The 60948-nt window shown below is 53.2% G+C and overlaps 1 protein-coding gene and 3 pseudogenes across 1 annotated transcript; all 4 read left to right on the top strand.

Annotated features, from left to right (window-relative positions):
* Positions 1–544: 544 nt before the first annotated feature.
* On the top strand, positions 545–3092 carry LOC143695058 (E3 ubiquitin-protein ligase PHF7-like; annotated as a pseudogene).
* A 12300-nt stretch (positions 3093–15392) lies between these two features.
* LOC143695057 (E3 ubiquitin-protein ligase PHF7-like) lies at positions 15393–18769 on the top strand. The gene is made up of 10 exons (XM_077184783.1): positions 15393–15474; positions 15799–15890; positions 15976–16077; positions 16365–16489; positions 16566–16763; positions 16799–16960; positions 17176–17289; positions 17436–17554; positions 17709–17949; positions 18487–18769. The coding sequence occupies exons 1-10, from the start codon at positions 15393–15395 to the stop codon at positions 18767–18769; spliced, it is 1518 nt and encodes a 505-aa protein (XP_077040898.1).
* An 11790-nt stretch (positions 18770–30559) lies between these two features.
* Positions 30560–34690, top strand: LOC143695056 (E3 ubiquitin-protein ligase PHF7-like; annotated as a pseudogene).
* An 11284-nt stretch (positions 34691–45974) lies between these two features.
* On the top strand, positions 45975–50105 carry LOC143695055 (E3 ubiquitin-protein ligase PHF7-like; annotated as a pseudogene).
* Positions 50106–60948: the final 10843 nt, after the last annotated feature.

Raw genomic sequence — 60948 nt, 5'->3', positions numbered from 1 at the left:
ATTTGACCCTGCACTTGCTGCAGGAGTCCTGGCCCTGGTTCCACCCTGAGCAAACGCTCGGACCCATCTCAGAGCCTCGGTGCCCGAGGGGGCCGCCACAAGTGGATGCCAGGGACCTGAGGCCATGGCTGCCCCAATTTTGGGTACACGGTGCTGATGTCAGAGTGGCCATTGTGACCTGTGCGACCAAGGCCACAAAAGGGAACGCTGGGCTCAGGCCGAGTGTCAGTGCGACCTGACGACGGGAGGAGAAGGTAGGGCAGGGACGTGGCTGCTCAGGGACCAGAGGGGCCCCACACCTCGGGGCTCTGGGCCTGTGCTGCAGGCTCACCTGCCTCTCCCTTCCCAGAATCAGCGGAGGAACAGCCAGAGGACACTGTGGTGTTCCTTAACGCAGCGACGGGAGGAGAAGGCGGACAGGAGCAGGGCTCACGCAGGGCTGAGCAGGGAGTAGAACCTCGTGGCTCTGGGCCTGTTCTGCAAACTCCCCCCCCCCCACTCTTCTTCCTCCCATAGAGAGAGAGGACCAACACCTCAAGCGACAATGTCACTGGAGGACAGGGACTCAGAGCAGACACCGGCCATGGCTGACAGCAAGCAGGAGGGCCCTGGTGCCAGGGAGGCAGGTGAGGGCAAAGCAGCCCTCTGACAGCCTGGCCCAGGGGCTCTTGTTGCAGCAGGCAGTGTGGGGATCAGAGCAGAGGCAGGGGGAGCTGCTCCGCCATGCCGGGGCCGGGAGCTTCCCTCCTGCCCAAGTCGGGCCCAGCTGGGCCAGGGGGCAGCTCCTGGGACAGCCGTGCCCGCAATGGCCCCTGCTGTGCAAGGCCTCCATCAGCCAGGCAGGGACAGAGCAGCCTTGGGGCCGATGCTGCTGCAGGCTCAGAGCCCTGCAGAGCTGCTCATGCCCGCTGCCACTGGCTCTGTCCCCTGCAGCCTGCATGCTGTGTCGCCGTGCCGAGGCTGACCCGGACATGTGCGGTGACAAACTGGAGAAGGGTGGGCTCTGTGCCCACGTGTTCTGCATGGTGAGTGACTCCGGGCGCTCCCTCCACCGTTGCAATGAGCAGCTCCTGCCGCCCTCTCCTCATCAGCTCCTCCCCTTGCCTGCAGCTCTTCGCCACTCTTCTATCTCGCCAAGAGAATCACCACGTTGGACTCATGGGCTTTCTCCCTCGGGATCTCCAAATTGCAGTCCGGCGGGCGGCACAGAAGGTGAGAGCGTGACAAGAGCAGGGAGATTTGTGCCTGGCGAGGTTTGCCAGAGCTTAGCGCAGAGAGCAGGAAAGAAAGGCCGGCCCAAGAGCCGCGACAAAGTCTGGCTCCCAGCAGCTGTGGCACAGAGGCCCTGGCACAGGAGCCTCCCTCCTCCACCAGGCGGCTCTGTGGGCTGGGACCCGGCAGCGGCCACATCCTGCGCCCTGCCCGGAGCCGTGGGGCTGCCAGGGGAGCCCTCGAGGCTGCTGCTGCTGCTGCTGCTGATGGGGCTGCTTGGCTCTTTCCAGTACTGCTGCGTCTGCGGCCAGAGCGGGGCAACCATCATGTGCTGCAAGGAGTACTGTGACAGATGGTTCCACCTGCCTTGTGCCAAGGAGGGCGGCTGTGTCAATGTATACGTTACTCCGTTCAGGTACCTCCTCTCCCTTTCTGGCCATCACTGGGGAAGGATCCAGCATTTCTCACTTTCCCCTTTGCTTTGCCCCCAGCTCCTTCTGCCCTGAGCACCGTCCAGAGCAGGAGGTGGAGGTGACTCCAGAGCCGGACACCATTTGCTCCATCTGCTTGGAGCCTGTGGAGGACAGAAAGACCTTCACAACCCTGGTGTGCCCAACGTGCAAAAGGGCCTGGTTCCACAGGGACTGCATCCAGGTTGGAGCCCTCCCCTCAGCCCTGGGGCACAGCAGGTGCTCAGCAGCAGCAGCAGCAGCAGCAGCAGGGCCTCGCTCACCCTGCCTGTGTTTGCCCTGCAGGGACAGGCCATGCGCGCTGGTCTTTTATGCCTCAAGTGCCCCCTGTGCAGAGACAGTGGGGAATTCCCTGTTGAAATGTTCATCTTGGGGATCCGAATCCCCTTCAGGTTGGTGTCCTTCTGCCTGGCCCACCAGCCAGGAGGGTACAAGTGCTGTGCTGTGCCAGGCCCTGCCCCAGGAGCCCTGGCCCTGCCCTGTCCCGTGAGTCTGGGCTTCAGCTTCGTGCCCAACTTGGAAAAGCGCTGGAGAAAGAGCAGGGACACCCTGGATCTCCATGAGGGGAGGGCAGCAGAAATTCATCATCTCTTCCTTTCTCCATCAGACAGCCGACATGGGAGGACAACGATGCCTTTGCGGAGCTAGGAGAGAGGCATGGCCAGTGCAATGCCAGGGATTGCCTTTACCCTGGAGGCAGAGAGGAGGCAGAGGAAGAGGGGTAAGTTGGGATGCTGCACCTGGGGCTCTGCAGGGAACCTGTGTGTCCACAAGGGCTCAAAGCGGGAAGAACCAGAAGCATTTGGCCAGACAACCACCTTCTGGCACACTTTGTTCTCAGTGCTATGAGCCTGTTTGCCTCCCCAGGCCCTGGGAATTGCTCCTGTGCTCCTCCTGTGCTGCCGAGGGCACCCATAGGCGCTGCTCTGGCCTGAGAAACAGCACACACAGATGGGAGTGTGACACCTGTGCTGGGCTCGGAACATGTATGAGTCAAAGCCCCCCTGTGTCCCTGGGCTGGGGGCAGTGCCCAGGCCGGGCTTGGCAGAGTGCGTCCACTGCTGGAGGGCTGGGGGCACTGCTCTGGCCTGGCCTGGCCTGGCCTGGGCCTGGGGGGCCTTTGACATTCCCGCTTGCCCTTACAGCCTCCAGGGTTGAGTCAGAGCTCAATGGCCCCAGGCTGGCCAGACAGTCAGGACTGGAATCTGCTCATGGCTCCTTAGAATCTGAGGCCATCATGCCCAGCTCCCACAGCCCTGTGCCATTGGTGCTGGTTTCCCCATCGCCATCTCCAGAGACGAGCAGCCACAGCAGGCCTCAACACGCAGCGTGGCAGCAGGCGCTGCCATCTTCCTCACTGGACACCAGGAGAATCAGCAGATCAAGGTCAACATGCAGCAGGTCCTCTGACCCTGAGAACAGGGTCCATTCCAGACGTTCTGGGCCCGGCCGCAGGCAAAGCCGCTCTCGCCAGCAAGGTCGGGCCCAGAGTCCATGTGTCCGCTCCAGGAGTCCCTGTGACAGGAACAGTGGGACAGGGCCACGGTTTGAGAGGCCCAGGCAAAGGGAGACATCTGCACGGACGTCCCCCAGACGCAGCCGCTCCCACCAGCAAGGTCGGGCCCAGAGTCCCCCTGTCCGCTCCAGGAGTCCCTGTGACAGGAGCAGGGGGACAGGGCCATGGGCTGAGAGGCCCAGGCAAACGGAGCCACCATCACAGGCATCCCCCAGACACAGCCGCTCCCACCAGCAAGGTCGGGCCCAGAGTGCACCTGTCCGCTCCAGGAGTCGACGTGACAGGAGCAGGGGGACAGGGCCAAGGGCTGAGAGGCCCAGGCAAACGGAGCCACCATCACAGACATCCCCCAGACGCAGCCGCTCCCGCCAGCAAGGCTGGGCCCAGAGTCCACCTGTCCGGTCCAGGAGTCGCCGTGGCAAGAGCAGCAGGAAAAGGCGAAGGACTGAGAGGCCCAGGCGAAGGGACACGTCATCGGGGACGCCCCCCAGACGCAGCCGCTCCCGCCAGCAGCGCCGGGCCTCGACTCAAACTGTGCGGTCCAGGAGTCGCCAGGACAGGAGCAGGAGGACAGCAGCGAGTGCTGAGAGGCCCAGGCGTAGGGGGACATGGTCGGGGACATCCCGCAGGAGCAGCCGCTCGCACCAGCGACGTCGGACCTCAGCTGGGACCTCCAACAGCAGCACGTAGCGTCATCTTTTCTTTCTAGTCCATGTGTTGCTTGCCGGAAGTGAAGGTGAGAACGCTCAGTGCAGGGACCTTGAGATGTGCAGGTCTGTGAGAAAACCATATCAGCTCTTGATGTTTCTATTGGCAGGAAAGAAGTCTGTGCTAAATACCTTGATTTCTGTGTACCCGTGTATTCAGTGAAAAGTCACTTAAGGATGTGGCTAATTACAAAGGACTCTTGTTCCTGCCTTTAGACTCCAACCTCTGATGTTTCCCCACTGCTTACCCTTGATAATGAACCACTCCTTAACGGGCTTGGATATGCTTAGGGAGACATTCAGAGCAAGGTGGCTCTTAGGGAAGCTGTCTCTGAAAAGGACGTGTGCTGTGTTGCTATCTTTGAACAATCTCATTTCAGTAAAGCCAAAAAAAGAAGAAAGAAGAGAGTGAGGCACTGCCTCAAGTGGCTGAAGACAACTTTGACAGTATTGCTGCGGATTTGAAAGACTTGATTGGACCTTCAAAGAACAAACCAGAATAGACGGAGGAAATACCCTGGGGCAAAGAGGATGCACAGGACTCTGCCCCAGGGTATTTCCCTTCCATTTGGGACCTTTGCCTGAGAACGACACAGCTCAGAAGCTGAGTACTTTCACGTTTTCCTTCTTTGGAGGCACAGAGGAGTTGGGCATCAAAGAAGGCAACAGCAGAACCCTTCTAACATGCCATTGCTAAGGAAGAGCTTCTGGCAGGCACTGTAGGGCAATACAGTGTAAAGAAGGTCAGGGTCCAGGGGATTTTCAGCAGCAGAAGTCAGTAATTAGGAAGAAGCATTTTCATCTTCATTTCTGCTTGCCAGGGCTGTGGTAGATTAATGAGAGGTAACTCTTGCTTGCATCTCAGGAATTCTAAAGGCATGCTTTGAGAAGGCATTGGGGTTTCTGCTGAGTGGTGAAAAAGCTGGTTCTCATGCCCTGAATTCCTCAAACGGGGAAAAAGGTGACAAACCAGTCATATCAAGTTTCATAGAACCCAACAAGATTTTAAAGGAAATGTGTGTTAATGTAGAGGGAGGAGCAAAGTCCGGGAGCTGACCCCAAGATCCATGCGCATTCTGTTTGTTACTGAATTCTACTCTTGGACCTTTAGAAAAAAGAAACGGAATGACACATGATCTTTGGGGTGTCCTAACCTTAGATAAAATGAGGCCGTCTGAAATGAAGATGAAACAACATTAAATCGAGTCCCAGTCATGTAGGAGAGAAAAGAAACCGCGAGAAGTTATCCACAATATTAAAAAACCCAACGCAACAGCACAAAGCAACGAGTCCCCCACACTTGTGCTGAACTGAGAAGGTATTCATGGTCTTCTGAATGCAATGACAAATGTTTAAGAATACATAAGGGATCCCTAGAACAAAGTGGAGCAGAGATGTAGCTTAGAAAATCTGGCAGGGGCAGATTCTGTCCTTCCCAAATCTGTCTTCTCCACTCTAAGTATTTCACTTGAAAGGAGGAATTTTTCCTGACCAGTAGGGGAAGAATCTGGTTTTGGCTTTTTTTCTCTATGGGTGCTGTCATTGCAGAGCCTTATGCCCTTGGAACAATAAAGCCGGTAAAAGCCACATGGCAAGAGGATCCACGTTTCCAAGACAGCAGTTCTGAGGGTGATGATGAGCCTGAGATGTCAGAGATTGAACAGGACCAAGAAACGCAAGTTCCATTTCTCTTTGTTGTCTACTTGGCTGTAGTAGTTGGATGCTGTGGGAATATTAACTCAGGAAATGGGAAACGGACATTGCACACCTCTGAGCAACCAAAGTCATCTCGGAAAATCGTTTGTGCTGCACAGAGTCAAAACTCCCAGCAGCACATTTGATGTGAAGATGACTATGGGAAGAGAGAGTTGAGCACAAGAAATTAACTGGGTCATTTTGGTTGGACCAACTCCAAAGTGAGTTTGGCTAAAAGCCAAAGACACAGTCAGTTTTCTCTCTAAAAGTGGGTTTTGTAAAATAAAAAGCTCTATTTGGGGTTCCTAGGGAATAAAGCTTTTCAATGTATACCATTTCTCTGAAGCACTAGAGTTTGAAGTCATGTTCATGGAATTTGATAGTACAATTTAGGATGCTCAAATCCCTTTGTCCTTGTCTAGGTTTCTTTCTTTACCACGCACAGGAAGTGCTAGAGTTTTTTTCTTCTCCAAAGATGATGAACGCCTAAGAGGTATGACAGAATTTCTTCAACCCCTTTTGTATTTTTTTTCCTTTTAAACCCTTCCTGGAATTCAGTGAGGAGGAAAAAATGCTGCCTAGTTATGAAAGTCTTCTAGTCAAAATTTGCCACCCTTATTTGTGGTCCAAGTTGTGGTAGAATCCTGTGAGAAAGTCCTGGTAAAAGAGAGGTCAAGCAGATTTCTGGCTTTCTTGTCTTTCAGACAATTACCGAATAGGAATCTGGACTTTTAGAGTTTACCAGAAACTTAGTCACTTGTCAGGTTACCTAGACATTTTGGATCCTTTCAGGTATTTAAATCATCTTTAACTTTTTCCTCTCTTTCTGGTGTTACCGTTAGAAACGTTTGAGTGTTCTTCTTGTGAGCCACATATGTCCCTGTGGTTCTTTGTGCTAATGCATCTGGGGCTTTCTCTTCTGAATCCAGTCAATTTTGTATTTAGAAAGAAAGACAACAACAACCAAAGGAAACATACACACAGTGCCCAAAACCTGCACAGGCCACCAAAACAATTGCTGGTTCTATTTTGTAGACTAGAGTCTTAAGACAAGCTTAAAGGATGTGCCTTCCATGAGACTGATTAGATAACTGTGATGAAAGGCACTGCTGTGTTCACACAGTTAGCGGCCTGCAATCTTCCAGCCAGCCTGATTTACAGGGTGTGTTGAAATGGAGAGCTCAGGCCTCAGCAGGCCTCAGTTCTGGGGGAAGGTGTGGGGTGCTGGTGCTGAGCTTCAAATGAAAGAGCTGCAATTTCACTGCAATTCAGATTGCAGCATGTTGAGGAAAACTGCTGCTGCCTTTCTTTCCATGTTCTTAGCACAGCAGGCCGCAGTAGGGAACATTTCTGCTGAAGCCAAGGTGTGGTGGGGGGCAGGAGAACAGGAAGGATGGTGAAGAATTGATTTCTGATTTCAGTGCTGTGTTGGTCATGATTGTTAGAAGCAGCAGCACAATCACAAGCGTTTAAGCCTATTAATTGGTTGTTTCTTTTGTGCAGAGGGTCCACAGTTATTTTGTAGATTGGTAGAACTCAGTGAAGAAAAAGAGGGTTAGGAAGACAGACGTAGATTATTGCTTGAGGTGAGTATGTAACATCTGTTCCCTGGTAAGTCTGGGGGAAAGCTGAGCCTGGGGAGGGATTGCAGGTATGAATGTGCATGCAAAATGAATTCAGGACCTCGAGAAGAGCTTTAAATTTGTAATGAAGAGGGAAGAGAAGTTTTTTAGTGTAGCGGTGTGTAGAACATCATGTTGTGTGGTCCAGTCAGGTAAACCGCTACATCTCTGTATGTTACAGGTGCAGCTACTTAACTGTATGTAAGGATAGTGAATGTAGAGACTTCTCCTAATAGTGGATTCAGAAACTTCTTGGAAGAATTTGTTAGATTTTCATTATTTTCTGGAACGCCGAAGGAAGCATAAGGATAGCCTATAGGAAGTGCAAGCAAACCAATAAACCTTTTACTGATTAGAAGCGAGTCACGTTTGTTTCTTGAAGGAGTTGCCAAACAACGTTACTTTCAAAATCCTTTCAAAGGTCTAACAGGGATCAATAGCAGCAAACCCTGTTAGGCCGTGTTTGGGAGCTGGGGCTGAGGCTCTTGTGTCCTGGGGAGCCACGGGAAGGCTCCAGTCCTGACTGTGCGGCCAGGCCGGGGCCATGGAGCTCCTGCCCATCCCTGGTGGATGCAAGGGCAAGCAGGAATGTCAAGGGACCCCAGGGCCGGGCCAGGCCAGGCCAGAGCAGCGCCCCCAGCCCTCCAGGAGCGGATGGGCTCTGCCAAGCCCAGCCTGGGCACTGCCCCCAGCCCAGGGACAGGCGGGTGCTTTGCCCAAGAGCCGTGCCCAGAGCAGCAGAGCTGTCACAGCCCCAGCTGGTTCTGCTCTGCCTCAGGCCCGAGCAGGGCCCGTGGGTGCCCTGGGCAGTGCAGGAGCAGCACAGGAGCAGCTGCCAGGGCCTGGGGAGGCACAGGGGTCAGCCTCGGCTCGGTGACACAGCATGCAGGCTGCAGGGGACAGAGCCAGTGGCAGCGGGCATGAGCAGCTCTGCGGGGCTCTGAGCCTGCAGCAGCATCGGCCCCAAGGCTGCTCTGTCCCTGCCTGGCTGATGGGCAGGGCTGGAGGCTTGCAGAGCAGGGGCCATTGTGGGCATGGCTGTCCCAGGAGCTGCCCCCTGGCCCAGCTGGGCCCCACTTGGGCAGGAGGGAGGCTCCCAGCACCCGCATGGCCGAGCAGTTCCTGCCTCCCCCTGCGTCTGCTCTGATCCCCACACTGCCTGCTGCAACAAGAGCCCCTGGGCCAGGCTGTCACAGGGCTGCTTTGCCCTCACCTGCCTCCCTGGCACCAGGGCCCTCCTGCTCTCTGCCAGCCATGGCTGGTGTCTGCGCTGAGTCCCCTCTCCTCCAGTGACATGGTCATTTCGAGGTTTTTATTTCTATCTAACTATGCGGGAAAGAAGAGTGGAGGGGAGTTTGCAGAGCAGGCCCAGAGCCACGAGGCTCTACTCCCTGCTCAGCCCTGCGTGAGCCCTGCTCCTGTCCACCTTCTGCTCCCGTTGTTGCGTTGAGGAACACTGCAGTGTCCTCTGGCTGTTCCTTCCCTGATTCTGGGGAGAGGCAGGTGAGCCTGCAGCACAGGCCCAGAGCCCCGAGGTTTGTTTCATGTTTTAACCTGCATGAATCATCTTTTAGGATAGGTGGAGAAAAAGGAGCAGGCTGCTGAAGTTGCTTCAGTTTCTACCACAAAAAGCAATGTGTTTGTACCACCTACTAGCAGAAAACACCTGTTTTCCAACAGCCTATTACTAAAAATTTGCCTTTCCATGGATCGAGCACAAACGCATCAGGGATCAGCATCCATTGGCAGAACAATGTCTTTTACTAACGACTTACTACAGAACTACTAAAAAGCGGAACACTACTTTTACTAACTGATGGCTTCCATGGAATCTAAGCACTCAACTCCCTTTATGTGGCATATGTGAAGGACAACTGCAAGAAATCCTGCTATTAAATTCATAGCACTGGACAAAGAAATACCTGACTGCTTTTTCAGAGTTTAATGCACTAACAAAATGACACAGGCAGACCTTTTTCTTTTCGAAACTTTTTGAACGTTTTTTCACACCCTCATGTTCTTCCTGATATAGTTGAGATTATCTAAGTAATTAGATTTGGTATCTTTTCAGGCTTCCCATTCATGCCCTGAATATTTTGCCAGACCTTCCTTTTTTTTTTCAATTCTGTGGTTTCCCTCTGGTGTTTTAAATCAGATGTTTCAGTATTTTTACTATCTGTGGTGCTACTCTCTCGGATCTAGTGAAGAGGGCCAAGCAGTGCCGGTCTGCCGGCAGGTCCCAGGCGTCGCTCCTGCTGGCGGCTCCGGGGCAGGAGCGACGCCGGCGCTGCCATGGCCGGGCTTCCCTCAGGTGTCGGCACTGCCAGCCCGGCTCTGCCCAGCGGCCCCGGCGCTGCCATGGCCGGGCTTCCCTCAGGTGTCGGCACTGCCAGCTCGGCTCTGTCGGGGGCTCTGGCACCGCCACGGCGCACGGCAGCTCTGGCACTGCAGCCTCGGCCAGCAGCCCGATCTGCGGACTGGGACCCCGCAGCGGCCGCACGCTTCTCCCTGAGCCCGAGCAGCGACTGCACCCTCCCAACAGCGCGCCGGGAATGCGCCCACGACCAGCGCGGGCTCGGCTCTGGGCAGGAACCGCCCCGCCCCTCACACCCGCCCGCCCCTTCCCGCCCTCCGGCCCCGCCGCGCGGCGCCCGCGCTGTCATGGCGGCTCTCGCCCACAAGGCAGCGCCCTGAGCCCTGCAATGGCGCCGGCAACGTTCTGGCACTCTGGAAGGCGCGGGCGGGCACCTCTTGCAAACTGGGCCATACGTCCCATTTCCTGAAGAAAACACGTCCTGTCGTGCCTGGCCTCTACACACTTCCGAGCCTGATCAACAAGAACAGACGTTTAACCTGTGACACACATTGCAGCCTACAAGCTCGAAGTGATGGCCAGGTGTTAGAAAAGCAAAGTAATTGTTGCTAGAATTGTCTTTTAAGACTCAGGGCTGGGCACGTTTCACTGATCTCAGACCCAGAAGGAGGTTGACAAAGCTTGGGAAGAAGGATGCCCACTGATAGTGGACACAAAGCATGCAGAATTTAGGGGCCCTAAGAACATCTGCTAGAACTGCCAAGATAAAGAAAACATTCATGAAGCCAACTCAGGAAATATGCTGAGATGAGCACCAGCTGAGTAAAATAGAGTGTGATGTTTGCAGGCAACAGGACTTTGGCACCCAGATTATCCTGGGGCTGGCCATGGGATGGTTCTGATCACCAGAACACATGAAAAGACGGTGCAGTGCAAGCGCTGGGCATTGTGCTTCATAGAAGCCAGATGAAAAAGCTGGGGAGACTGTGCTGGATTCTTGTGTGGTATCTGCCCCTTCTGTGTAAAATGCCAATCACTTGTTTTAAAATTTTAAAAGTAATAAATTAGTTACAAAAATAGTAATAAAAATTAGAGAAATAAGAATTTGGACAATTAAGAGTTAGGACAATAAAGGACAATAAAAAAAGCCAAGAATTACAGATGTCTGGGTGCTCTGCTCTGCCTCAGAACACACTTTGCTAACAAAAGATTACAAGTAATAGCCTGTTGCTTATTCATATATCTCATACACGATGCCAAAATTCTTTTCAAACAATGGGTGTTTTCTTGTGAGTGTCAACCCCTCCCTCATCTTGTAAATCAATTGTCTTGGTCCCTCAAAGTCTGGTTCTTCCCGATAAGGAGGCAATATTTCTTCTCTTAGAGTTTTGGCGTCTTGTTACTGTTATCTCTGCTTGAGCTATTTAGAAAAAGTATCTTTCACAGTTTCTGTAGCCTAAAACTATATTCACCACACTACTTTAAAAGATTAGTATAGGACTACAAAAAAGGATTAATACAACATAACTTTCCAACATAACACATATAGTATTAATTTTAATATTTGCGAAAAGCCAATCATATAATACCCATTTTTCACACCTTCTCTGCTCCTTCTTCTTCTCAAAATATATTGTAAACCTGACTAAAAAACCTACTTAGAGCCATGCTCAGTGCCTTATTCTGAAAACTTACAGCTGACGTACAGGTTTAGCACCTTACAGAGCAGGTTTGAGGCCCTGGAACTGGAGGGACAGACAAGTGATGAAGTGGGCACAAGTCCTTCTGGAATAGAGGGGGCACCTAGGGCAAGTCAGCCAACACCATGCATCGTGACCACCTCTGTTCCAGGGGAAGGCAGGGTCCTTGCAGGCCTTCCCAAAAGCATCTCAAGGGAAGGTTTCCATCTCCCCCTGCCCTGTTTCCTTGACTTTAGCTGAATCTTTCTCTGACAGAAAGACAGGAAGCTCAGGTGTGTTAGGAGATTAGTGTGAGCATTGGCAGAGGTGAACGGTGAGGAATCCAGAGGCTTGTGCAACTCTCTTCCATGAAGAGTCCCTTGTTGTATATTTCCAATAAACCAGAGCTGAAATGGCAAGGCAGCGATTGGGGAAATACAGCACTGAGACAATAAAGCTGTAACATGCCTTGTTTTGAGAGGGACAAGTAAGACAAGAAACATTCAAACAGCAAATACTGAGAAGATGAAGAAAAAGCCAAATTTTTCTAAGGTTTTCTAATGTTTGTTTTCTTCTCTGCACCTTTTGAAGATTGCCTATATCCTATTTCCATTGTTTTCTTTTTTCCTGTCTTGAGAATGAATTTTGCATTCTGGATATTTTAAGTCAGACATAAGACAAGTTCCATATTGCTTGGCAATCATGAAAAGGTAAGTTTAGAGGTAACATCCATTATCTTTGATGATTGGATCAGACTCAATTTTAAATAGCCTTGTATGTCATGCTCATATGCAAAGATGCTAGATTGATCCTTTGAAGGGCATTAAACCAAGAAACAAGTACTTCAAAAGCTCTGGAGGTGGCTGCCATGGTGAGTTTCCCTGAGGTGTCACAGCCCCAGGCCTGCTCCATGGCAGATTTCCTGAGGGCTGGCAGTCCCAGCCCCGTCCCATGGCCGGTTTCCCTGAGGTGTCACATCCCCATCCCGCTCCATGGCCAGTTTCCCTGAGGTGTCACAGCCCCATCCCGCTCCATGGCCGGTTTCCCTGAGGTGTCACAGCCCCAGCCCCGCTCCATGGCCGGTTTCCCTGAGGGCTGGCAGTCCCAGTCCTGCTCCATGGCCAGGTTCCCTGGTCACTTTGAGGTGCTGTTCCTCTCTCTCTATGGGAGAAAGAAGAGGCCGGGGAGCTTGCAGAGCAGGCCTAGAGCCACGAGGGCTCTACTCCCTGCTCAGCCCTGCGTGAGCCCTGCTCCTTCCCTCCTTCTCCTCCCGCTGTCAGCTCGTACTGACACTCGGCCTGAGCCCAGCATTCCCTTTTGGGGCCAAGGGAAATCTCTGCTCCTGCCTCTGGCACAGGGTGCTCTGCCAGCAGGTCAGGGAAGGAGACAGCCCCAGAGAGAGGCGTGAGCAGTGGAGGAAAGCCAACATCACTGCAGTCTTGCAAAAGGGCACCAAGAAGGAGCCAGGAAAGTGCAGGCCCATCAGCCTCAGCTCCATCCCCAGAAAGGTGACAGAACAGCTCCTCTTGGATGCCATCTCTGAGCCTGTGCAGTAACAGGAATGGAAACCATGCTTGACCAATCCCACAGCCCCCTCTGCTGCAGTGACTGGCTGGGTTTGTGAGGGGAGAGCAGTGGTTGTTGTCAGCAGGGACTTCAGCAAGGCTTTGTCCCTGCCTCCCCTAACAGGCTCCTGAGGCAGCTCAGGGCCAGTGGGGCAGAGAAGTGGCCAGGGCAGCTCCAAACTCAGATAGCTGTGAGCTCAGGGGGCCGTGCTGGGGCCAGCCTTGTTTGCCTTATTCCCCAGTGACCTGGCAGAAGGGACAGAGCGCTGCCTCAGCGTTTGCTGATGGGACAGAACCGGGAGCAGGGGCTGAGGCACCACAAGGCTCTGCTGCCCTTCACTGAGACCTGGACAGGCCTAGAGAGTTGAGCAGAGAGGGACCAATTGAAATTGCACTGGGGAAAGCCTCTAGAAGAGCTTCAGGCTTTGTAATTACCAGGCAACAGAAGTGTTTTAGTACACTGGAGTCTATAATGGTGTCTTGTAATGTCGAGTCAGGGAAACCCCTGCTTCTGTGGGTGTTCCAGGACCAGTTCCTTGTATGTATGTCAAGAAAGTCTTGGAGAGAAACATGAATGAATTCAGAAACTTCCCCAGATATTATTTTGGATTTTCACAATTTTCTGGAATGCCAGGTGAAGTGTAAGGATGCCAAAAGGAAAGTGAAAGCAAACCAATAAATCTTTAAAACATCAGAAGCCTCTCCAGTTTGTTCCTTGAAGAAGTTGCCAAACAATATCACTTTTGAAATCCTTTGAAAGATCTAATAGGAAAAAAGCATTGGCCAAAAGTGCTGCCCTGTGTTTCTGAACAGCAACATGCATTTTGTGTTGATGCAAGGTTTGTACCAGGGTTTGGGGTTTTTGTGTGTGTGTGTGCTTTGAATGTGAGTGTTTGCAGGACTATTAATAATTAGACCATGTACTGAAGAGAACATGTTACTGTGTTGTGCTGTCCAGTGCTGAAGAGGGTTGAGACAGAGCAGGTAGCTGTGTGTCTGTGTGTAACTTGCATGAGCAGCACCGGAGCAGTGCCCAGGGCCTGGAGAAGCAAACGGGTTCTTCCCGGTGCTGAGGACAAAGCGTCCAGAGCTCGGGATTGTCCGGCCAAGCTCTTCTGGCTCCTTGTGCTTTGAGCCCTGGCCAGGAGCCCTGCAGAGCCCCGGGTGCAGCTTCCCAACTTCCCCCTCTTCCTCTGCCTCCTCCCTTCCTCCAGGGTAAAGGCACTCCCTGGCATTGCACTGGCTGTGCCTCCATCCTAGACCAGTGAAGGGATCGTTTCCCAGCCAAGGTGGCTCTCCCATGGAGACAGGAAAATGGACAAACTCCTGCTGCCCCAGCATCAGGCAGGTGCAGGGTGTCCCTGCCTGTCAGCCCCTGCCCTGCTTCCCAGAGATCCCACTGCTTGTTCTAGAAGTCATGGATCTGGATTTCCAGGAGCATGTTTACATAGACATCAATGACAAAAATTGACAAGAATTGTTTGTGCGTCTCTTCCTGATTTCTTTCCAAGATATTTTCTAGTAGGAAAGCATGGACCAAACTGGCAAAGTTCCTATAATGCAGGAAACAAATGCTCCTGCCTTTGACTTGAGTTGAGAACTGTTGCAAGCACTCCTGTCAAACGTACACAGAACATTCTCAGTGAATTTTCTGAGTTTCCACAGAGTCAGTAGAAAAGATGACGTTTCTAAGGAGCTTAATACAAATTTTTCCATTTATATGAATTGTCAAAGTTATTAGTTCATAGGATGACAGGATAACACAGGTCTGGAGGCAGCTGTGGTGGTCTCCAGGTTTATCTCCTGTAGCCAGTGGTGATCAGCAGCAGCATCAAATCAGGTTCATCTTAGTTTTCTCCAGACAGGTCTTGAGGAAAACATCAGTTCACCTAGAGCAGGGATTGAATCTCTGCCGTGCAGGAGACTCCGCACGGGCTCTCTGGGCCACCGGCTGCCAGGGGCAGGAGCAGAGATTTCCCTTGGCCGGGGCCGGAGCCCTGGCGTGGCAGTGCCTGAACAGCACCTTCCTGCCTGCAGTACCACCCTCGATGGCTGCCCCAGGGCCTGGCATTTGACCCTGCACTTGCTGCAGGAGTCCTGGCCCTGGTTCCACCCTGAGCAAACGCTCGGACCCATCTCAGAGCCTCGGTGCCCGAGGGGGCCGCCACAAGTGGATGCCAGGGACCTGAGGCCATGGCTGCCCCAATTTTGGGTACACGGTGCTGATGTCAGAGTGGCCATTGTGACCTGTGCGACCAAGGCCACAAAAGGGAACGCTGGGCTCAGGCCGAGTGTCAGTGCGACCTGACGACGGGAGGAGAAGGTAGGGCAGGGACGTGGCTGCTCAGGGACCAGAGGGGCCCCACACCTCGGGGCTCTGGGCCTGTGCTGCAGGCTCACCTGCCTCTCCCTTCCCAGAATCAGCGGAGGAACAGCCAGAGGACACTGTGGTGTTCCTTAACGCAGCGACGGGAGGAGAAGGCGGACAGGAGCAGGGCTCACACAGGGCTGAGCAGGGAGTAGAGCCTCGTGGCTCTGGGCCTGTTCTGCAAACTCCCCCCCCCCACTCTTCTTCCTCCCATAGAGAGAGAGGACCAACACCTCGAGCGACTATGTCACTGGAGGATAGAGACTCCGCGCCGACACCGGCCATGGCTGGCAGCAAGCAGGAGGGCCCTGGTGCCAGGGAGGCAGGTGAGGGCAAAGCAGCCCTCTGACAGCCTGGCCCAGGGGCTCTTGTTGCAGCAGGCAGTGTGGGGATCAGAGCAGAGGCAGGGGGAGGCAGGAGCTGCTCAGCCATGCCGGGGCCGGGAGCCTCCTTCCTGCCCATGTCGGGCCCAGCTGGGCCAGGGGGCAGCTCCTGGGACAGCCGTGCCCGCAATGGCCCCTGCTGTGCAAGGCCTCCAGCCCTGCCCATCAGCCAGGCAGGGACAGAGCAGCCTTGGGGCCGATGCTGCTGCATGCTCAGAGCCCCGCAGAGCTGCTCATGCCCGCTGCCACTGGCTCTGTCCCCTGCAGCCTGCATGCTGTGTCGCCGAGCCGAGGCTGACCCGGACATGTGCGGTGACAAACTGGAGAAGGGTGGGCTCTGTGCCCACGTGTTCTGCATGGTGAGTGACTCCGGGCGCTCCCTCCACCGTTGCAATGAGCAGCTCCTGCCGCCCTCTCCTCATCAGCTCCTCCCCTTGCCTGCAGCTCTTCGCCACTCTTCTATCTCGCCAAGAGAATCACCACGTTGGACTCATGGGCTTTCTCCCTCGGGATCTCCTAATTGCAGTCCGGCGGGCGGCACAGAAGGTGAGAGCGTGACAAGAGCAGGGAGATTTGTGCCTGGCGAGGTTTGCCAGAGCTTAGCGCAGAGAGCAGGAAAGAAAGGCCGGCCCAAGAGCCGCGACAAAGTCTGGCTCCCAGCAGCTGTGGCACAGAGGCCCTGGCACAGGAGCCTCCCTCCTCCACCAGGCGGCTCTGTGGGCTGGGACCCGGCAGCGGCCACATCCTGCGCCCTGCCCGGAGCCGTGGGGCTGCCAGGGGAGCCCTCGAGGCTGCTGCTGCTGCTGCTGATGGGGCTGCTTGGCTCTTTCCAGTACTGCTGCGTCTGCGGCCAGAGCGGGGCAACCATCATGTGCTCTGTGCCGGAGTGTGACAGATGGTTCCACCTGCCTTGTGCCAAGGAGGGCGGCTGTGTCAATGTATACGTTACTCCGTTCAGGTACCTCATCTCTCTTTGTGGCCCCCCCTGGGGAATGACCCAGCATTTCTCACTGTCCCCATCCATTTTCCTCCAGGTCCTTCTGCCCTGAGCACCGTCCAGAGCAGGAGGTGGAGGCGACTCCAGAGCCGGACACCATTTGCCCCATCTGCATGGAGCCTGTGGAGGACAGAAAGACCTTCACAACCCTGGTGTGCCCAACGTGCAAAAGGGCCTGGTTCCACAGGGACTGCATCCAGGTTGGAGCCCTCCCCTCAGCCCTGGGGCACAGCAGGTGCTCAGCAGCAGCAGCAGCAGCAGCAGCAGCAGCAGCAGCAGCAGCAGCAGCAGGGCCTCGCTCACCCTGCCTGTGTTTGCCCTGCAGGGACTGGCCATGAGCGCTGGTGCTTTATATTTCCAGTGCCCCCTGTGCAGAGACAGTGGGGAATTCCCTGTTGAAATGTTCATCATAGGGATCCGAATCCCCTTCAGGTTGGTGTCCTTCTGCCTGGCCCACCAGCCAGGAGGGTACAAGTGCTGTGCTGTGCCAGGCCCTGCCCCAGGAGCCCTGGCCCTGCCCTGTCCCGTGAGTCTGGGCTTCAGCTTCGTGCCCAACTTGGAAAAGCGCTGGAGAAAGAGCAGGGACACCCTGGATCTCCATGAGGGGAGGGCAGCAGAAATTCATCATCTCTTCCTTTCTCCATCAGACAGCCGACATGGGAGGACAACGATGCCTTTGCGGAGCTAGGAGAGAGGCATGGCCAGTGCAATGCCAGGGATTGCCTTTACCCTGGAGGCAGAGAGGAGGCAGAGGAAGAGGGGTAAGTTGGGATGCTGCACCTGGGGCTCTGCAGGGAACCTGTGTGTCCACAAGGGCTCAAAGCGGGAAGAACCAGAAGCATTTGGCCAGACAACCACCTTCTGGCACACTTTGTTCTCAGTGCTATGAGCCTGTTTCCCTCCCCAGGCCCTGGGAATTGCTCCTGTGCTCCTCCTGTGCTGCCGAGGGCACCCATAGGCGCTGCTCTGGCCTGAGAAACAGCACACACAGATGGGAGTGTGACACCTGTGCTGGGCTCGGAACATGTATGAGTCAAAGCCCCCCTGTGTCCCTGGGCTGGGGGCAGTGCCCAGGCCGGGCTTGGCAGAGTGCGTCCACTGCTGGAGGGCTGGGGGCACTGCTCTGGCCTGGCCTGGCCTGGGCCTGGGGGGCCTTTGACATTCCCGCTTGCCCTTACAGCCTCCAGGGTTGAGTCAGAGCTCAATGGCCCCAGGCTGGCCAGACAGTCAGGACTGGAATCTGCTCATGGCTCCTTAGAATCTGAGGCCATCATGCCCAGCTCCCACAGCCCTGTGCCATTGGTGCTGGTTTCCCCATCGCCATCTCCAGAGACGAGCAGCCACAGCAGGCCTCAACACGCAGCGTGGCAGCAGGCGCTGCCATCTTCCTCACTGGACACCAGGAGAATCAGTAGATCAAGGTCAACATGCAGCAGGTCCTCTGACCCTGAGAACAGGGTCCATTCCAGACGTTCTGGGCCCGGCCGCAGGCAAAGCCGCTCTCGCCAGCAAGGTCGGGCCCAGAGTCCATGTGTCCGCTCCAGGAGTCCCCGTGACAGGAACAGTGGGACAGGGCCAAGGGCTGAGAGGCCCAGGCAAAGGGAGACACCTGCACGGACGTCCCCCAGACGCAGCCGCTCCCACCAGCAAGGCCGGGCCCAGAGTCCCCCTGTCCGCTCCAGGAGTCCCTGTGACAGGAGCAGGGGGACAGGGCCATGGGCTGAGAGGCCCAGGCAAACGGAGCCACCATCACAGGCATCCCCCAGACACAGCCGCTCCCACCAGCAAGGTCGGGCCCAGAGTGCACCTGTCCGCTCCAGGAGTCGACGTGACAGGAGCAGGGGGACAGGGCCAAGGGCTGAGAGGCCCAGGCAAACGGAGCCACCATCACAGACATCCCCCAGACGCAGCCGCTCCCGCCAGCAAGGCTGGGCCCAGAGTCCACCTGTCCGGTCCAGGAGTCGCCGTGGCAAGAGCAGCAGGAAAAGGCGAAGGACTGAGAGGCCCAGGCGAAGGGACACGTCATCGGGGACGCCCCCCAGACGCAGCCGCTCCCGCCAGCAGCGCCGGGCCTCGACTCAAACTGTGCGGTCCAGGAGTCGCCAGGACAGGAGCAGGAGGACAGCAGCGAGTGCTGAGAGGCCCAGGCGTAGGGGGACATGGTCGGGGACATCCCGCAGGAGCAGCCGCTCGCACCAGCGACGTCGGACCTCAGCTGGGACCTCCAACAGCAGCACGTAGCGTCATCTTTTCTTTCTAGTCCATGTGTTGCTTGCCGGAAGTGAAGGTGAGAACGCTCAGTGCAGGGACCTTGAGATGTGCAGGTCTGTGAGAAAACCATATCAGCTCTTGATGTTTCTATTGGCAGGAAAGAAGTCTGTGCTAAATACCTTGATTTCTGTGTACCCGTGTATTCAGTGAAAAGTCACTTAAGGATGTGGCTAATTACAAAGGACTCTTGTTCCTGCCTTTAGACTCCAACCTCTGATGTTTCCCCACTGCTTACCCTTGATAATGAACCACTCCTTAATGGGCTTGGATATGCTTAGGGAGACATTCAGAGCAAGGTGGCTCTTAGGGAAGCTGTCTCTGAAAAGGACATGTGCTGTGTTGCTATCTTTGAACAATCTCATTTCAGTAAAGCCAAAAAAAGAAGAAAGAAGAGAGTGAGGCACTGCCTCAAGTGGCTGAAGACAACTTTGACAGTATTGCTGCGGATTTGAAAGACTTGATTGGACCTTCAAAGAACAAACCAGAATAGATGGAGGAAATACCCTGGGGCAAAGAGGATGCACAGGACTCTGCCCCAGATGACCATTTGGGACCTTTGCCTGAGAACGACACAGCTCAGAAGCTGAGTACTTTCACGTTTTCCTACTTTGGAGGCACAGAGGAGTTGGGCATCAAAGAAGGCAACAGCAGAACCCTTCTAACATGCCATTGCTAAGGAAGAGCTTCTGGCAGGCACTGTAGGGCAATACGGTGTAAAGAAGGTCAGGGTCCAGGGGATTTTCAGCAGCAGAAGTCAGTAATTAGGCAGAAGCATTTTCATCTTCATTTCTGCTTGCCAGGGCTGTGGTAGATTAATGAGAGGTAACTCTTGCTTGCATCTCAGGAATTCTGAAAGGCATGCTTTGAGAAGGCATTGGGGTTTCTGCTGAGTGGTGAAAAAGCTGGTTCTCATGCCCTGAATTCCTCAAACGGGTTAAAAGGTGACACACCAGTCATATCAAGTTTCATAGAACCCAACAAGATTTTAAAGGAAATGTGCGTTAATGTAGAGGGAGGAGCAAAGTCCGGGAGCTGACCCCAAGATCCATGCGCATTCTGTTTGTTACTGAATTCTACTCTTGGACCTTTAGAAAAAAGAAACGGAATGACACATGATCTTTGGGGTGTCCTAACCTTAGATAAAATGAGGCCGTCTGAAATGAAGATGAAACAACATTAAATCGAGTCCCAGTCATGTAGGAGAGAAAAGAAACCGCGAGAAGTTATCCACAATATTAAAAAACCCAACGCAACAGCACAAAGCAACGAGTCCCCCACACTTGTGCTGAACTGAGAAGGTATTCATGGTCTTCTGAATGCAATGACAAATGTTTAAGAATACATAAGGGATCCCTAGAACAAAGTGGAGCAGAGATGTAGCTTAGAAAATCTGGCAGGGGCAGATTCTGTCCTTCCCAAATCTGTCTTCTCCACTCTAAGTATTTCACTTGAAAGGAGGAATTTTTCCTGACCAGTAGGGGAAGAATCTGGTTTTGGCTTTTTTTCTCTATGGGTGCTGTCATTGCAGAGCCTTATGCCCTTGGAACAATAAAGCCGGTAAAAGCCACATGGCAAGAGGATCCACGTTTCCAAGACAGCAGTTCTGAGGGTGATGATGAGCCTGAGATGTCAGAGATTGAACAGGACCAAGAAACGCAAGTTCCATTTCTCTTTGTTGTCTACTTGGCTGTAGTAGTTGGATGCTGTGGGAATATTAACTCAGGAAATGGGAAACGGACATTGCACACCTCTGAGCAACCAAAGTCATCTCGGAAAATCGTTTGTGCTGCACAGAGTCAAAACTCCCAGCAGCACATTTGATGTGAAGATGAATATGGGAAGAGAGAGTTGAGCACAAGAAATTAACTGGGTCATTTTGGTTGGACCAACTCCAAAGTGAGTTTGGCTAAAAGCCAAAGACACAGTCAGTTTTCTCTCTAAAAGTGGGTTTTGTAAAATAAAAAGCTCTATTTGGGGTTCCTAGGGAATAAAGCTTTTCACTGTATACCATTTTTCTGAAGCACTAGAGTTTGAAATCATGTTCATGGAATTTGATAGTACAATTTAGGATGCTCAAATCCCTTTGTCCTTGTCTAGGTTTCTTTCTTTACCACGCACAGGAAGTGCTAGAGTTTTTTTCTTCTCCAAAGATGATGAACGCCTAAGAGGTATGACAGAATTTCTTCAACCCCTTTTGTATTTTTTTTCCCTTTTAAACCCTTCCTGGAATTCAGTGAGGAGGAAAAAATGCTGCCAAGTTATGAAAGTTTTCTAGTCAAAATTTGCCACCCTTATTTGTGATCCAAGTTGTGGTAGAATCCTGTGAGAAAGTCCTGGTAAAAGAGAGGTCAAGCAGATTTCTGGCTTTCTTGTCTTTCAGACAATTACCGAATAGCAATCTGGACTTTTAGAGTTTACCAGAAGCTTAGTCACTTGTCAGGTTACCTAGACATTTTGGATCCTTTCAGGTATTTAAATCATCTTTAACTTTTTCCTCTCTTTCTGGTGTTACCGTTAGAAACGTTTGAGTGTTCTTCTTGTGAGCCACGTATGTCCCTGTGGTTCTTTGTGCTAATGCATCTGGGGCTTTCTCTTCTGAATCCAGTCAATTTTGTATTTAGAAAGAAAGACAACAACAACCAAAGGAAACATACACACAGTGCCCAAAACCTGCACAGGCCACCAAAACAATTGCTGGTTCTATTTTGTAGACTAGAGTCTTAAGACAAGCTTAAAGGATGTGCCTTCCATGAGACTGATGAGATAACTGTGATGAAAGGCACTGCTGTGTTCACACAGTTAGCGGCCTGCAATCTTCCAGCCAGCCTGGGTGTGTTGAAATGGAGAGCTCAGGCCTCAGCAGGCCTCAGTTCTGGGGGAAGGTGTGGGGTGCTGGTGCTGAGCTTCAAATGAAAGAGCTGCAATTTCACTGCAATTCAGATTGCAGCATGTTGAGGAAAACTGCTGCTGCCTTTCTTTCCATGTTCTTAGCACAGCAGGCCGCAGTAGGGAACATTTCTGCTGAAGCCAAGGTGTGGTGGGGGGCAGGAGAACAGGAAGGATGGTGAAGAATTGATTTCTGATTTTAGTGCTGTGTTGGTCATGATTGTTAGGAGCAGCAGCACAATCACAAGCGTTTAAGCCTATTAATTGGTTGTTTCTTTTGTGCAGAGGGTCCACAGTTATTTTGTAGATTGGTAGAACTCAGTGAAGAAAAAGAGGGTTAGGAAGACAGACGTAGATTATTGCTTGAGGTGAGTATGTAACATCTGTTCCCTGGTAAGTCTGGGGGAAAGCTGAGCCTGGGGAGGGATTGCAGGTATGAATGTGCATGCAAAATGAATTCAGGACCTCGAGAAGAGCTTTAAATTTGTAATGAAGAGGGAAGAGAAGTTTTTTAGTGTAGCGGTGTGTAGAACATCTCGTTGTGTGGTCCAGTCAGGTAAACCGCTACATCTCTGTACGTTACAGGTGCAGTTACTTAACTGTATGTAAGGATAGTGAATGTAGAGACTTCTCCTAATAGTGGATTCAGAAACTTCTTGGAAGAATTTGTTAGATTTTCATTATTTTCTGGAACGCCGAAGGAAGCATAAGGATAGCCTATAGGAAGTGCAAGCAAACCAATAAACCTTTTACTGATTAGAAGCGAGTCATGTTTGTTTCTTGAAGGAGTTGCCAAACAACGTTACTTTCAAAATCCTTTCAAAGGTCTAACAGGGATCAATAGCAGCAAACCCTGTTAGGCCGTGTTTGGGAGCTGGGGCTGAGGCTCTTGTGTCCTGGGGAGCCACGGGAAGGCTCCAGTCCTGACTGTGCGGCCAGGCCGGGGCCATGGAGCTCCAGCCCATCCCTGGTGGATGCAAGGGCCAGCAGGAATGTCAAGGGACCCCAGGGCCGGGCCAGGCCAGGCCAGAGCAGCGCCCCCAGCCCTCCAGGAGCGGATGGGCTCTGCCAAGCCCAGCCTGGGCACCGCCCCCAGCCCAGGGACAGGCGGGTGCTTTGCCCAAGAGCCGTGCCCAGAGCAGCAGAGCTGTCACAGCCCCAGCTGGTTCTGCTCTGCGTCAGGCCCGAGCAGGGCCCGTGGGTGCCCTGGGCAGTGCAGGAGCAGCACAGGAGCAGCTGCCAGGGCCTGGCGAGGCACAGGGGTCAGCCTCGGCTCGGTGACACAGCATGCAGGCTGCAGGGGACAGAGCCAGTGGCAGCGGACATGAGCAGCTCTGCGGGGCTCTGAGCCTGCAGCAGCATCGGCCCCAAGGCTGCTCTGTCCCTGCCTGGCTGATGGGCAGGGCTGGAGGCTTGCAGAGCAGGGGCCATTGCGGGCACGGCTGTCCCAGGAGCTGCCCCCTGGCCCAGCTGGGCCCCACTTGGGCAGGAGGGAGGCTCCCAGCACCCGCATGGCCGAGCAGCTCCTGCCTCCCCCTGCCTCTGCTCTGATCCCCACACTGCCTGCTGCAACAAGAGCCCCTGGGCCAGGCTGTCACAGGGCTGCTTTGCCCTCACCTGCCTCCCTGGCACCAGGGCCCTCCTGCTCTCTGTCAGACATGGCTGGTGTCTGCGCTGAGTCCCCTCTCCTCCAGTGACATGGTCACTTCGAGGTTTTTATTTCTGTCTCACTATGCGGGAAAGAAGAGTGGAGGGGAGTTTGCAGAGCAGGCCCAGAGCCACGAGGCTCTACTCCCTGCTCAGCCCTGCGTGAGCCCTGCTCCTGTCCACCTTCTGCTCCCGTTGTTGCGTTGAGGAACACTGCAGTGTCCTCTGGCTGTTCCTTCCCTGATTCTGGGGAGAGGCAAGTGAGCCTGCAGCACAGGCCCAGAGCCCCGAGGATTTGTTTCATGTTTTAACCTGCATGGATCTCCTTTTAGGATAGGTGGAGAAAAAGGAGCAGGCTGCTGAAGTTGCTTCAGTTTCTACCACAAAAAGCAATGTGTTTTTACTAGCAGAAAACACCTGTTTTCCAACAGCCTATTATTAAAAATTTGCCTTTCCATGGAACCAGCAGGAACGCATCAGGGATCAGCATCCATTGGCAGAACAATGACTTTTACTAACTACTTACTACAGAACTACTAAAAAGCGGAACACTACTTTTACTAACTGATGGCTTCCATGGAATCTAAGCACTCAACTCCCTTTATGTGGCGTATGTGAAGGACAACTGCAAGAAATCCTGCTATTAAATTCATAGCACTGGACAAAGAAATACCTGACTGCTTTTTCAGAGTTTAATGCACTAACAAAATGACACAGGCAGACCTTTTTCTTGTCGAAACTTTTTGAACGTTTTTTCACACCCTCATGTTCCTCCTGATATAGTTGAGATTATCTAAGTAATTAGATTTGGTATCTTTTCAGGCTTCCCATTCATGCCCTGAATATTTTGCCAGACCTTCCTTTTTTTTTTCAATTCTGTGGTTTCCCTCTGGTGTTTTAAATCAGATGTTTCAGTATTTTACTATCTGTGGTGCTACTCTCTCGGATCTAGTGAAGAGGGCCAAGCAGTGCCGGTCTGCCGGCAGGTCCCAGGCGCCGCTCCTGCTGGCGGCCCCGGGGCAGGAGCGACGCCGGCGCTGCCATGGCCGGGCTTCCCTCAGGTGTCGGCACTGCCAGCCCGGCTCTGCCCAGCGGCCCCGGCGCTGCCATGGCCGGGCTTCCCTCAGGTGTCGGCACTGCCAGCCCGGCTCTGCCCAGCGGCCCCGGCGCTGCCATGACTGGGCTTCCCTCAGGTGTCGGCACTGCCAGCCCGGCTCTGCCCAGCGGCCCCGGCGCTGCCATGGCAGAGCTTCCCCCAGGTGTCGGCACTGCCAGCTCGGCTCTGTCGGGGGCTCTGGCACCGCCACGGCGCACGGCAGCTCTGGCACTGCAGCCTCGGCCAGCAGCCCGATCTGCGGACTGGGACCCCGCAGCGGCCGCACGCTTCTCCCTGAGCCCGAGCAGCGACTGCACCCTCCCAACAGCGCGCCGGGAATGCGCCCACGACCAGCGCGGGCTCGGCTCTGGGCAGGAACCGCCCCGCCCCTCACACCCGCCCGCCCCTTCCCGCCCTCCGGCCCCGCCGCGCGGCGCCCGCGCTGTCATGGCGGCTCTCGCCCACAAGGCAGCGCCCTGAGCCCTGCAATGGCGCCGGCAACGTTCTGGCACTCTGGAAGGCGCGGGCGGGCACCTCTTGCAAACTGGGCCATACGTCCCATTTCCTGAAGAAAACACGTCCTGTCGTGCCTGGCCTCTACACACTTCCGAGCCTGATCAACAAGAACAGACGTTTAACCTGTGACACACATAGCAGCCTACAAGCTCGAAGTGATGGCCAGGTGTTAGAAAAGCAAAGTACTTGTTGCTAGAATTGTCTTTTAAGACTCAGGGCTGGGCAAGTTTCACTGATCTCAGACCCAGAAGGAGGTTGACAAAGCTTGGGAAGAAGGATGCCCACTGATAGTGGACACAAAGCATGCAGAATTTAGGCGCAATAAGGACATCTGCTAGAACTGCCAAGATAAAGAAAACATTCATGAAGCCAACTCAGGAAATATGCTGAGATGAGCACCAGCTGGGTAAAATAGAGTGTGATGTTTGCAGGCAACAGGACTTTGGCACCCAGATTATCCTGGGGCTGGCCATGGGATGGTTCTGATCACCAGAACACATGAAAAGACGGTGCAGTGCAAGTGCTGGGCATTGTGCTTCATAGAACCCAGATGAAAAAGCTGGGGAGACTGTGCTGGATTCTTGTGTGGTATCTGCCCCTTCTGTGTAAAATGCCAATCACTTGTTTTAAAATTTTAAAAGTAATAAATTAGTTACAAAAGTAGTAATAAAAATTAGAGAAATAAGAATTTGGACAATTAAGAGTTAGGACAATAAAGGACAATAAAAAAGGCCAAGAATTACAGATGTCTGGGTGCTCTGCTCTGCCTCAGAACACACTTTGCTAACAAAGGATTAACCCTTACAAGTAATAGCCTGTTGCATATACATATATCTCATACACGATGCCAAAATTCTTTTCAAACAATGGGTGTTTTCTTGTGAGTGTCAACCCCTCCCTCATCTTGTAAATCAATTGTCTTGGTCCCTCAAAGTCTGGTTCTTCCCAATAAGGAGGCAATATTTCTTCTCTTAGAGTTTTGGCGTCTTGTTACTGTTATCTCTGCTTGAGCTATTTAGAAAAAGTATCTTTCACAGTTTCTGTAGCCTAAAACTATATTCACCACACTACTTTAAAAGATTAGTATAGGACTACAAAAAAGGATTAATACAACATAACTTTCCAACATAACACATATAGTATTAATTTTAATATTTGCGAAAAGCCAATCATATAATACGCATTTTTCACACCTTCTCTGCTCCTTCTTCTTCTCAAAATATATTGTACACCTGACTAAAAAAACCTACTTAGAGCCATGCTCAGTGCCTTATTCTGAAAACTTACAGCTGACTTACAGGTTTAGCACCTTACAGAGCAGGTTTGAGACCCTGGAACTGGAGGGACAGACAAGTGATGAAGTGGGCACAAGTCCTTCTGGAATAGAGGGGGCACCTAGGGCAAGTCAGCCAACACCATGCATCGTGACCACCTCTGTTCCAGGGGAAGGCAGGGTCCTTGCAGGCCTTCCCAAAAGCATCTCAAGGGAAGGTTTCCATCTCCCCCTGCCCTGTTTCCTTGACTTTAGCTGAATCTTTCTCTGACAGAAAGACAGGAAGCTCAGGTGTGTTAGGAGATTAGTGTGAGCATTGGCAGAGGTGAATGGTGAGGAATCCAGAGGCTTGTGCAACTCTCTTCCATGAAGAGTCCCTTGTTGTATATTTCCAATAAACCAGAGCTGAAATGGCAAGGCAGCGATTGGGGAAATACAGCACTGAGACAATAAAGCTGTAAGATGCCTTGTTTTGAGAGGGACAAGTAAGACAAGAAACATTCAAACAGCAAATACTGAGAAGATGAAGAAAAAGCCAAATTTTTCTAAGGTTTTCTAATGTTTGTTTTCTTCTCTGCACCTTTTGAAGATTGCCTATATCCTATTTCCATTGTTTTCTTTTTTCCTGTCTTGAGAATGAATTTTGCATTCTGGATATTTTAAGTCGGACATAAGACAAGTTCCATATTGTTTGGCAATCATGAAAAGGTAAGTTTAGAGGTAACATCCATTATCTTTGATGATTGGATCAGACTCAATTTTAAATAGCCTTGTATGTCATGCTCATATGCAAAGATGCTAGATTGATCCTTTGAAGGGCATTAAACCAAGAAACAAGTACTTCAAAAGCTCTGGAGGTGGCTGCCATGGTGAGTTTCCCTGAGGTGTCACAGCCCCAGGCCTGCTCCATGGCAGATTTCCTGAGGACTGGCAGTCCCAGCCCCGTTCCATGGCCGGTTTCCCTGAGGTGTCACAGCCCCAGGCCTGCTCCATGGCAGATTTCCCTGAGGTGTCACAGCCCCAGCCCCGCTCCATGGCCGGTTTCCCTGAGGTGTCACAGCCCCAGCCCCGCTCCATGGCCGGTTTCCCTGAGGGCTGGCAGTCCCAGCCCCGCTCCATGGCCGGTTTCCCTGAGGTGTCACAGCCCCTGCCCCGCTCCATGGCCGGTTTCCCTGAGGTGTCACAGCCCCATCCCGCTCCATGGCCGGTTTCCCTGAGGTGTCACAGCCCCAGCCCCGCTCCATGGCCGGTTTCCCTGAGGGCTGGCAGTCCCAGTCCTGCTCCATGGCCAGGTTCCCTGGTCACTTTGAGGTGCTGTTCCTCTCTCTCTATGGGAGAAAGGAGAGGCCGGGGAGCTTGCAGAGCAGGCCTAGAGCCACGAGGGCTCTACTCCCTGCTCAGCCCTGCGTGAGCCCTGCTCCTTCCCTCCTTCTCCTCCCGCTGTCAGCTCGCACTGACACTCGGCCTGAGCCCAGCGTTCCCTTTTGGGGCCAAGGGAAATCTCTGCTCCTGCCTCTGGCACAGGGCGCTCTGCCAGCAGGTCAGGGAAGGAGACAGCCCCAGAGAGAGGCGTGAGCAGTGGAGGAAAGCCAACATCACTGCAGTCTTGCAAAAGGGCACCAAGAAGGAGCCAGGAAAGTGCAGGCCCATCAGCCTCAGCTCCATCCCCAGAAAGGTGACAGAACAGCTCCTCTTGGATGCCATCTCTGAGCCTGTGCAGTAACAGGAATGGAAACCATGCTTGACCAATCCCACAGCCCCCTCTGCTGCAGTGACTGGCTGGGTTTGTGAGGGGAGAGCAGTGGTTGTTGTCAGCAGGGACTTCAGCAAGGCTTTGTCCCTGCCTCCCCTAACAGGCTCCTGAGGCAGCTCAGGGCCAGTGGGGCAGAGAAGTGGCCAGGGCAGCTCCAAACTCAGATAGCTGTGAGCTCAGGGGGCCGTGCTGGGGCCAGCCTTGTTTGCCTTATTCCCCAGTGACCTGGCAGAAGGGACAGAGCGCTGCCTCAGCGTTTGCTGATGGGACAGAACCGGGAGCAGGGGCTGAGGCACCACAAGGCTCTGCTGCATTCAGTGAGACCTGGACAAGCTTAGAGAGTTGAGCAGAGAGGGACCAATTGAAATTGCACTGGGGAAAGCCTCTAGAAGAGCTTCAGGCTCTGTAATTACCAGGCAACAGAAGTGTTTTAGTACACTGGAGTCTATAACGGTGTCTTGTAATGTCGAGTCAGGGAAACCCCTGCTTCTGTGGGTGTTCCAGGACCAGTTCCTTGTATGTATGTCAAGAATGTCTTGGAGAGAAACATGAATGAATTCAGAAACTTCCCCAGATATTATTTTGGATTTTCACAATTTTCTGGAATGCCAGGTGAAGTGTAAGGATGCCAAAAGGAAAGTGAAAGCAAACCAATAAATCTTTAAAACATCAGAAGCCTCTCCAGTTTGTTCCTTGAAGAAGTTGCCAAACAATGTCACTTTTGAAATCCTTTGAAAGATCTAATAGGAAAAAGCATTGGCCAAAAGTGCTGCCCTGTGTTTCTGAACAGCAACATGCATTTTGTGTTGATGCAAGGTTTGTACCAGGGTTTGGGGTTTTTGTGTGTGTGTGTGCTTTGAATGTGAGTGTTTGCAGGACTATTAATAATTAGACCATGTACTGAAGAGAACATGTTACTGTGTTGTGCTGTCCAGTGCTGAAGAGGGTTGAGACAGAGCAGGTAGCTGTGTGTCTGTGTGTAACTTGCATGAGCAGCACCGGAGCAGTGCCCAGGGCCTGGAGAAGCAAACGGGTTCTTCCCGGTGCTGAGGACAAAGCGTCCAGAGCTCGGGATTGTCCGGCCAAGCTCTTCTGGCTCCTTGTGCTTTGAGCCCTGGCCAGGAGCCCTGCAGAGCCCTGGGTGCAGCTTCCCAACTTCCCCCTCTTCCTCTGCCTCCTCCCTTCCTCCAGGGTAAAGGCACTCCCTGGCATTGCACTGGCTGTGCCTCCGTCCTAGACCAGTGAAGGGATCGTTTCCCAGCCAAGGTGGCTCTCCCATGGAGACAGGAAAATGGACAAACTCCTGCTGCCCCAGCATCAGGCAGGTGCAGGGTGTCCCTGCCTGTCAGCCCCTGCCCTGCTTCCCAGAGATCCCACTGCTTGTTCTAGAAGTCATGGATCTGGATTTCCAGGAGCATGTTTACATAGACATCAATGACAAAAATTGACAAGAATTGTTTGTGCGTCTCTTCCTGATTTGTTTCCAAGGTATTTTCTAGTAGGAAAGCATGGACCAAACTGGCAAAGTTCCTATAATGCAGGAAAAGCATCCTCCTGCCTTTGACTTGGGTTGAGAACTGTTGCAAGCACTCCTGTCAAACGTACACAGAACATTCTCAGTGAATTTTCTGAGTTTCCACAGAGTCAGTAGAAAAGATGACGTTTCTAAGGAGCTTAATACAAATTTTTCCATTTATATGAAATGTCAAAGTTATTAGTTCATAGGATGACAGGATAACAGAGGTCTGGAGGCAGCTGTGATGGTCTCCAGGTTTATCTCCTGTAGCCAGTGGTGATCAGCAGCAGCATCAAATCAGGTTCATCTTAGTTTTCTCCAGACAGGTCTTGAGGAAAACATCAGTTCACCTAGAGCAGGGATTGAATCTCTGCCGTGCAGGAGACTCCGCACAGGCTCTCTGGGCCACCGGCTGCCAGGGGCAGGAGCAGAGATTTCCCTTGGCCGGGGCCGGAGCCCTGGCGTGGCAGTGCCTGAACAGCACCTTCCTGCCTGCAGTACCACCCTCGATGGCTGCCCCAGGGCCTGGCATTTGACCCTGCACTTGCTGCAGGAGTCCTGGCCCTGGTTCCACCCTGAGCAAATGCTCGGACCCATCTCAGAGCCTCGGTGCCCGAGGAGGCCGCCACAAGTGGATGCCAGGGACCTGAGGCCATGGCTGCCCCAATTTTGGGTACACGGTGCTGATGTCAGAGTGGCCATTGTGACCTGTGCGACCAAGGCCACAAAAGGGAACGCTGGGCTCAGGCCGAGTGTCAGTGCGATCTGACGACGGGAGGAGAAGGTAGGGCAGGGACGTGGCTGCTCAGGGACCAGAGGGGCCCCACACCTCGGGGCTCTGGGCCTGTGCTGCAGGCTCACCTGCCTCTCCCTTCCCAGAATCAGCGGAGGAACAGCCAGAGGACACTGTGGTGTTCCTTAACGCAGCGACGGGAGGAGAAGGCGGACAGGAGCAGGGCTCACGCAGGGCTGAGCAGGGAGTAGAACCTCGTGGCTCTGGGCCTGTCCTGCAAACTCCCCCCCCCCACTCTTCTTCCTCCCATAGAGAGAGAGGACCAACACGTCGGGCGACTATGTCACTCCAGGAGAGGGACTCAGAGCAGACAGCTGCCATGGCTGGCAGCAAGCAGGAGGGCCCTGGTGCCAGGGAGGCAGGTGAGGGCAAAGCAGCCCTGTGACAGCCTGGCCCAGGGGCTCTTGTTGCAGCAGGCAGTGTGGGGATCAGAGCAGAGGCAGGGGGAGGCAGGAGCTGCTCGGCCATGCCGGGGCCGGGAGCCTCCCTCCTGCCCAAGTCGGGCCCAGCTGGGCCAGGGGGCAGCTCCTGGGACAGCCGTGCCCGCAATGGCCCCTGCTGTGCAAGGCCTCCAGCCCTGCCCATCAGCCAGGCAGGGACAGAGCAGCCTTGGGGCCGATGCTGCTGCAGGCTCAGAGCCCCGCAGAGCTGCTCATGTCCGCTGCCACTGGCTCTGTCCCCTGCAGCCTGCATGCTGTGTCGCCGAGCCGAGGCTGACCCGGACGTGTGCGGTGACAAACTGGAGAAGGGTGGGCTCTGTGCCCACGTGTTCTGCATGGTGAGTGACTCCGGGCGCTCCCTCCACCGTTGCAATGAGCAGCTCCTGCCGCCCTCTCCTCATCAGCTCCTCCCCTTGCCTGCAGTTCTTCGCCACTCTACTATTTCGGCAAGAGATGGACTGCGTTGGACTCATGGGCTTTCTCCTTCGGGATCTCCTAATTGCAGTCCGGCGGGCGGCACAGAAGGTGAGAGCGTGACAGATTTGTGCCTGGCGAGGTTTGCCAGAGCTTAGCGCAGAGAGCAGGAAAGAAAGGCCGGCCCGACAGCCGCGACAAAGCCTGGCTCCCAGCAGCTGTGGCACAGAGGCCCTGGCACAGGAGCCTCCCTCCTCCACCAGGCGGCTCTGTGGGCTGGGACCCGGCAGCGGCCACATCCTGCGCCCTGCCCGGAGCCGTGGGGCTGCCAGGGGAGCCCTCGAGGCTGCTGCTGCTGCTGCTGATGGGGCTGCTTGGCTCTTTCCAGTACTGCTGCGTCTGCGGCCAGAGCGGGGCAACCATCATGTGCTGCAAGGAGTACTGTGACAGATGGTTCCACCTGCCCTGTGCCAAGGAGGGCGGCTGTGTCAATCAATACATTACCCCGTTCAGGTACCTCCTCTCCCTTTCTGGCCATCACTCGTGAAGGATCCAGCATTTCTCACTTTCCCCTTTGCTTTGCCCCCAGCTCCTTCTGCCCTGAGCACCGTCCAGAGCAGGAGGTGGAGGTGACTCCAGAGCCGGACACTGTTTGCCCCATCTGCATGGAGCCTGTGGAGGACAGAAAGACCTTCACAACCCTGGTGTGCCCAATGTGCAAAAGGGCCTGGTTCCACAGGGACTGCATCCAGGTTGGAGCCCTCCCCTCAGCCCTGGGGCACAGCAGGTGCTCAGCAGCAGCAGCAGCAGCAGCAGCAGGGCCTCGCTCACCCTGCCTGTGTTTGCCCTGCAGGGACAGGCCATGCGCGCTGGTCTTTTATGCCTCAAGTGCCCCCTGTGCAGAGACAGTGAGACATTCCTTGTCGACCTGTTTCTCTTGGGGATCCGAATCCCCTTCAGGTTGGTGTCCTTCTGCCTGGCCCACCAGCCAGGAGGGTACAAGTGCTGTGCTGTGCCAGGCCCTGCCCCAGGAGCCCTGGCCCTGCCCTGTCCCGTGAGTCTGGGCTTCAGCTTCGTGCCCAACTTGGAAAAGCGCTGGAGAAAGAGCAGGGACACCCTGGATCTCCATGAGGGGAGGGCAGCAGAAATTCATCATCTCTTCCTTTCTCCATCAGACAGCCGACATGGGAGGACAACGATGCCTTCGCGGAGCTAGGAGAGAGGCATGGCCAGTGCAATGCCAGGGATTGCCTTTACCCTGGAGGCAGAGAGGAGGCAGAGGAAGAGGGGTAAGTTGGGATGCTGCACCTGGGGCTCTGCAGGGAACCTGTGTCTCCACAAGGGCTCAAAGCGGGAAGAACCAGAAGCGTTTGGCCAGACAACCACCTTCTGGCACACTTTGTTCTCAGTGCTATGAGCCTGTTTCCCTCCCCAGGCCCTGGCAATTGCTCCTGTGCTCCTCCTGTGCTGCTGAGGGCACCCATAGGCGCTGCTCTGGCCTGAGAAACAGCATAGACAGATGGGAGTGTGACACCTGTGCTGGGCTTGGAACGGGTATGGGTCAAACCCCGGTGTCCCTGGGCTGGGGGCAGTGCCCAGGCCAGGCTTGGCAGAGTGCGTCCACTGCTGGAGGGCTGGGGGCACTGCTCTGGCCTGGCCTGGCCTGGGCCTGGGGGGCCTTTGACATTCCCGCTTGCCCTTACAGCCTCCAGGGTTGAGTCAGAGCTCAATGGCCCCAGGCTGGCCAGACAGTCAGGACTGGGGCCTTCTCATGGCTCCCCAGATTTGGAGGCCTTCAGCAGCAGCTCTCATAGCCGCAGGCCATTGGGTCTGGCGCACCAAATTCTGTCTGCAGAGACGAGCAGCCACAGCAGGCCCCAACACGCAGCATGGCAGCAGGTACTGCCATCCTCCTCGCTGGACAGCAGCAGCCCCAGCACATCAAGGTCACTGTACAGCAGCTCCCCTGACTCTGAGGACAGGGTCCATTCCAGACGTGCTGGGCCCGGCCGCGGGCGAAGCCGCTCTCGCCAGCAAGGTCGGGCCCCAAATCGACTTGTGCCCTTGAGGAGTCGGCGTTACAGGAGCAGCTGTAGAAGACCAAGGGCTGAGAGACCCCGACGAAGGGAGACACCTGCATGGGCGTCCCCCCAACACAACCACTCCCGTCAGCAAGGTTGGGCCCAGAGTCCAGCTGTCCGCTCCAGGAGTCGCCATGAAAGGAGCAGCGAAACAGGGCCAAGAGCTGAGAGGCCCAGGCAAAGGGAGACATCGTCAGGGGCATCCCCCAGACGCAGTCGCTCCCGCCAGCAAGGTCAGGCCCCAAATCAACCCATCCAATCAAGGAGTCGCCGTGACAGAAGCAACAGAACAAGGCCAAGGACTGAGAGGCCCAGGCAAAGGGAGACATCTGCACGGACGTCCCCCAGACGCAGCCGCTCCCGCCAGCAAGGCTGGGCCCAGAGTCCACCTGTCCGGTCCAGGAGTCCGTGTGACAGGAACAGGGGGACAGGGCCAAGGTCTGAGAGGCCCAGGCAAAGGGAGCCACCATCACAGACATCCCACAGACACAGCCGTTCCCGCCAGCAAGGATGGGCCCAGAGTGCACCTGTCCGCTCCAGGAGTCGACGTGACAGGAGCAGTGGGACAGGGCCAAGGGCTGAGAGGCCCAGGCAAACGGAGCCACCATCACAGACATCCCCCAGACGCAGCCGCTCCCGCCAGCAAGGCTGGGCCCAGAGTCCACCTGTCCGGTCCAGGAGTCGCCGTGACAGGAGCAGCAGGACAAGGCCAAGGACTGAGAGGCCCAGGCGAAGGGACACGTCTTCGGGGATGCCCCCCAGATGCAGCCGCTCCCGCCAGCAGCGCCGGGCCTCGACTCAAACTGTGCGGTCCAGGAGTCGCCAGGACAGGAGCAGGAGGACAGCAGCGAGTGCTGAGAGGCCCAGGCGTAGGGGGACATGGTCGGGGACATCCCGCAGGAGCAGCCGCTCGCACCAGCGACGTCGGACCTCAGCTGGGACCTCCAACAGCAGCACGTAGCGTCATCTTTTCTTTCTAGTCCATGTGTTGCTTGCCGGAAGTGAAGGTGAGAACGCTCAGTGCAGGGACCTTGAGATGTGCAGGTCTGTGAGAAAACCATATCAGCTCTTGATGTTTCTATTGGCAGGAAAGAAGTCTGTGCTAAATACCTTGATTTCTGTGTACCCGTGTATTCAGTGAAAAGTCACTTAAGGATGTGGCTAATTACAAAGGACTCTTGTTCCTGCCTTTAGACTCCAACCTCTGATGTTTCCCCACTGCTTACCCTTGATAATGAACCACTCCTTAACGGGCTTGGATATGCTTAGGGAGACATTCAGAGCAAGGTGGCTCTTAGGGAAGCTGTCTCTGAAAAGGACGTGTGCTGTGTTGCTATCTTTGAACAATCTCATTTCAGTAAAGCCAAAAAAAGAAGAAAGAAGAGAGTGAGGCACTGCCTCAAGTGGCTGAAGACAACTTTGACAGCTGCGGATTTGAAAGACTTGATTGGACCTTCAAAGAACAAACCAGAATAGACGGAGGAAATACCCTGGGGCAAAGAGGATGCACAGGACTCTGCCCCAGGGTATTTCCCTTCCATTTGGGACCTTTGCCTGAGAACGACACAGCTCAGAAGCTGAGTACTTTCACGTTTTCCTACTTTGGAGGCACAGAGGAGTTGGGCATCAAAGAGGGCAACAGCAGAACCCTTCTAACATGCCATTGCTAAGGAAGAGCTTCTGGCAGGCACTGTAGGGCAATACAGTGTAAAGAAGGTCAGGGTCCAGGGGATTTTCAGCAGCAGAAGTCAGTAATTAGGAAGAAGCATTTTCATCTTCATTTCTGCTTGCCAGGGCTGTGGTAGATTAATGAGAGGTAACTCTTGCTTGCATCTCAGGAATTCTAAAGGCATGCTTTGAGAAGGCATTGGGGTTTCTGCTGAGTGGTGAAAAAGCTGGTTCTCATGCCCTGAATTCCTCAAACGGGGAAAAAGGTGACAAACCAGTCATATCAAGTTTCATAGAACCCAACAAGATTTTAAAGGAAATGTGCGTTAATGTAGAGGGAGGAGCAAAGTCCGGGAGCTGACCCCAAGATCCATGCGCATTCTGTTTGTTACTGAATTCTACTCTTGGACCTTTAGAAAAAAGAAACGGAATGACACATGATCTTTGGGGTGTCCTAACCTTAGATAAAATGAGGCCGTCTGAAATGAAGATGAAACAACATTAAATCGAGTCCCAGTCATGTAGGAGAGAAAAGAAACCGCGAGAAGTTATCCACAATATTAAAAAACCCAACGCAACAGCACAAAGCAACGAGTCCCCCACACTTGTGCTGAACTGAGAAGGTATTCATGGTCTTCTGAATGCAATGACAAATGTTTAAGAATACATAAGGGATCCCTAGAACAAAGTGGAGCAGAGATGTAGCTTAGAAAATCTGGCAGGGGCAGATTCTGTCCTTCCCAAATCTGTCTTCTCCACTCTAAGTATTTCACTTGAAAGGAGGAATTTTTCCTGACCAGTAGGGGAAGAATCTGGTTTTGGCTTTTTTTCTCTATGGGTGCTGTCATTGCAGAGCCTTATGCCCTTGGAACAATAAAGCCGGTAAAAGCCACATGGCAAGAGGATCCACGTTTCCAAGACAGCAGTTCTGAGGGTGATGATGAGCCTGAGATGTCAGAGATTGAACAGGACCAAGAAACGCAAGTTCCATTTCTCTTTGTTGTCTACTTGGCTGTAGTAGTTGGATGCTGTGGGAATATTAACTCAGGAAATGGGAAACGGACATTGCACACCTCTGAGCAACCAAAGTCATCTCGGAAAATCGTTTGTGCTGCACAGAGTCAAAACTCCCAGCAGCACATTTGATGTGAAGATGAATATGGGAAGAGAGAGTTGAGCACAAGAAATTAACTGGGTCATTTTGGTTGGACCAACTCCAAAGTGAGTTTGGCTAAAAGCCAAAGACACAGTCAGTTTTCTCTCTAAAAGTGGGTTTTGTAAAATAAAAAGCTCTATTTGGGGTTCCTAGGGAATAAAGCTTTTCACTGTATACCATTTTTCTGAAGCACTAGAGTTTGAAGTCATGTTCATGGAATTTGATAGTACAATTTAGGATGCTCAAATCCCTTTGTCCTTGTCTAGGTTTCTTTCTTTACCACGCACAGGAAGTGCTAGAGTTTTTTTCTTCTCCAAAGATGATGAACGCCTAAGAGGTATGACAGAATTTCTTCAACCCCTTTTGTATTTTTTTTCCCTTTTAAACCCTTCCTGGAATTCAGTGAGGAGGAAAAAATGCTGCCAAGTTATGAAAGTTTTCTAGTCAAAATTTGCCACCCTTATTTGTGGTCCAAGTTGTGGTAGAATCCTGTGAGAAAGTCCTGGTAAAAGAGAGGTCAAGCAGATTTCTGGCTTTCTTGTCTTTCAGACAATTACTGAATAGGAATCTGGACTTTTAGAGTTTACCAGAAGCTTAGTCACTTGTCAGGTTACCTAGACATTTTGGATCCTTTCAGGTATTTAAATCATCTTTAACTTTTTCCTCTCTTTCTGGTGTTACCGTTAGAAACGTTTGAGTGTTCTTCTTGTGAGCCACGTATGTCCCTGTGGTTCTTTGTGCTAATGCATCTGGGGCTTTCTCTTCTGAATCCAGTCAATTTTGTATTTAGAAAGAAAGACAACAACAACCAAAGGAAACATACACACAGTGCCCAAAACCTGCACAGGCCACCAAAACAATTGCTGGTTCTATTTTGTAGACTAGAGTCTTAAGACAAGCTTAAAGGATGTGCCTTCCATGAGACTGATGAGATAACTGTGATGAAAGGCACTGCTGTGTTCACACAGTTAGCGGCCTGCAATCTTCCAGCCAGCCTGATTTACAGGGTGTGTTGAAATGGAGAGCTCAGGCCTCAGCAGGCCTCAGTTCTGGGGGAAGGTGTGGGGTGCTGGTGCTGAGCTTCAAATGAAAGAGCTGCAATTTCACTGCAATTCAGATTGCAGCATGTTGAGGAAAACTGCTGCTGCCTTTCTTTCCATGTTCTTAGCACAGCAGGCCGCAGTAGGGAACATTTCTGCTGAAGCCAAGGTGTGGTGGGGGGCAGGAGAACAGGAAGGATGGTGAAGAATTGATTTCTGATTTTAGTGCTGTGTTGGTCATGATTGTTAGGAGCAGCAGCACAATCACAAGCGTTTAAGCCTATTAATTGGTTGTTTCTTTTGTGCAGAGGGTCCACAGTTATTTTGTAGATTGGTAGAACTCAGTGAAGAAAAAGAGGGTTAGGAAGACAGACGTAGATTATTGTTTGAGGTGAGTATGTAACATCTGTTCCCTGGTAAGTCTGGGGGAAAGCTGAGCCTGGGGAGGGATTGCAGGTATGAATGTGCATGCAAAATGAATTCAGGACCTCAAGTAAAGCTTTAAATTTGTAATGAAGAGGGAAGAGAAGTTTTTTAGTGTAGCGGTGTGTAGAACATCTCGTTGTGTGGTCCAGTCAGGTAAACCGTTACATCTCTGTACGTTACAGGTGCAGCTACTTAACTGTATGTAAGGATAGTGAATGTAGAGACTTCTCCTAATAGTGGATTCAGAAACTTCTTGGAAGAATTTGTTAGATTTTCATTATTTTCTGGAACGCCGAAGGAAGCATAAGGATAGCCTATAGGAAGTGCAAGCAAACCAATAAACCTTTTACTGATTAGAAGCGAGTCACGTTTGTTTCTTGAAGGAGTTGCCAAACAACGTTACTTTCAAAATCCTTTCAAAGGTCTAACAGGGATCAATAGCAGCAAACCCTGTTAGGCCGTGTTTGGGAGCTGGGGCTGAGGCTCTTGTGTCCTGGGGAGCCACGGGAAGGCTCCAGTCCTGACTGTGCGGCCAGGCCGGGGCCATGGAGCTCCAGCCCATCCCTGGTGGATGCAAGGGCCAGCAGGAATGTCAAGGGACCCCAGGGCCGGGCCAGGCCAGGCCAGAGCAGCGCCCCCAGCCCTCCAGGAGCGGATGGGCTCTGCCAAGCCCAGCCTGGGCACCGCCCCCAGCCCAGGGACAGGCGGGTGCTTTGCCCAAGAGCCGTGCCCAGAGCAGCAGAGCTGTCACAGCCCCAGCTGGTTCTGCTCTGCGTCAGGCCCGAGCAGGGCCCGTGGGTGCCCTGGGCAGTGCAGGAGCAGCACAGGAGCAGCTGCCAGGGCCTGGCGAGGCACAGGGGTCAGCCTCGGCTCGGTTACACAGCATGCAGGCTGCAGGGGACAGAGCCAGTGGCAGCGGACATGAGCAGCTCTGCGGGGCTCTGAGCCTGCAGCAGCATCGGCCCCAAGGCTGCTCTGTCCCTGCCTGGCTGATGGGCAGGGCTGGAGGCTTGCAGAGCAGGGGCCATTGCGGGCACGGCTGTCCCAGGAGCTGCCCCCTGGCCCAGCTGGGCCCCACTTGGGCAGGAGGGAGGCTCCCAGCACCCGCATGGCCGAGCAGCTCCTGCCTCCCCCTGCCTCTGCTCTGATCCCCACACTGCCTGCTGCCACAAGAGCCCCTGGGCCAGGCTGTCACAGGGCTGCTTTGCCCTCACCTGCCTCCCTGGCACCAGGGCCCTCCTGCTTGCTGCCAGCCATGGCCGGTGTCTGCGCTGAGTCCCCTCTCCTCCAGTGACATGGTCACTTTGAGGTTTTTATTTCTGTCTCACTATGCGAGGAAGAAGAGTGGAGGGGAGTTTGCAGAGCAGGCCCAGAGCCACGAGGCTCTACTCCCTGCTCAGCCCTGCGTGAGCCCTGCTCCTGTCCACCTTCTGCTCCCGTTGTTGCGTTGAGGAACACTGCAGTGTCCTCTGGCTGTTCCTTCGCTGATTCTGGGGAGAGGCAGGTGAGCCTGCAGCACAGGCCCAGAGCCCCGAGGTTTGTTTCATGTTTTAACCTGCATGGATCTCCTTTTAGGATAGGTGGAGAAAAAGGAGCAGGCTGCTGAAGTTGCTTCAGTTTCTACCACAAAAAGCAATGTGTTTTTACTAGCAGAAAACACCTGTTTTCCAACAGCCTATTATTAAAAATTTGCCTTTCCATGGAACCAGCAGGAACGCATCAGGGATCAGCATCCATTGGCAGAACAATGACTTTTACTAACTACTTACTACAGAACTACTAAAAAGCGGAACACTACTTTTACTAACTGATGGCTTCCATGGAATCTAAGCACTCAACTCCCTTTATGTGGCGTATGTGAAGGACAACTGCAAGAAATCCTGCTATTAAATTCATAGCACTGGACAAAGAAATACCTGACTGCTTTTTCAGAGTTTAATGCACTAACAAAATGACACAGGCAGACCTTTTTCTTGTCGAAACTTTTTGAACGTTTTTTCACACCCTCATGTTCCTCCTGATATAGTTGAGATTATCTAAGTAATTAGATTTGGTATCTTTTCAGGCTTCCCATTCATGCCCTGAATATTTTGCCAGACCTTCCTTTTTTTTTTCAATTCTGTGGTTTCCCTCTGGTGTTTTAAATCAGATGTTTCAGTATTTTACTATCTGTGGTGCTACTCTCTCGGATCTAGTGAAGAGGGCCAAGCAGTGCCGGTCTGCCGGCAGGTCCCAGGCGCCGCTCCTGCTGGCGGCCCCGGGGCAGGAGCGACGCCGGCGCTGCCATGGCCGGGCTTCCCTCAGGTGTCGGCACTGCCAGCCCGGCTCTGCCCAGCGGCCCCGGCGCTGCCATGGCCGGGCTTCCCTCAGGTGTCGGCACTGCCAGCCCGGCTCTGCCCAGCGGCCCCGGCGCTGCCATGACTGGGCTTCCCTCAGGTGTCGGCACTGCCAGCCCGGCTCTGCCCAGCGGCCCCGGCGCTGCCATGGCAGAGCTTCCCCCAGGTGTCGGCACTGCCAGCTCGGCTCTGTCGGGGGCTCTGGCACCGCCACGGCGCACGGCAGCTCTGGCACTGCAGCCTCGGCCAGCAGCCCGATCTGCGGACTGGGACCCCGCAGCGGCCGCACGCTTCTCCCTGAGCCCGAGCAGCGACTGCACCCTCCCAACAGCGCGCCGGGAATGCGCCCACGACCAGCGCGGGCTCGGCTCTGGGCAGGAACCGCCCCGCCCCTCACACCCGCCCGCCCCTTCCCGCCCTCCGGCCCCGCCGCGCGGCGCCCGCGCTGTCATGGCGGCTCTCGCCCACAAGGCAGCGCCCTGAGCCCTGCAATGGCGCCGGCAACGTTCTGGCACTCTGGAAGGCGCGGGCGGGCACCTCTTGCAAACTGGGCCATACGTCCCATTTCCTGAAGAAAACACGTCCTGTCGTGCCTGGCCTCTACACACTTCCGAGCCTGATCAACAAGAACAGACGTTTAACCTGTGACACACATAGCAGCCTACAAGCTCGAAGTGATGGCCAGGTGTTAGAAAAGCAAAGTACTTGTTGCTAGAATTGTCTTTTAAGACTCAGGGCTGGGCAAGTTTCACTGATCTCAGACCCAGAAGGAGGTTGACAAAGCTTGGGAAGAAGGATGCCCACTGATAGTGGACACAAAGCATGCAGAATTTAGGCGCAATAAGGACATCTGCTAGAACTGCCAAGATAAAGAAAACATTCATGAAGCCAACTCAGGAAATATGCTGAGATGAGCACCAGCTGGGTAAAATAGAGTGTGATGTTTGCAGGCAACAGGACTTTGGCACCCAGATTATCCTGGGGCTGGCCATGGGATGGTTCTGATCACCAGAACACATGAAAAGACGGTGCAGTGCAAGTGCTGGGCATTGTGCTTCATAGAACCCAGATGAAAAAGCTGGGGAGACTGTGCTGGATTCTTGTGTGGTATCTGCCCCTTCTGTGTAAAATGCCAATCACTTGTTTTAAAATTTTAAAAGTAATAAATTAGTTACAAAAGTAGTAATAAAAATTAGAGAAATAAGAATTTGGACAATTAAGAGTTAGGACAATAAAGGACAATAAAAAAGGCCAAGAATTACAGATGTCTGGGTGCTCTGCTCTGCCTCAGAACACACTTTGCTAACAAAGGATTAACCCTTACAAGTAATAGCCTGTTGCATATACATATATCTCATACACGATGCCAAAATTCTTTTCAAACAATGGGTGTTTTCTTGTGAGTGTCAACCCCTCCCTCATCTTGTAAATCAATTGTCTTGGTCCCTCAAAGTCTGGTTCTTCCCAATAAGGAGGCAATATTTCTTCTCTTAGAGTTTTGGCGTCTTGTTACTGTTATCTCTGCTTGAGCTATTTAGAAAAAGTATCTTTCACAGTTTCTGTAGCCTAAAACTATATTCACCACACTACTTTAAAAGATTAGTATAGGACTACAAAAAAGGATTAATACAACATAACTTTCCAACATAACACATATAGTATTAATTTTAATATTTGCGAAAAGCCAATCATATAATACGCATTTTTCACACCTTCTCTGCTCCTTCTTCTTCTCAAAATATATTGTACACCTGACTAAAAAAACCTACTTAGAGCCATGCTCAGTGCCTTATTCTGAAAACTTACAGCTGACTTACAGGTTTAGCACCTTACAGAGCAGGTTTGAGACCCTGGAACTGGAGGGACAGACAAGTGATGAAGTGGGCACAAGTCCTTCTGGAATAGAGGGGGCACCTAGGGCAAGTCAGCCAACACCATGCATCGTGACCACCTCTGTTCCAGGGGAAGGCAGGGTCCTTGCAGGCCTTCCCAAAAGCATCTCAAGGGAAGGTTTCCATCTCCCCCTGCCCTGTTTCCTTGACTTTAGCTGAATCTTTCTCTGACAGAAAGACAGGAAGCTCAGGTGTGTTAGGAGATTAGTGTGAGCATTGGCAGAGGTGAATGGTGAGGAATCCAGAGGCTTGTGCAACTCTCTTCCATGAAGAGTCCCTTGTTGTATATTTCCAATAAACCAGAGCTGAAATGGCAAGGCAGCGATTGGGGAAATACAGCACTGAGACAATAAAGCTGTAAGATGCCTTGTTTTGAGAGGGACAAGTAAGACAAGAAACATTCAAACAGCAAATACTGAGAAGATGAAGAAAAAGCCAAATTTTTCTAAGGTTTTCTAATGTTTGTTTTCTTCTCTGCACCTTTTGAAGATTGCCTATATCCTATTTCCATTGTTTTCTTTTTTCCTGTCTTGAGAATGAATTTTGCATTCTGGATATTTTAAGTCGGACATAAGACAAGTTCCATATTGTTTGGCAATCATGAAAAGGTAAGTTTAGAGGTAACATCCATTATCTTTGATGATTGGATCAGACTCAATTTTAAATAGCCTTGTATGTCATGCTCATATGCAAAGATGCTAGATTGATCCTTTGAAGGGCATTAAACCAAGAAACAAGTACTTCAAAAGCTCTGGAGGTGGCTGCCATGGTGAGTTTCCCTGAGGTGTCACAGCCCCAGGCCTGCTCCATGGCAGATTTCCTGAGGACTGGCAGTCCCAGCCCCGTTCCATGGCCGGTTTCCCTGAGGTGTCACAGCCCCAGGCCTGCTCCATGGCAGATTTCCCTGAGGTGTCACAGCCCCAGCCCCGCTCCATGGCCGGTTTCCCTGAGGTGTCACAGCCCCAGCCCCGCTCCATGGCCGGTTTCCCTGAGGGCTGGCAGTCCCAGCCCCGCTCCATGGCCGGTTTCCCTGAGGTGTCACAGCCCCTGCCCCGCTCCATGGCCGGTTTCCCTGAGGTGTCACAGCCCCATCCCGCTCCATGGCCGGTTTCCCTGAGGTGTCACAGCCCCAGCCCCGCTCCATGGCCGGTTTCCCTGAGGGCTGGCAGTCCCAGTCCTGCTCCATGGCCAGGTTCCCTGGTCACTTTGAGGTGCTGTTCCTCTCTCTCTATGGGAGAAAGGAGAGGCCGGGGAGCTTGCAGAGCAGGCCTAGAGCCACGAGGGCTCTACTCCCTGCTCAGCCCTGCGTGAGCCCTGCTCCTTCCCTCCTTCTCCTCCCGCTGTCAGCTCGCACTGACACTCGGCCTGAGCCCAGCGTTCCCTTTTGGGGCCAAGGGAAATCTCTGCTCCTGCCTCTGGCACAGGGCGCTCTGCCAGCAGGTCAGGGAAGGAGACAGCCCCAGAGAGAGGCGTGAGCAGTGGAGGAAAGCCAACATCACTGCAGTCTTGCAAAAGGGCACCAAGAAGGAGCCAGGAAAGTGCAGGCCCATCAGCCTCAGCTCCATCCCCAGAAAGGTGACAGAACAGCTCCTCTTGGATGCCATCTCTGAGCCTGTGCAGTAACAGGAATGGAAACCATGCTTGACCAATCCCACAGCCCCCTCTGCTGCAGTGACTGGCTGGGTTTGTGAGGGGAGAGCAGTGGTTGTTGTCAGCAGGGACTTCAGCAAGGCTTTGTCCCTGCCTCCCCTAACAGGCTCCTGAGGCAGCTCAGGGCCAGTGGGGCAGAGAAGTGGCCAGGGCAGCTCCAAACTCAGATAGCTGTGAGCTCAGGGGGCCGTGCTGGGGCCAGCCTTGTTTGCCTTATTCCCCAGTGACCTGGCAGAAGGGACAGAGCGCTGCCTCAGCGTTTGCTGATGGGACAGAACCGGGAGCAGGGGCTGAGGCACCACAAGGCTCTGCTGCATTCAGTGAGACCTGGACAAGCTTAGAGAGTTGAGCAGAGAGGGACCAATTGAAATTGCACTGGGGAAAGCCTCTAGAAGAGCTTCAGGCTCTGTAATTACCAGGCAACAGAAGTGTTTTAGTACACTGGAGTCTATAACGGTGTCTTGTAATGTCGAGTCAGGGAAACCCCTGCTTCTGTGGGTGTTCCAGGACCAGTTCCTTGTATGTATGTCAAGAATGTCTTGGAGAGAAACATGAATGAATTCAGAAACTTCCCCAGATATTATTTTGGATTTTCACAATTTTCTGGAATGCCAGGTGAAGTGTAAGGATGCCAAAAGGAAAGTGAAAGCAAACCAATAAATCTTTAAAACATCAGAAGCCTCTCCAGTTTGTTCCTTGAAGAAGTTGCCAAACAATGTCACTTTTGAAATCCTTTGAAAGATCTAATAGGAAAAAGCATTGGCCAAAAGTGCTGCCCTGTGTTTCTGAACAGCAACATGCATTTTGTGTTGATGCAAGGTTTGTACCAGGGTTTGGGGTTTTTGTGTGTGTGTGTGCTTTGAATGTGAGTGTTTGCAGGACTATTAATAATTAGACCATGTACTGAAGAGAACATGTTACTGTGTTGTGCTGTCCAGTGCTGAAGAGGGTTGAGACAGAGCAGGTAGCTGTGTGTCTGTGTGTAACTTGCATGAGCAGCACCGGAGCAGTGCCCAGGGCCTGGAGAAGCAAACGGGTTCTTCCCGGTGCTGAGGACAAAGCGTCCAGAGCTCGGGATTGTCCGGCCAAGCTCTTCTGGCTCCTTGTGCTTTGAGCCCTGGCCAGGAGCCCTGCAGAGCCCTGGGTGCAGCTTCCCAACTTCCCCCTCTTCCTCTGCCTCCTCCCTTCCTCCAGGGTAAAGGCACTCCCTGGCATTGCACTGGCTGTGCCTCCGTCCTAGACCAGTGAAGGGATCGTTTCCCAGCCAAGGTGGCTCTCCCATGGAGACAGGAAAATGGACAAACTCCTGCTGCCCCAGCATCAGGCAGGTGCAGGGTGTCCCTGCCTGTCAGCCCCTGCCCTGCTTCCCAGAGATCCCACTGCTTGTTCTAGAAGTCATGGATCTGGATTTCCAGGAGCATGTTTACATAGACATCAATGACAAAAATTGACAAGAATTGTTTGTGCGTCTCTTCCTGATTTGTTTCCAAGGTATTTTCTAGTAGGAAAGCATGGACCAAACTGGCAAAGTTCCTATAATGCAGGAAAAGCATCCTCCTGCCTTTGACTTGGGTTGAGAACTGTTGCAAGCACTCCTGTCAAACGTACACAGAACATTCTCAGTGAATTTTCTGAGTTTCCACAGAGTCAGTAGAAAAGATGACGTTTCTAAGGAGCTTAATACAAATTTTTCCATTTATATGAAATGTCAAAGTTATTAGTTCATAGGATGACAGGATAACAGAGGTCTGGAGGCAGCTGTGATGGTCTCCAGGTTTATCTCCTGTAGCCAGTGGTGATCAGCAGCAGCATCAAATCAGGTTCATCTTAGTTTTCTCCAGACAGGTCTTGAGGAAAACATCAGTTCACCTAGAGCAGGGATTGAATCTCTGCCGTGCAGGAGACTCCGCACAGGCTCTCTGGGCCACCGGCTGCCAGGGGCAGGAGCAGAGATTTCCCTTGGCCGGGGCCGGAGCCCTGGCGTGGCAGTGCCTGAACAGCACCTTCCTGCCTGCAGTACCACCCTCGATGGCTGCCCCAGGGCCTGGCATTTGACCCTGCACTTGCTGCAGGAGTCCTGGCCCTGGTTCCACCCTGAGCAAATGCTCGGACCCATCTCAGAGCCTCGGTGCCCGAGGAGGCCGCCACAAGTGGATGCCAGGGACCTGAGGCCATGGCTGCCCCAATTTTGGGTACACGGTGCTGATGTCAGAGTGGCCATTGTGACCTGTGCGACCAAGGCCACAAAAGGGAACGCTGGGCTCAGGCCGAGTGTCAGTGCGATCTGACGACGGGAGGAGAAGGTAGGGCAGGGACGTGGCTGCTCAGGGACCAGAGGGGCCCCACACCTCGGGGCTCTGGGCCTGTGCTGCAGGCTCACCTGCCTCTCCCTTCCCAGAATCAGCGGAGGAACAGCCAGAGGACACTGTGGTGTTCCTTAACGCAGCGACGGGAGGAGAAGGCGGACAGGAGCAGGGCTCACGCAGGGCTGAGCAGGGAGTAGAACCTCGTGGCTCTGGGCCTGTCCTGCAAACTCCCCCCCCCCACTCTTCTTCCTCCCATAGAGAGAGAGGACCAACACGTCGGGCGACTATGTCACTCCAGGAGAGGGACTCAGAGCAGACAGCTGCCATGGCTGACAGCAAGCAGGAGGGCCCTGGTGCCAGGGAGGCAGGTGAGGGCAAAGCAGCCCTGTGACAGCCTGGCCCAGGGGCTCTTGTTGCAGCAGGCAGTGTGGGGATCAGAGCAGAGGCAGGGGGAGGCAGGAGCTGCTCGGCCATGCCGGGGCCGGGAGCCTCCCTCCTGCCCAAGTCGGGCCCAGCTGGGCCAGGGGGCAGCTCCTGGGACAGCCGTGCCCGCAATGGCCCCTGCTGTGCAAGGCCTCCAGCCCTGCCCATCAGCCAGGCAGGGACAGAGCAGCCTTGGGGCCGATGCTGCTGCAGGCTCAGAGCCCCGCAGAGCTGCTCATGTCCGCTGCCACTGGCTCTGTCCCCTGCAGCCTGCATGCTGTGTCGCCGAGCCGAGGCTGACCCGGACGTGTGCGGTGACAAACTGGAGAAGGGTGGGCTCTGTGCCCACGTGTTCTGCATGGTGAGTGACTCCGGGCGCTCCCTCCACCGTTGCAATGAGCAGCTCCTGCCGCCCTCTCCTCATCAGCTCCTCCCCTTGCCTGCAGTTCTTCGCCACTCTACTATTTCGGCAAGAGATGGACTGCGTTGGACTCATGGGCTTTCTCCTTCGGGATCTCCTAATTGCAGTCCGGCGGGCGGCACAGAAGGTGAGAGCGTGACAGATTTGTGCCTGGCGAGGTTTGCCAGAGCTTAGCGCAGAGAGCAGGAAAGAAAGGCCGGCCCGACAGCCGCGACAAAGCCTGGCTCCCAGCAGCTGTGGCACAGAGGCCCTGGCACAGGAGCCTCCCTCCTCCACCAGGCGGCTCTGTGGGCTGGGACCCGGCAGCGGCCACATCCTGCGCCCTGCCCGGAGCCGTGGGGCTGCCAGGGGAGCCCTCGAGGCTGCTGCTGCTGCTGCTGATGGGGCTGCTTGGCTCTTTCCAGTACTGCTGCGTCTGCGGCCAGAGCGGGGCAACCATCATGTGCTGCAAGGAGTACTGTGACAGATGGTTCCACCTGCCCTGTGCCAAGGAGGGCGGCTGTGTCAATCAATACATTACCCCGTTCAGGTACCTCCTCTCCCTTTCTGGCCATCACTCGTGAAGGATCCAGCATTTCTCACTTTCCCCTTTGCTTTGCCCCCAGCTCCTTCTGCCCTGAGCACCGTCCAGAGCAGGAGGTGGAGGTGACTCCAGAGCCGGACACTGTTTGCCCCATCTGCATGGAGCCTGTGGAGGACAGAAAGACCTTCACAACCCTGGTGTGCCCAATGTGCAAAAGGGCCTGGTTCCACAGGGACTGCATCCAGGTTGGAGCCCTCCCCTCAGCCCTGGGGCACAGCAGGTGCTCAGCAGCAGCAGCAGCAGCAGCAGCAGGGCCTCGCTCACCCTGCCTGTGTTTGCCCTGCAGGGACAGGCCATGCGCGCTGGTCTTTTATGCCTCAAGTGCCCCCTGTGCAGAGACAGTGAGACATTCCTTGTCGACCTGTTTCTCTTGGGGATCCGAATCCCCTTCAGGTTGGTGTCCTTCTGCCTGGCCCACCAGCCAGGAGGGTACAAGTGCTGTGCTGTGCCAGGCCCTGCCCCAGGAGCCCTGGCCCTGCCCTGTCCCGTGAGTCTGGGCTTCAGCTTCGTGCCCAACTTGGAAAAGCGCTGGAGAAAGAGCAGGGACACCCTGGATCTCCATGAGGGGAGGGCAGCAGAAATTCATCATCTCTTCCTTTCTCCATCAGACAGCCGACATGGGAGGACAACGATGCCTTCGCGGAGCTAGGAGAGAGGCATGGCCAGTGCAATGCCAGGGATTGCCTTTACCCTGGAGGCAGAGAGGAGGCAGAGGAAGAGGGGTAAGTTGGGATGCTGCACCTGGGGCTCTGCAGGGAACCTGTGTGTCCACAAGGGCTCAAAGCGGGAAGAACCAGAAGCGTTTGGCCAGACAACCACCTTCTGGCACACTTTGTTCTCAGTGCTATGAGCCTGTTTCCCTCCCCAGGCCCTGGCAATTGCTCCTGTGCTCCTCCTGTGCTGCTGAGGGCACCCATAGGCGCTGCTCTGGCCTGAGAAACAGCATAGACAGATGGGAGTGTGACACCTGTGCTGGGCTTGGAACGGGTATGGGTCAAACCCCGGTGTCCCTGGGCTGGGGGCAGTGCCCAGGCCAGGCTTGGCAGAGTGCGTCCACTGCTGGAGGGCTGGGGGCACTGCTCTGGCCTGGCCTGGCCTGGGCCTGGGGGGCCTTTGACATTCCCGCTTGCCCTTACAGCCTCCAGGGTTGAGTCAGAGCTCAATGGCCCCAGGCTGGCCAGACAGTCAGGACTGGGGCCTTCTCATGGCTCCCCAGATTTGGAGGCCTTCAGCAGCAGCTCTCATAGCCGCAGGCCATTGGGTCTGGCGCACCAAATTCTGTCTGCAGAGACGAGCAGCCACAGCAGGCCCCAACACGCAGCATGGCAGCAGGTACTGCCATCCTCCTCGCTGGACAGCAGCAGCCCCAGCACATCAAGGTCACTGTACAGCAGCTCCCCTGACTCTGAGGACAGGGTCCATTCCAGACGTGCTGGGCCCGGCCGCGGGCGAAGCCGCTCTCGCCAGCAAGGTCGGGCCCCAAATCGACTTGTGCCCTTGAGGAGTCGGCGTTACAGGAGCAGCTGTAGAAGACCAAGGGCTGAGAGACCCCGACGAAGGGAGACACCTGCATGGGCGTCCCCCCAACACAACCACTCCCGTCAGCAAGGTTGGGCCCAGAGTCCAGCTGTCCGCTCCAGGAGTCGCCATGAAAGGAGCAGCGAAACAGGGCCAAGAGCTGAGAGGCCCAGGCAAAGGGAGACATCGTCAGGGGCATCCCCCAGACGCAGTCGCTCCCGCCAGCAAGGTCAGGCCCCAAATCAACCCATCCAATCAAGGAGTCGCCGTGACAGAAGCAACAGAACAAGGCCAAGGACTGAGAGGCCCAGGCAAAGGGAGACATCTGCACGGACGTCCCCCAGACGCAGCCGCTCCCGCCAGCAAGGCTGGGCCCAGAGTCCACCTGTCCGGTCCAGGAGTCCGTGTGACAGGAACAGGGGGACAGGGCCAAGGTCTGAGAGGCCCAGGCAAAGGGAGCCACCATCACAGACATCCCACAGACACAGCCGTTCCCGCCAGCAAGGATGGGCCCAGAGTGCACCTGTCCGCTCCAGGAGTCGACGTGACAGGAGCAGTGGGACAGGGCCAAGGGCTGAGAGGCCCAGGCAAACGGAGCCACCATCACAGACATCCCCCAGACGCAGCCGCTCCCGCCAGCAAGGCTGGGCCCAGAGTCCACCTGTCCGGTCCAGGAGTCGCCGTGACAGGAGCAGCAGGACAAGGCCAAGGACTGAGAGGCCCAGGCGAAGGGACACGTCTTCGGGGATGCCCCCCAGATGCAGCCGCTCCCGCCAGCAGCGCCGGGCCTCGACTCAAACTGTGCGGTCCAGGAGTCGCCAGGACAGGAGCAGGAGGACAGCAGCGAGTGCTGAGAGGCCCAGGCGTAGGGGGACATGGTCGGGGACATCCCGCAGGAGCAGCCGCTCGCACCAGCGACGTCGGACCTCAGCTGGGACCTCCAACAGCAGCACGTAGCGTCATCTTTTCTTTCTAGTCCATGTGTTGCTTGCCGGAAGTGAAGGTGAGAACGCTCAGTGCAGGGACCTTGAGATGTGCAGGTCTGTGAGAAAACCATATCAGCTCTTGATGTTTCTATTGGCAGGAAAGAAGTCTGTGCTAAATACCTTGATTTCTGTGTACCCGTGTATTCAGTGAAAAGTCACTTAAGGATGTGGCTAATTACAAAGGACTCTTGTTCCTGCCTTTAGACTCCAACCTCTGATGTTTCCCCACTGCTTACCCTTGATAATGAACCACTCCTTAACGGGCTTGGATATGCTTAGGGAGACATTCAGAGCAAGGTGGCTCTTAGGGAAGCTGTCTCTGAAAAGGACGTGTGCTGTGTTGCTATCTTTGAACAATCTCATTTCAGTAAAGCCAAAAAAAGAAGAAAGAAGAGAGTGAGGCACTGCCTCAAGTGGCTGAAGACAACTTTGACAGCTGCGGATTTGAAAGACTTGATTGGACCTTCAAAGAACAAACCAGAATAGACGGAGGAAATACCCTGGGGCAAAGAGGATGCACAGGACTCTGCCCCAGGGTATTTCCCTTCCATTTGGGACCTTTGCCTGAGAACGACACAGCTCAGAAGCTGAGTACTTTCACGTTTTCCTACTTTGGAGGCACAGAGGAGTTGGGCATCAAAGAGGGCAACAGCAGAACCCTTCTAACATGCCATTGCTAAGGAAGAGCTTCTGGCAGGCACTGTAGGGCAATACAGTGTAAAGAAGGTCAGGGTCCAGGGGATTTTCAGCAGCAGAAGTCAGTAATTAGGAAGAAGCATTTTCATCTTCATTTCTGCTTGCCAGGGCTGTGGTAGATTAATGAGAGGTAACTCTTGCTTGCATCTCAGGAATTCTAAAGGCATGCTTTGAGAAGGCATTGGGGTTTCTGCTGAGTGGTGAAAAAGCTGGTTCTCATGCCCTGAATTCCTCAAACGGGGAAAAAGGTGACAAACCAGTCATATCAAGTTTCATAGAACCCAACAAGATTTTAAAGGAAATGTGCGTTAATGTAGAGGGAGGAGCAAAGTCCGGGAGCTGACCCCAAGATCCATGCGCATTCTGTTTGTTACTGAATTCTACTCTTGGACCTTTAGAAAAAAGAAACGGAATGACACATGATCTTTGGGGTGTCCTAACCTTAGATAAAATGAGGCCGTCTGAAATGAAGATGAAACAACATTAAATCGAGTCCCAGTCATGTAGGAGAGAAAAGAAACCGCGAGAAGTTATCCACAATATTAAAAAACCCAACGCAACAGCACAAAGCAACGAGTCCCCCACACTTGTGCTGAACTGAGAAGGTATTCATGGTCTTCTGAATGCAATGACAAATGTTTAAGAATACATAAGGGATCCCTAGAACAAAGTGGAGCAGAGATGTAGCTTAGAAAATCTGGCAGGGGCAGATTCTGTCCTTCCCAAATCTGTCTTCTCCACTCTAAGTATTTCACTTGAAAGGAGGAATTTTTCCTGACCAGTAGGGGAAGAATCTGGTTTTGGCTTTTTTTCTCTATGGGTGCTGTCATTGCAGAGCCTTATGCCCTTGGAACAATAAAGCCGGTAAAAGCCACATGGCAAGAGGATCCACGTTTCCAAGACAGCAGTTCTGAGGGTGATGATGAGCCTGAGATGTCAGAGATTGAACAGGACCAAGAAACGCAAGTTCCATTTCTCTTTGTTGTCTACTTGGCTGTAGTAGTTGGATGCTGTGGGAATATTAACTCAGGAAATGGGAAACGGACATTGCACACCTCTGAGCAACCAAAGTCATCTCGGAAAATCGTTTGTGCTGCACAGAGTCAAAACTCCCAGCAGCACATTTGATGTGAAGATGAATATGGGAAGAGAGAGTTGAGCACAAGAAATTAACTGGGTCATTTTGGTTGGACCAACTCCAAAGTGAGTTTGGCTAAAAGCCAAAGACACAGTCAGTTTTCTCTCTAAAAGTGGGTTTTGTAAAATAAAAAGCTCTATTTGGGGTTCCTAGGGAATAAAGCTTTTCACTGTATACCATTTTTCTGAAGCACTAGAGTTTGAAGTCATGTTCATGGAATTTGATAGTACAATTTAGGATGCTCAAATCCCTTTGTCCTTGTCTAGGTTTCTTTCTTTACCACGCACAGGAAGTGCTAGAGTTTTTTTCTTCTCCAAAGATGATGAACGCCTAAGAGGTATGACAGAATTTCTTCAACCCCTTTTGTATTTTTTTTCCCTTTTAAACCCTTCCTGGAATTCAGTGAGGAGGAAAAAATGCTGCCAAGTTATGAAAGTTTTCTAGTCAAAATTTGCCACCCTTATTTGTGGTCCAAGTTGTGGTAGAATCCTGTGAGAAAGTCCTGGTAAAAGAGAGGTCAAGCAGATTTCTGGCTTTCTTGTCTTTCAGACAATTACTGAATAGGAATCTGGACTTTTAGAGTTTACCAGAAGCTTAGTCACTTGTCAGGTTACCTAGACATTTTGGATCCTTTCAGGTATTTAAATCATCTTTAACTTTTTCCTCTCTTTCTGGTGTTACCGTTAGAAACGTTTGAGTGTTCTTCTTGTGAGCCACGTATGTCCCTGTGGTTCTTTGTGCTAATGCATCTGGGGCTTTCTCTTCTGAATCCAGTCAATTTTGTATTTAGAAAGAAAGACAACAACAACCAAAGGAAACATACACACAGTGCCCAAAACCTGCACAGGCCACCAAAACAATTGCTGGTTCTATTTTGTAGACTAGAGTCTTAAGACAAGCTTAAAGGATGTGCCTCCCATGAGACTGATGAGATAACTGTGATGAAAGGCACTGCTGTGTTCACACAGTTAGCGGCCTGCAATCTTCCAGCCAGCCTGGGTGTGTTGAAATGGAGAGCTCAGGCCTCAGCAGGCCTCAGTTCTGGGGGAAGGTGTGGGGTGCTGGTGCTGAGCTTCAAATGAAAGAGCTGCAATTTCACTGCAATTCAGATTGCAGCATGTTGAGGAAAACTGCTGCTGCCTTTCTTTCCATGTTCTTAGCACAGCAGGCCGCAGTAGGGAACATTTCTGCTGAAGCCAAGGTGTGGTGGGGGGCAGGAGAACAGGAAGGATGGTGAAGAATTGATTTCTGATTTTAGTGCTGTGTTGGTCATGATTGTTAGGAGCAGCAGCACAATCACAAGCGTTTAAGCCTATTAATTGGTTGTTTCTTTTGTGCAGAGGGTCCACAGTTATTTTGTAGATTGGTAGAACTCAGTGAAGAAAAAGAGGGTTAGGAAGACAGACGTAGATTATTGTTTGAGGTGAGTATGTAACATCTGTTCCCTGGTAAGTCTGGGGGAAAGCTGAGCCTGGGGAGGGATTGCAGGTATGAATGTGCATGCAAAATGAATTCAGGACCTCAAGTAAAGCTTTAAATTTGTAATGAAGAGGGAAGAGAAGCTTTTTAGTGTAGCGGTGTGTAGAACATCTCGTTGTGTGGTCCAGTCAGGTAAACCGTTACATCTCTGTACGTTACAGGTGCAGCTACTTAACTGTATGTAAGGATAGTGAATGTAGAGACTTCTCCTAATAGTGGATTCAGAAACTTCTTGGAAGAATTTGTTAGATTTTCATTATTTTCTGGAACGCCGAAGGAAGCATAAGGATAGCCTATAGGAAGTGCAAGCAAACCAATAAACCTTTTACTGATTAGAAGCGAGTCACGTTTGTTTCTTGAAGGAGTTGCCAAACAACGTTACTTTCAAAATCCTTTCAAAGGTCTAACAGGGATCAATAGCAGCAAACCCTGTTAGGCCGTGTTTGGGAGCTGGGGCTGAGGCTCTTGTGTCCTGGGGAGCCACGGGAAGGCTCCAGTCCTGACTGTGCGGCCAGGCCGGGGCCATGGAGCTCCAGCCCATCCCTGGTGGATGCAAGGGCCAGCAGGAATGTCAAGGGACCCCAGGGCCGGGCCAGGCCAGGCCAGAGCAGCGCCCCCAGCCCTCCAGGAGCGGATGGGCTCTGCCAAGCCCAGCCTGGGCACCGCCCCCAGCCCAGGGACAGGCGGGTGCTTTGCCCAAGAGCCGTGCCCAGAGCAGCAGAGCTGTCACAGCCCCAGCTGGTTCTGCTCTGCGTCAGGCCCGAGCAGGGCCCGTGGGTGCCCTGGGCAGTGCAGGAGCAGCACAGGAGCAGCTGCCAGGGCCTGGCGAGGCACAGGGGTCAGCCTCGGCTCGGTTACACAGCATGCAGGCTGCAGGGGACAGAGCCAGTGGCAGCGGACATGAGCAGCTCTGCGGGGCTCTGAGCCTGCAGCAGCATCGGCCCCAAGGCTGCTCTGTCCCTGCCTGGCTGATGGGCAGGGCTGGAGGCTTGCAGAGCAGGGGCCATTGCGGGCACGGCTGTCCCAGGAGCTGCCCCCTGGCCCAGCTGGGCCCCACTTGGGCAGGAGGGAGGCTCCCAGCACCCGCATGGCCGAGCAGCTCCTGCCTCCCCCTGCCTCTGCTCTGATCCCCACACTGCCTGCTGCCACAAGAGCCCCTGGGCCAGGCTGTCACAGGGCTGCTTTGCCCTCACCTGCCTCCCTGGCACCAGGGCCCTCCTGCTTGCTGCCAGCCATGGCCGGTGTCTGCGCTGAGTCCCCTCTCCTCCAGTGACATGGTCACTTTGAGGTTTTTATTTCTGTCTCACTATGCGAGGAAGAAGAGTGGAGGGGAGTTTGCAGAGCAGGCCCAGAGCCACGAGGCTCTACTCCCTGCTCAGCCCTGCGTGAGCCCTGCTCCTGTCCACCTTCTGCTCCCGTTGTTGCGTTGAGGAACACTGCAGTGTCCTCTGGCTGTTCCTTCGCTGATTCTGGGGAGAGGCAGGTGAGCCTGCAGCACAGGCCCAGAGCCCCGAGGTTTGTTTCATGTTTTAACCTGCATGAATCATCTTTTAGGATAGGTGGAGAAAAAGGAGCAGGCTGCTGAAGTTGCTTCAGTTTCTACCACAAAAAGCAATGTGTTTGTACCACCTACTAGCAGAAAACACCTGTTTTCCAACAGCCTATTACTAAAAATTTGCCTTTCCATGGATCGAGCACAAATGCATCAGGGATCAGCATCCATTGGCAGAACAATGACTTTTACTAACTACTTACTACAGAACTACTAAAAAGCGGAACACTACTTTTACTAACTGATGGCTTCCATGAAATCTAAGCACTCAACTCCCTTTATGTGGCATATGTGAAGGACAACTGCAAGAAATCCTGCTATTAAATTCATAGCACTGGACAAAGAAATACCTGACTGCTTTTTCAGAGTTTAATGTACTAACAAAATGACACAGGCAGACCTTTTTCTTGTCGAAACTTTTTGAACGTTTTTTCACCCTCATGTTCCTCCTGATATAGTTGAGATTATCTAAGTAATTAGATTTGGTATCTTTTCAGGCTTCCCATTCATGCCCTGAATATTTTGCCAGACCTTCCTTTTTTTTTTCAATTCTGTGGTTTCCCTCTGGTGTTTTAAATCAGATGTTTCAGTATTTTTACTATCTGTGGTGCTACTCTCTCGGATCTAGTGAAGAGGGCCAAGCAGTGCCGGTCTGCCGGCAGGTCCCAGGCGCCGCTCCTGCTGGCGGCCCCGGGGCAGGAGCGACGCCGGCGCTGCCATGGCCGGGCTTCCCTCAGGTGTCGGCACTGCCAGCCCGGCTCTGCCCAGCGGCCCCGGCGCTGCCATGGCAGGGCTTCCCTCAGGTGTCGGCACTGCCAGCCCGGCTCTGCCCAGCGGCCCCGGCGCTGCCATGGCAGAGCTTCCCTCAGGTGTCGGCACTGCCAGCCCGGCTCTGCCCAGCGGCCCCGGCGCTGCCATGGCAGAGCTTCCCTCAGGTGTCGGCACTGCCAGCTCGGCTCTGTCGGGGGCTCTGGCACCGCCACGGCGCACGGCAGCTCTGGCACTGCAGCCTCGGCCAGCAGCCCGATCTGCGGACTGGGACCCCGCAGCGGCCGCACGCTTCTCCCTGAGCCCGAGCAGCGACTGCACCCTCCCAACAGCGCGCCGGGAATGCGCCCACGACCAGCGCGGGCTCGGCTCTGGGCAGGAACCGCCCCGCCCCTCACACCCGCCCGCCCCTTCCCGCCCTCCGGCCCCGCCGCGCGGCGCCCGCGCTGTCATGGCGGCTCTCGCCCACAAGGCAGCGCCCTGAGCCCTGCAATGGCGCCGGCAACGTTCTGGCACTCTGGAAGGCGCGGGCGGGCACCTCTTGCAAACTGGGCCATACGTCCCATTTCCTGAAGAAAACACGTCCTGTCGTGCCTGGCCTCTACACACTTCCGAGCCTGGATCAACAAGAACAGACGTTTAACCTGTGACACACATAGCAGCCTACAAGCTCGAACTGATGGCCAGGTGTTAGAAAAGCAAAGTACTTGTTGCTAGAATTGTCTTTTAAGACTCAGGGCTGGGCAAGTTTCACTGATCTCAGACCCAGAAGGAGGTTGACAAAGCTTGGGAAGAAGGATGCCCACTGATAGTGGACACAAAGCATGCAGAATTTAGGGGCCCTAAGAACATCTGCTAGAACTGCCAAGATAAAGAAAACATTCATGAAGCCAACTCAGGAAATATGCTGAGATGAGCACCAGCTGGGTAAAATAGAGTGTGATGTTTGCAGGCAACAGGACTTTGGCACCCAGATTATCCTGGGGCTGGCCATGGGATGGTTCTGATCACCAGAACACATGAAAAGACGGTGCAGTGCAAGTGCTGGGCATTGTGCTTCATAGAACCCAGATGAAAAAGCTGGGGAGACTGTGCTGGATTCTTGTGTGGTATCTGCCCCTTCTGTGAAAAATGCCAATCACTTGTTTTAAAATTTTAAAAGTAATAAATTAGTTACAAAAATAGTAATAAAAATTAGAAAAATAAGAATTTGGACAATTAAGAGTTAGGACAATAAAGGACAATAAAAAAGGCCAAGAATTACAGATGTCTGGGTGCTCTGCTCTGCCTCAGAACACACTTTGCTAACAAAAGATTAACCCTTACAAGTAATAGCCTGTTGCTTATTCATATATCTCATACACGATGCCAAAATTCTTTTCAAACAATGGGTGTTTTCTTGTGAGTGTCAACCCCTCCCTCATCTTGTAAATCAATTGTCTTGGTCCCTGAAAGTCTGGTTCTTCCCGATAAGGAGGCAATATTTCTTCTCTTAGAGTTTTGGCGTCTTGTTACTGTTATCTCTGCTTGAGCTATTTAGAAAAAGTATCTTTCACAGTTTCTGTAGCCTAAAACTATATTCACCACACTACTTTAAAAGATGAGTATAGGACTACAAAAAAGGATTAATACAACATAACTTTCCAACATAACACATATAGTATTAATTTTAATATTTGCGAAAAGCCAATCATATAATACCCATTTTTCACACCTTCTCTGCTCCTTCTTCTTCTCAAAATATATTGTAAACCTGACCAAAAATACCTACTTAGAGCCATGCTCAGTACCTTATTCTGAAAACTTACAGCTGACGTACAGGTTTAGCACCTTACAGAGCAGGTTTGAGGCCCTGGAACTGGAGGGACAGACAAGTGATGAAGTGGGCACAAGTCCTTCTGGAATAGAGGGGGCACCTAGGGCAAGTCAGCCAACACCATGCATCGTGACCACCTCTGTTCCAGGGGAAGGCAGGGTCCTTGCAGGCCTTCCCAAAAGCATCTCAAGGGAAGGTTTCCATCTCCCCCTGCCCTGTTTCCTTGACTTTAGCTGAATCTTTCTCTGACAGAAAGACAGGAAGCTCAGGTGTGTTAGGAGATTAGTGTGAGCATTGGCAGAGGTGAATGGTGAGGAATCCAGAGGCTTGTGCAACTCTCTTCCATGAAGAGTCCCTTGTTGTATACTTCCAATAAACCAGAGCTGAAATGGCAAGGCAGCGATTGGGGAAATACAGCACTGAGACAATAAAGCTGTAACATGCCTTGTTTTGAGAGGGACAAGTAAGACAAGAAACATTCAAACAGCAAATACTGAGAAGATGAAGAAAAAAGCCAAATTTTTCTAAGGTTTTCTAATGTTTGTTTTCTTCTCTGCACCTTTTGAAGATTGCCTATATCCTATTTCCATTGTTTTCTTTTTTCCTGTCTTGAGAATGAATTTTGCATTCTGGATATTTTAAGTCAGACATAAGACAAGTTCCATATTGCTTGGCAATCACGAAAAGGTAAGTTTAGAGGTAACATCCATTATCTTTGATGATTGGATCAGACTCAATTTTAAATAGCCTTGTATGTCATGCTCATATGCAAAGATGCTAGATTGATCCTTTGAAGGGCATTAAACCAAGAAACAAGTACTTCAAAAGCTCTGGAGGTGGCTGCCATGGTGAGTTTCCCTGAGGTGTCACAGCCCCAGGCCTGCTCCATGGCAGATTTCCTGAGGGCTGGCAGTCCCAGCCCCGTCCCATGGCCGGTTTCCCTGAGGTGTCACAGCCCCAGCCCCGCTCCATGGCCGGTTTCCCTGAGGTGTCACATCCCCATCCCACTCCATGGCCGGTTTCCCTGAGGTGTCACAGCCCCAGCCCCGCGCCATGGCCAGTTTCCCTGAGGTGTCACAGCCCCAGCCCCGCTCCATGGCCGGTTTTCCTGAGGTGTCACAGCCCCAGGCCTGCTCCATGGCCGGTTTCCCTGAGGTGTCACAGCCCCATCCCGCTCCATGGCCGGTTTCCCTGAGGTGTCACAGCCCCAGCCCCGCTCCATGGCCGGTTTCCCTGAGGGCTGGCAGTCCCAGTCCTGCTCCATGGCCAGGTTCCCTGGTCACTTTGAGGTGCTGTTCCTCTCTCTCTATGGGAGAAAGAAGAGGCCGGGGAGCTTGCAGAGCAGGCCTAGAGCCACGAGGGCTCTACTCCCTGCTCAGCCCTGCGTGAGCACTGCCCCTTCCCTCCTTCTCCTCCCGCTGTCAGCTCGTACTGACACTCGGCCTGAGCCCAGCGTTCCCTTTTGGGGCCAAGGGAAATCTCTGCTCCTGCCTCTGGCACAGGGCGCTCTGCCAGCAGGTCAGGGAAGGAGACAGCCCCAGAGAGAGGCGTGAGCAGTGGAGGAAAGCCAACATCACTGCAGTCTTGCAAAAGGGCACCAAGAAGGAGCCAGGAAAGTGCAGGCCCATCAGCCTCAGCTCCATCCCCAGAAAGGTGACAGAACAGCTCCTCTTGGATGCCATCTCTGAGCCTGTGCAGTAACAGGAATGGAAACCATGCTTGACCAATCCCACAGCCCCCTCTGCTGCAGTGACTGGCTGGGTTTGTGAGGGGAGAGCAGTGGTTGTTGTCAGCAGGGACTTCAGCAAGGCTTTGTCCCTGCCTCCCCTAACAGGCTCCTGAGGCAGCTCAGGGCCAGTGGGGCAGAGAAGTGGCCAGGGCAGCTCCAAACTCAGATCGCTGCGAGCTCAGGGGGCCGTGCTGGGGCCAGCCTTGTTTGCCTTATTCCCCAGTGACCTGGCAGAAGGGACAGAGCGCTGCCTCAGCGTTTGCTGATGGGACAGAACCGGGAGCAGGGGCTGAGGCACCACAAGGCTCTGCTGCATTCAGTGAGACCTGGACAGGCTTAGAGAGTTGAGCAGAGAGGGACCAATTGAAATTGCACTGGGGAAAGCCTCTAGAAGAGCTTCAGGCTCTGTAATTACCAGGAAACAGAAGTGTTTTAGTACACTGGAGTCTATAACGGTGTCTTGTACTGTCTAATCAGGGAAACCCCTGCTTCTGTGGGTGTTCCAGGACCAGTTCCTTGTATGTATGTCAAGAAAGTCTTGGAGAGAAACATGAATGAATTCAGAAACTTCCCCAGATATTATTTTGGATTTTCACAATTTTCTGGAATGCCAGGTGAAGTGTAAGGATGCCAAAAGGAAAGTGAAAGCAAACCAATAAATCTTTAAAACATCAGAAGCATCTCCAGTTTGTTCCTTGAAGAAGTTGCCAAACAATGTCACTTTTGAAATCCTTTGAAAGATCTAACAGGAAAAAGCATTGGCCAAAAGTGCTGCCCTGTGTTTCTGAACAGCAACATGCATTTTGTGTTGATGCAAGGTTTGTACCAGGGTTTGGGGTTTTTGTGTGTGTGTGTGCTTTGAATGTGAGTGTTTGCAGGACTATTAATAATTAGACCATGTACTGAAGAGAACATGTTACTGTGTTGTGCTGTCCAGTGCTGAAGAGGGTTGAGACAGAGCAGGTAGCTGTGTGTCTGTGTGTAACTTGCATGAGCAGCACCGGAGCAGTGCCCAGGGCCTGGAGAAGCAAACGGGTTCTTCCCGGTGCTGAGGACAAAGCGTCCAGAGCTCGGGATTGTCCGGCCAAGCTCTTCTGGCTCCTTGTGCTTTGAGCCCTGGCCAGGAGCCCTGCAGAGCCCCGGGTGCAGCTTCCCAACTTCCCCCTCTTCCTCTGCCTCCTCCCTTCCTCCAGGGTAAAGGCACTCCCTGGCATTGCACTGGCTGTGCCTCCATCCTAGACCAGGGAAGGGATCGTTTCCCAGCCAAGGTGGCTCTCCCATGGAGACAGGAAAATGGACAAACTCCTGCTGCCCCAGCATCAGGCAGGTGCAGGGTGTCCCTGCCTGTCAGCCCCTGCCCTGCTTCCCAGAGATCCCACTGCTTGTTCTAGAAGTCATGGATCTGGATTTCCAGGAGCATGTTTACAAAGACATCAATGACAAAAATTGACAAGAATTGTTTGTGCGTCTCTTCCTGATTTGTTTCCAAGGTATTTTCTAGTAGGAAAGCATGGACCAAACTGGCAAAGTTCCTATAATGCAGGAAACGAATGCTGCTGCCTTTGACTTGGGTTGAGAACCGTTGCAAGCACTCCTGTCGAACGTACACAGAACATTCTCAGTGAATTTTCTGAGTTTCCACAGAGTCAGTAGAAAAGATGACGTTTCTAAGGAGCTTAATACAAATTTTTCCATTTATATGAAATGTCAAAGTTATTAGTTCATAGGATGACAGGATAACAGAGGTCTGGAGGCAGCTGTGATGGTCTCCAGGTTTATCTCCTGTAGCCAGTGGTGATCAGCAGCAGCATCAAATCAGGTTCATCTTAGTTTTCTCCAGACAGGTCTTGAGGAAAACATCAGTTCACCTAGAGCAGGGATTGAATCTCTGCCGTGCAGGAGACTCCGCACGGGCTCTCTGGGCCACCGGCTGCCAGGGGCAGGAGCAGAGATTTCCCTTGGCCGGGGCCGGAGCCCTGGCGTGGCAGTGCCTGAACAGCACCTTCCTGCCTGCAGTACCACCCTCGATGGCTGCCCCAGGGCCTGGCATTTGACCCTGCACTTGCTGCAGGAGTCCTGGCCCTGGTTCCACCCTGAGCAAATGCTCGGACCCATCTCAGAGCCTCGGTGCCCGAGGGGGCCGCCACAAGT

This window comes from Agelaius phoeniceus, chromosome 11, assembly GCF_051311805.1.
Source record: "Agelaius phoeniceus isolate bAgePho1 chromosome 11, bAgePho1.hap1, whole genome shotgun sequence".
In the NCBI taxonomy this organism is placed as follows: domain Eukaryota; kingdom Metazoa; phylum Chordata; class Aves; order Passeriformes; family Icteridae; genus Agelaius; species Agelaius phoeniceus.
Note: the sequence above shows the minus strand (reverse complement) of the source record. Positions and strands in the feature narration are given on the sequence as shown.

Excerpts from the sequence above, each read along its gene's own strand:
- LOC143695057 (XM_077184783.1), top strand. The coding sequence starts at position 15,393 with ATGTCACTGGAGGATAGAGACTCCGCGCCGACACCGGCCATGGCTGGC. Across the intron at positions 16,764-16,798 it reads TCAGCCCTGGGGCACAGCAG|CAGCAGCAGCAGCAGCAGCA; the intron begins GTGCTCAGCAGC and ends CAGCAGCAGCAG. Across the intron at positions 16,961-17,175 it reads GGGATCCGAATCCCCTTCAG|ACAGCCGACATGGGAGGACA; the intron begins GTTGGTGTCCTT and ends TTTCTCCATCAG.